Source organism: Anolis sagrei, chromosome 1, assembly GCF_037176765.1.
Source record: "Anolis sagrei isolate rAnoSag1 chromosome 1, rAnoSag1.mat, whole genome shotgun sequence".
Taxonomy (NCBI): domain Eukaryota; kingdom Metazoa; phylum Chordata; class Lepidosauria; order Squamata; family Dactyloidae; genus Anolis; species Anolis sagrei.
Genome location: NC_090021.1, coordinates 234,017,644 through 234,089,732, shown reverse-complemented (window position 1 = coordinate 234,089,732; position 72,089 = coordinate 234,017,644). Strand labels below are relative to the sequence as shown.

The 72,089-nt window shown below is 42.5% G+C and overlaps 2 protein-coding genes across 3 annotated transcripts in view; both read left to right on the top strand.

Moving 5' to 3' along the window:
- TIMM10 (translocase of inner mitochondrial membrane 10) overlaps window positions 1-5,545 on the top strand; it is a 6,248-nt gene extending 703 nt beyond the window's left edge. Inside the window, 2 exon segments of the mRNA XM_060771811.2 lie at window positions 1,131-1,228; window positions 5,197-5,545. Of these exon segments, the coding sequence (XP_060627794.1) occupies window positions 1,131-1,228; window positions 5,197-5,398 (300 nt within the window). The 3' untranslated portion in view covers window positions 5,399-5,545.
- Window positions 5,546-23,281: 17,736 nt separating this feature from the next.
- Window positions 23,282-60,010, top strand: SLC43A1 (solute carrier family 43 member 1). 2 transcript variants are annotated; one of them, XM_060771838.2, is made up of 16 exons: window positions 23,282-23,555; window positions 30,056-30,183; window positions 32,129-32,289; window positions 34,279-34,462; window positions 35,748-35,803; window positions 36,574-36,650; window positions 44,847-44,939; window positions 45,526-45,659; window positions 48,943-49,124; window positions 51,606-51,752; window positions 52,008-52,043; window positions 54,227-54,365; window positions 54,487-54,628; window positions 54,988-55,061; window positions 56,875-56,998; window positions 59,260-60,010. In XM_060771838.2, exons 3-16 carry the CDS (start codon window positions 32,136-32,138, stop codon window positions 59,452-59,454), a joined length of 1,737 nt encoding a protein of 578 aa, XP_060627821.2. In that variant the 5' UTR covers window positions 23,282-23,555; window positions 30,056-30,183; window positions 32,129-32,135; the 3' UTR covers window positions 59,455-60,010. The 2 variants fall into 2 exon arrangements, with proteins under 2 accessions (XP_060627821.2, XP_060627813.2); XM_060771830.2 differs by having other exon boundaries at window positions 30,050-30,183.
- The last annotated feature ends 12,079 nt before the right edge of the window (window positions 60,011-72,089 follow it).

Below are 72,089 nucleotides of genomic sequence, written 5' to 3'. Positions count from 1 at the left end.
TCATTTTATATAAGGGACACCTCTGGCCAACACAGCTTTTGAGGCCTCCCTTGTTAGCCCTGTTTCTGGGTATATTTGACCTGTTGATTCCAAAAATGGCACCACTTTCCCCCATCTACTCTAGTTTTTGAGATACATAACATAGGCCATATACCAGTCTATTTACTCACCTGTAAGAAATAACCATAATCATATCTAACGAATACTTTACTTATATCCCGCCCCTCTCCCCAAGGGAACTTGAGGCAACTCAGAACATACTCAGGGCGGCTCACAGTGGAACTAGAGATGATGTGGTCTATCCATTGCAATTTTCTGAATCAACATCACAAAATAACCCTAGGAACAGGCCTAAAAACCAAGACACCAGGAATTTTGGTTGTTGTGAGGCTGTATTACCTTTTGACAATTTATCTTGCAGGTGTCATATAGATCTGCTAGAGAAAAGGAGAAGTGAAATGTACCGATTCAGATTTGCTCTCCTCTTGTAGCCTGGTTTCCAAAGAGTTCTGGGCATTGAAAATCCTGCGCAAACGTTTAATGTTGCATCCACAATGTAGAATTAATGCAGTTTGGCTTTACTTTAGTTGCTGTTGGTCAATGCCGTAAAATAATGGGAGTTGTAGATTTATAATGTCCTTAGCTTTCTCTGCCGAAAAGTGCTGGTGCCTCATCAAACTACAGGAGCTTCTGGTGGCGCAGTGGGTTAAACCCTTGTGCCGGCAGGACTGAAGACCAACAGGTTGGAGGTTTGAATCTGGGGAGTGTGTGGATGAGCTCCCTCTGTCAGCTCCAGCGCCGCATGAAGGGACATGAGAGAAGCCTCCTGCAAGGATGGTAAAAAATATCAAAACATCCAGGTGTTCCCTGGGCAACATCCTTGCAAGCAGCCAATTCTCTCATATCAGAAGTGACTTGCAGTTTCTCAAGTTGCTCCTGACACACACACAAAACCCAGACTACAAATCCGAGGATTCAGCCAGGGCAGTTAAAGTGATGTGAAACTGCATCAATTCTACAGTGTAAATGAACCTAAAATACTGACCAATTTACAACCTTCCCCCTAGTCCTTGTGTGTGTTTATGGAGATAGGGAATACCTGTGTTCTGACATTGTATGTTCTCTGGCAGCATTAGGAACAAATTCCTGGAAGTGCAATGGATCCTCTGAGGGCTCAGCAGTTGGCAGCAGAGCTGGAAGTAGAAATGATGGCTGATATGTACAACAGGTATTGGCTAAGGGCAAGTTATTTTTAATGATACTCCTAGTTGAAGTTCATAAGATGAAAGCTGTGTTATGAAATTGTGACTTTGTGGAGGTATGATGTTGGGTGCTGTCGAGTGTCTTTTCCTTTGCTACAGGATCCCTTAACAAGTTTTCATATTGTACCCAATGTCTCAGATGGAAACAGGGCAGTACTCCAGATATGGGTTTTCCAGAACAAGTAGAACTGGGAAACGGTCTGTGGAACAGTCATTATAGGACAGTGGTTCTCAACCTGGGGGTCCCCAGATGTTTTGGCCTTCAACTCTCAGAAATCTTAACAGCTGGTAAACTGGCTGGGATTTCTGGGGGTTATAGGCCAAAACATCTGGGGACCCACAGGTTGATAGCCACTGTCCTATAATGACTGTTCCACAGACCGTTTTCTAGTTCTACTTTTTCTGGTTAACCCATATCTGAAGTATTTCCCTGTTTCCATCTGAGACATTGGGTACAATATGAAAACTTGTCCTCTGATTTATTTTTTGTCTGCCACATAGTGTTCTCAAAATATATATTAAGTGCTCTGTGGGGGTCCAGCTTTCCCTGTTATTGAATGCACCAGGGGTAGGATTTTTCTATCTTCAAACTACTCTAGCTTTGAAGTCATCCTCCATTCTCTGTTTTAAGGTGTCTACAACTATTGGTTCCTCTTAACAAGTAAATCCTTGACCTTCCCTTCATGCCTCTTTTCCTGGTATAGTAGTTAACCAGGAACCAATGGGAATTGATAGATACCACATAAATATAATTTCTGGTTGCTTGAGAGTTATTATTAAAAATTGCCCTAACTAATACAATTCCCCTGTGCTATACCAAATCATAAACTCTATATTGACTTCATAGTAATATTGAAATACATTAATTAAAATCAAATTAAGAGTCATAAAGATAAACTTAATCTAACACAGTTTTACTTTATTATAAAAACAGCTCTTTAAAATATTTCTTTGATTTTTTTGCCGGTTGCTTGAGAGTTGTGGTTGCTTGATTTCTGGTTAACTGAGAGTCTACTGTAATTCTTCCTGGGATGAGAGTAGTCTTTAGCTGCAGAAAGTCTGCCTTTGAAAACCTTCTTTCTGATGTAAGAGATGCCTTCATTCACAGAGAAAGAAAAAAATGTTGGTCTGGTAAAGTGACCAGTACAGGAAGAAAAAAATATTTTCTCATGTCCTTCTGCCGTTAAATCTGACGCACACTTATTCAAAAGGAATTCCACAAAGTTCAGAGGGATTACACTCCAGCAAGGAATGTAGCCACACAGCCAGTTTCTATGTGTGTCTGTTTGAACCTGTCGACTTCATTGTTGGTGGAACTGGTTTGAAAGTAGAAAGCCCTATTCAAAAGCACCCTGTCTCTGTCATAATAAACATCTTATTCAATCGTAAACTGGACGGTATGTGTATCACAGAAGTTATTTTAGAAATGTTTATGAAACAACTTAGGAAATTGTATTTGATACTCTGGGCTGAATCCCACCCATTCTGCATAAGTTGCTGGTTATGTCATTGGAACTATGGGATGAAAAGTTCCCTTGTAGCCTGGCCTTTTCCAGATATTCAGGTGGTGCAGAGGTCTGTGGGTAGAACTGAGAGAGACAAAGGACATTACTTGGGGCGGGAGGAGTGGAGGGATTGCCTTCTTTACCGTAGCATTTCATTCTTTTTATAAGGAAACGGATCATATATTCACCCCATCATATGTGATACAATTCTGTCCGTTTCTATTCCTCTTGTGTTCTGAGCTGTCACATGGGCAAGTGTAGTCCCTGCTTATACTACTTGCTTGCTTTTTTAATTAAAAAGGGGGACTCCTCAGAATTGTGGTAGTTCGAAAATCTAGGTCTAAAAAAGGGGGAAAGATAGCTACGGCAAACTGGTAATATATCGAAATTGCACAATTCCTGAGAAAAAATAAATTATTTTGAAAAATTACCATAAAGGTTTCATGCAAGAGGATTGATGGAGAAAACTAATCCTTAAGAGGAGAAAAGGAGCATCAAGGCACATTTTGAGACTGCCTTCAGCAACATCCACACTTTGACGTCACTACAACGATATAATACAGGGAATCTGACAATTCCCATCCCACGTTAAAATAGGCGCATTTGGCCATTGCTGCACCAATTGGGAGCTCTAAAGATGATCCCTCCACAATTCCAAAACCTCAGTTTCTTTACATTTTAAAAACCGTTTAAAGACGGAGTCCCATGGGGAATCGCTAGAAGTTCTCTTGTGACATATAAAAGACTGTGGTACTCTGTCTTTATACTGTTTGTAAAGTGTAGGAACGGGGGAGGGAGACCCTGTGTCTGATGAGGTCCAAAGTCCTGTTGCTAGCACACATGTGGTTGCCAATGTTGAATTAACCTTTTTCTTAAAACTTTGCCATTGAGAGCAAGTGTTAGTGTTGATAGTCAGCACAGACCTCTGGGAAACCTTTGCACAGTGGTTACATATTAAGGTAGAATTTGGTGTAGAACATGTGGCCCTCCAGATATTGGACTGAAACTTGTCATCCCTGGCCATGGCCTGAGTGAGGCTGATAAAAAATTGAGTCTTAAGAACACTTGGAGGACTGTAAGTGCCATCACTCACTCCTTTGGTATACAAAGATTTAGAATTCATTGGAAAAAGACACTTACATTAAAAGAAAGTTGGCATAGCTGAAATTGATACTATTTGCATTTTAGTTAACTGATTTCATCCCCAAGTTATATTGTTAAGAGAGCTTAATAGCACAGGCCTAAGCATGTCATCTTGTTGTTTTTTTGTCAAGTTGACTTTGATTTATGGCAAGCAATCCTGTGAACGAATCATCAGATGCTCTGATCCTTTTTTTTTTTTTTTTTGCAAATCCAGAGCTGTGGTTTCCTTGATTGAATCAATCCACTTGTAGTGCAATCTCTCAAAGTATGTTTACTGGAATTATTCCTTTTTTCCCTCTGAAATAAATATACATAGGATTACAGGCTTCACGGTGTTTGCAATTTGGGTGTTCTGTATTTTAAGAATAAATTGTCATATATAATGCAGTAGTTTAAAAACTAAACCTTCTTTGACTATCTTGTTAATCTATCAGGCCTAAAAGCCATCTATCCAAGGTGTGACAGGCAGTGATCGTCCAACAAGAAAGGACATTACAAAAAGACATGATTAGTCTCAGGCTGTTTATAAAAATAGGTGTAAAAAGAGTATCTTGATTGGTGGTGATTTTTTATCATGTCGGAAGCGACTTGAGAAACGGCAAATCGCTTCTGGTGTGAGAGAATTGGCCGTCTGCAGAGATGTTGCCCAGGGGATGCTCAGATGTGTTATCATCCTCTGGGTAATTTCTCTCATGTCCCCGCATGGGAAGTTGGAGCTGACAGATGGCGAGCTCACCCCATCTCGTGGATTCGAACCGCCGACCTTCAGGTCAGCAGTTTAACCCATTGCACCACTGCGGCTCCATTGGTGGTGATGATCCATTTGAAGGAATAGGAGCCCATGATGCCCGGATCTACAACTAAAGGAAAATCAGCAGTTGATGAATTGGCAACACTGATCTGGGCTGCTAGGAGTTGCTACTCAGCAATATAAAGAGGGTTTTCTATATCTGGTTTAGGATTAACACATTGGAGATTTTCAATATCTTGGATGGGCTTTTAGTAGGATGGGCTTTGATCTCCAGATATGATGGGCTGCAATTTCCATTATCTGTGATGTTGGCTATGCTGGCTGGGTCTGATAGAAATTGGAACCCAACATCTGGAAAAATCATAAGTTACCCACCACTGTTTGTGTACAGGCAGGGGGAGGGAATTAGTAAACTTGAGGTATGGAGGCTTTAGTAAGTACTATAAGGTATTCTGTTCCAAATGAACATAAAGCTAGAATAAGAACTTCTAATGTTTTCTCATATACATTTCCCCCCTTTTCTTCCTCTGTTAAGAATGACAAATGCCTGCCACCGAAAATGTGTCCCTCCCCATTACAAAGAGGCTGAGCTTTCCAAGGGGGAATCTGTATGCTTGGATCGTTGTGTCTCCAAGTACTTGGACATCCATGAGCGAATGGGCAAGAAACTGACAGAGCTCTCGATGCAGGATGAGGAGCTGATGAAGAGGATGCAGCAAGGGGCTGGGCCAGCCTAAAGCACCACCTTTTGATAATTATGGACAGTCTCTCTCTCTCTCTCTCTCCCCCCCCCCCCCCCCCCCCGCTTCCAGTACACACTCAGTGCCTGCCTGCCCTTGGTGTGGATCCTTCCCTTTTGCCAATAAAACATAGATGTTATATCACCTCTGTTGTCTGCTAAATACCTTCTGTGCATTGTTTGCCTGGGGGTGGTCAGAGTTTTTGTTATGTATTTGTTTGTTTTGCCAAATGCCCTCTAGGATGTTTGGGGATGTTTTTATCATGTTTTTGCCTTTGCCTCTGATTGGCCAGTCTAGGCTTAATTTAGGCTGCCTTTTGGATAAGCAGGCAGTGAATTACAACTGACTTCCCCCTGTAAAAGTAGCTCCCCTGGACCTAAAATGGCCAAGGAGGATACAGTTTTAGCTTTGGGACCTCTTGCATGTCATTTGAGCTTTACCTCTTTCAAATGTGGAGTATCAATTTTGATGGAGATAAATATGATAACAATTATACTAATGGGTTGTTCTAGGTTTTTTTGAGCTATATGGCCATGTTCAGAATCACTGGGTTGCTGTGAGTTTTCCGGGCTGTGTGGCCATGTTCTGGAAGCATTCTCTCCTGACGTTTCGCCTGCATCTATGGCAAGCATCATCAGAGGTAGTGATACTAATACTAATAAAAGAGTTTTAGGGTTGGTAGGAATCCCCAGGGTTATCCACCCCAACCCTGTCCTACCATGCAGGAGCACAATCAAAACACTCCCAACAGATGGCCATCTGCTTTAAAACCTTCAGAGGAGAAGACTCCACTGCATTCTGAGGCAGCATAGTCCATGGTTGAACAGCTTTTATCATCAGGGAGTTTCTTCTCATGTTTAGGTAGAATCTGTTTTCCTTCCATTTGAATCCATTGCCTCGTGTTCTTTTCTCTATAGAGATGCAGAAAACACTCTTGCTCCCTCCTCCATGTGGCATCTTTTCAGGTATTTAAATATGGTTATCATATTCTTTCTGTACTATCTCTTCTCTGAGCTAAACATACCCAACTCCTCCAAATAAGTAGATGAAAACAGTCTGTCTTTGGATAATAATAATAATAATAATAATAATAATAATAATCTTTATATCCCAAAAGGTGGCTTTGGTGATTGATAGGAAATGAAGTGCCTTGTTGGCTTTTCTTGCCTTGGGCACTAACGGGACAGCATTAGATGCAAAGTTTATAATATTTCATGTGTTGGCTACAAAAAAAATCTATTTGGAATCATAGGGTGCCTCTACACAGTGTATTTTAAAACCATTTTAACTGCCATAGCTCAATGCTATGTATTTTGTGGGAGGCACCAGCACTCTTTGGCAGAAAAGCCTTGATTCCAAAGCTTTGAGACATGTCCAAGTGGTATCAAACTGCATTAATTCTACAGTACAGTGACATCCATAGAGAATGAAATGCTCCAGAGACTATCTATCTTATCTTCTGCCTCAATGCAGAACCATCTTCTCACTACAAGTGAGCAAGTAGGTATATCACTGTTGGTGCCACAAATACCTCTTGATAAGCAAGTGATCCAAGATATAAAATGCCAGTTTCCAGTAAATCTAATTAGGAAATCTTTTTCTAGCCCAAACTCTGAATAAGAGATGATTTCCATAACAACCATCTTTCTGAAAGGAAAATGATACCTACTTTTCCCAAGGACTGAGCCTATTAATGTACTGTAATGAGAAAAATATATATCCTGACTGCAGACATGGAGCTACCTGAAACTGCAGCAGAAAACCACTAGAGGGAACTAAAGCCTGCATTTTTGGAAGCACCAAGTCTGTATGATCACAAGGTTTCAAAAATGAATGGAGAGATGAAGCTGATGAAGGAAGAGGAAACAACAGCTATATATCTGCCAACAGCCAACTGCATGCAACTTTTAAAAGGGATGCTTGGAGATGAAAGCGTTTCCAGAATCCTGACACACTGCAATATTTAGCATATGAGTATCAACAAAATAAATCTACATAAATTAAATTCAGTTACTGGTTGTTTTGCAACTGCATCACAAGAAAACAACTGAGTGGGTTTCTCACAAAATGTGGGAGGAATGTTTATATAGGCTACATGGAATACAGGAAACTCAGTATTGGGCACTCTAGTTATTAATTCCCTTAGACCAGTGTTTTTCAACCATCTTAATGCCATTACCCCTTAATACAGTTCCTCATGTTATGGTGACCCCCAATCATAACAATATTTTCGTTGCTAGTTCATAACTGTTATTTTGCTACAGTTCTGAATCATAATGTAAATATCTGATATACAGGATGTATTTTCATTCACAATAACCAATACGCCCAAATTTGAATACTGGTGGAGTTGGGAGGGGGGATTGATTTCGTCATTTGGGAGTTGTAGTTGCTGGAATTTATAGTTCACATACAATTAAAGAGCATTCTGAACTCCACCAACGATGGAATTGAACCAAACTTGGCACACAGAACTCCCATGACCAACGGAAAATACTGGAAGGGCTTGGTGGGCATTGACCTTGAATTTTGGAGTTGTTCACCTACATTCAGAGAGCATTGTGGACTCAAACAATGATAGATCTGGATCAAACTTGGCACAAATACTCAATATGCCCAAATGTGAACACTGGTGGAGTTTGGGGAAAATAGACATTGACATTTGGGAGTTGTAGCTGCTGGGATTTATAGTTCACCTACAATCAAAGAACATTCTGAACCCCAGCAACGATAGACTTGGGCCAGACTTCCCTCACGGGCCAATCACAGTGGCGGAAGTCTTTTGCTAAGAGGATTTTCTGTCTGTTTCCAAAAAGAAAGATAAGGACATCTTCAGCCTTCTCTGATGGTCTTTGGTGACCACTCTGAAACCCCCTCGCGACCCCCCAGTGGTCCTGACTCCCAGGTTGAGAAAATCTTCCTTAGATTAATGTATTTAAGGTCTGCCTTCTCAAGGGCAATGGAGGATGCATCTACACTAGAATCAATGTGGTTCAACACCACTTCAATTGCCATGGATCAATGCTATAGAATCATGGAACTTGTAGATTGACAAGGTTTTTAGCTTCTGCCAAAGACTGCTGGTGCCTCACCAAACTACAACTCCCAGGAGCCCATAGCATTGGGCCATGGGATAAAACTGCATTAATTCTACACTTTAGATGCACCCCGAGAGAGACAAGCAACGTGAGGAACAACTGAGCTGTGTGCCAAAAGAATCTCTTCTAGAGCTGCTGATACCAAATTATCATTAATGGGAATGAATGATTCTATTGAGCAATCCTGAGTGCTACGGCTAGTACATTTATAAATATGCTGATTTAACCTTTTTCATTTTATCTGCTAAAATATAGTTACTGTTTTGATGTGCCTGTTAAACTAGGTGTTACCACATTCTTGTGATTTTATCTCAACACTCTCAAGGCCTTTCTCTATGCAGTTTGAGCTGGAGATCAAATATGATATCTCATTGTTCTGGAAGAGAAATGTGGGACAGTTCTGTTTTTCATTAAATTCCTTTTGCTGTTGCTCTTCCTTGGAGAAAATGTGTATTTAAAACCCTTGCAATATGGAGCTGTGAGCAGCAGAGGGTGCAGAGAAGCAGCATTTTTCTTTCTTAAGACACAATCCATGAACATCACCAGCTTTGAGGCACTATTATTATCATTATTATTTTTATGAGTATGGTCCATAATTGGGCCCCTTTGATTTCTTTAGTCTCATTTGGTATTTTCTAATTAAATAGCAGCTGTGTTTAGCCAAAGGGTGACTTATTCAATTAAAGCTGCTTAAAGCAATTAGAAGTTATTTAAAACCACATGCTGGAAGTTCTTTGGCAACCCGTCCTTGTGGTTTTATTCCTGCTCAGGGCAGGATGTTGCACCGCAGTTGTTTCTGCAGAGCTCCGAAGGCACCCTGTTGTGGCTGGAAAGGGCAACGGCGGCGGCAGTTTCAGGCACTGGGACAATAGCAATTAAACCGACTTGTAAAATCCAAGAACTACGCTCTCTGGCTTGGAAGACCTGCCAGCCTCTGCAGGGTCGGGTGCACTTATATGTCAAGGCTTTACGCAAAGTTCAAAGTGTATGCCTTTTGGGCACAATGTCTGTGTGTGGATCTGAATATGGAGGAATTCCTTGCATTTCTGAGCATGTCCTCCAAACCACCACTGTTTCAGATACATGCCCTGGATTGAACAATATGTACTTTCTGTCTTCCTAGAATGCCAAGATAATGGCAAAAAGACTGTCATGTACTTGAGAGTCTATTTAAAGTGTTACTTTGTGGACTCCACCTCCCAGAATTCCCAGTTCCAAGCTCCCTCCTTTTGCTCAAAAATGCAAACAAGATAAATGTATCGCCCTGACATTATGTCCAGTTGTGTCCAACTCTGGGGGATGGTGCTCATCTCCATTTGTAAGCCAAAGAGCTGGTGTTGTCCGTAAATACTTCCAAGGTCACATGGCTAGCATGGCTGCATGGAGTGCCGTTAGCTTCCTGCTGGAACAGTACCTGTTGATCTACTCACATTTGCATGTTTTCAAACTGCTAGGTTGGCAGAAGCTGGGACTAACAGTGGGAGCTCATGCCACTCCCCAGATTCGAACCTGCAACCTTTCAGCCAGCAAGTTCAGCAGCTCAGCGGTTTAACCCACTGTGCCACCGTGGGCTTCATAAAAACAAGGGAAGATACCAGTATATATTTAGAATAGAGAAGTAGCAAGATGCTGTGGTTTGGGGAATCATGACTTAACACTGACAGACAACTCTGTTGCCTGACTTTCCAATCACATCCAACGGGAACAGTTAAAAAGCTACAGACTGGTGGTTTGTTTTCTTGTGATGTCTGAACATGGCAGTAGCTGGTGTTCTGGCTTGTTTCTTCCTTGACAAGACCTGGATTCTTTCTGTGCTTTTAGGGAGGGAAATAAACAGAGATGACTACTGCTGTCTTTTAGACAGAGCAAACAGGAACATCAGAGAGCAGGAGCCAGCATATTGGGATTGTGGTTTGTTGTGATGTGCAAAACTAGCTTTTCAATCTAACTACATGTTAAGCCCAGAAGTCTGAATTCAATACCAGAACCAAGCTCACGGCATGAAACTGAATGCTGTCTATGCAGCAATGGAATGACTTACTTACTTAGGCGATCCCTCATTGTCCAACTAGGATTGTCCTCCAAGTGCGATGTTTTGGTGGTGAGTATGTAGGTGACTGTGGAACCCTATTCTTGACCTGCATGTTCTCCCGCAGTGAGGGCATTGGTTTCCAAGTGGAAGGCAGCCCCAGTCGGGGTTGGCTTGATGTGCCTTCCTCTTGGCAAGTTTCTTTCGCCCTCCATTTGTGCCTCTTCAAATTCTACAGCACTGCTGGTCACAGCTGACCTCCAGCTAGAGTGCTCAAGGGCCAGGGCTTCCCAGTTCTCGGTGTCTATGCCTGAGTTTTTAAGGTTGTCTTTGAGCCCATATTTAAATCTCTTTTCCTGTCCTCCAACATTCCATTTTCCAAACACCATTGCCAGAATTAATGCTTTCTTTATATCTCCCTTTTCCTAAATTCCCTAGTTTGTGCCAATGGATAAGTCGGCCTTTTTGAGCCAATTTTGGTGAATAGCAAAGGGGGTAAAAGAAGGGGAAGCCCTTTGCATGGCACAACTCCATTTGTGGAAAGGGATCTGGAAGAAGGAGTTATTTTGGACACATCTATTGTTAAATTTCCATCAAACTTTCTTCATTCAGAGCAGCCTAATTTGGGGGTTGGATAGAAACTCTGGGACCATGCCAGTTGCAAATCAGCCCCCAGAATATCTTTTACAGTTCACCTAGTGAATTAGCAGAATGTCTTGATATATATCTGTATATAGTTGTAAGAACTTGATGCCACCCTTTGATTAAAAACAAAACAATTTCAGGACATCTTAAAGGATAAAACAGGAAATCATGAACATATCCTTATACCTTCTCCAACTTGTTACTAGGGCACATGTTGTATTTATGCAGGTACAGGCTAGACCTCTGTGCCTTCATGCTTGATGAGACTAGGAATGCACTCTAAACCACTGCTTCTTAAACTGTGAGTACCAACCCCAAATGGGGTCTCCTTAGCTCAGGGGTCTTCAAACTTTTGAAATGGAGGGCCAATTCACAGTCCTACAGATTGTTGGGGATGAACTATAGTTTGAAAAAACATTTGAATGAATCATATGCACACTGCAGATATCTTATTTCACTGAAAAAAACCTTGAAAGAAGAATACAATATTTACAGTGAAGAACAATTTTAACCAACATATACTTCCCAGTATTTCAAATGTCCCCCCAGCAACAGCAAGAATATCCCTCTGGGCAGCTAAACCAGAAAATTCCAATTGGATGGCTTCCCATGAAGGTCTGCCTCCAGGGGCAACTTGGAAATCCCTGAACAGACTTAGGAGTGGAGTGGGCAGATCAAAAGGCAACCTGACAAAATGGCACTACCTTAACAAATCCTCCACCTTGTGTGACTGTGGAGCAGAACAAACAACTCCGCATCTGTATACTTCTCCACAATGTCCTACATCATGTACAGAGGAAGAATTGTTGGAGACTACAGACAATGCAGTCACTGTTGCCTGTTTTTGGTCAAAAGATATTTAGCTGCTTGTGCTCCTTCTCTTTTTATTAGTTTTGTATTGATTTATGCAATGCTTTTTATACTAAATAACTAACTAACTAAATGGGAAGTGTGGTCCTATTTTTGGCTGATGAGATAGGAATATTGTTATGTGTCTTCAAGTTATTTTAGACTTCGGGTAACCCTAAGAGGGTGGGGGCCGGGTAAATGATCTTGGAGGGCTGCATCCGGCCTATGGGCCTTAGTTTGGGGACCCCTGCCTCAGCTCAATGTTGGGGTTGCAAAAAAAAAATGGCAATAGTAAAAGTTTTCTGACCACCACCTATTTACACAAATCCGTTATCAACAACATGCAGTGTTTACATTGGATTCTGTAGAAAATGCTTCAAGTGAACTCGACAAAAAGGAAAATCAGTCTGTTCAGCAAGTCTTTGCAAATGCTGATTTATTATCAGTAAGTGGTTGATTTTAATACCTGTTTATATACCTGAGGTTATGTAACGATTTTTCAGGCAGAAGGGGGTCACGAGTGGAAAAAGTTTAAGAAGCCCTGCTCTAAACAAATGGGAAGTAAGTATTAATCAGCGGTGAATAAAACTGCTCTTCCCATACTTAAGTTGTCATTATGCACACTCAAAACAATTATTTTTCTGTGTTTCATGGGTTACTATTTATTTACTATATATATCTCCCACTTTATCTCACCCAGAAGGGGACTCAAAGTAGCTCACAATATGGCAAATTTCAATGCTGCATATACAAATAGATAAAAATATAATACATCATATATAAAAACCAAATAAACATATACATTCTATAGAAATTGTTAAAAGCCATGAAACCAAGTTAGTGCTGTCTGAATTGCTACAGTTATGCCGGTTCTCTATTGCACTTCCCTTGCAAACATAACTGTGCTGGCTGCAGTATTCTGGAAGTTGTAGTAACCATCCGCTCTACTAAATGAAGACTTTCCACACCCTTCTGCTGCCTCTGTCATTGTTGATCCCCGCTTTAAGGATTTATCAGAATTGTGTAATGAATACTTTCCTAAGGGCTCTTCTGGGAATTTGCAATCATGTACATTTCTATAGAAGGCAAACAACAAAGGTTCCTGCAGCAGATCCTAGAAACCAGTGACCGGAACTGGTTGTAATTTGGCTTCCTTTGTGCTTGGGTTCCTTAATTATTTCTTCCCTCTCTGGCTAGCAGCCTATTGCAGAAACTTCCAACTGCAGAGGTTTTGAATACCTTCCGTGAGGTGTTGGTGTTGGTTCTGCATTGGACTGGTCCTGACTTCCAGCAGTAAGTAAAATAGACATCTGCCCTATCCTGGGTCCAGACCTCCCGGAGTCATCATCAGCTCAAGATTATATGATCCTTCTAGTTGCCACTGTTGTGTCTGGTTCCCCTTATTAGTGTCTGGCTTTCCACTGCATGGGGCTTGGCAGCTAATAGGGCCGACCTGCTGATGTCCGCCGCCGTTTTAGTGGTAGGGAAGCCAATCTGAGTTTGTTTCACTGATGTGAAAGCTGCCCCTTAAGCTTTGGGCAGACTTGCCTGATGCTTACACATCCAATTAGGCCTGGAACCACTTCCCTCAGGCACCTTCACTTCGCTTGGCATCCATTTACACTGTAGATAGCCTATGCTCTGACGATTATAGCTGCCGATCTTTTCGAGGAGGGGGCATACTGTTCCTAAGGCAGCTCACCTCATTTGTTAACCATCTCCAGACTTGGTTTTCTCAAAGATCAGAGAGTTTGGTTGCCTTATACTTCCTCCCAGCCTTTGCACTTAAATGAGACCGGACAAACTAATTGTCATTTGTTTCAAAGTTATTCTTTAGCTATTTTGTGTGTCGTAATCTTCTTTCCTTGACAGTGCCGCATTATCTCCTGTGGGCTGGAGACATTAAACATTTTGCGCTTTGAAGAATCTCCGGGGGAGGATCAGGCAGAAGAGGCTGCGTCTGGATATTACTTCTTAAATTGTCTGGAATAGGCTGTGCTTCCTAACTGCTCAAGAAGGATGTCTCTTCCAATGGGAATGGACTGCTCCATTATTGTGAATGGAAACAGGGCCACATGAATAAAGTCTGCAAGTAATCTTCAGTGGATGATATCAGAGTATGTATGCATACTACATAGTTATAGTACTTTTTACATCACTTAGGTTGCAGTGGCTCCAGCCTATGGGATCCTGGAAAACATAAATGGGCAAGGTTCATATAATTACCTACCCAAACAACGCTAATGCTATGGAACTCTAAGGACTTCACAAAACTACAGATTCCAAGATTCCATAGAATTGGACCATAGCAGTTAAAGCAGTTTCAAACTGCTTTCATTCTGCAGTGTGGATATACCCAGAGGCTATATCCACATTGCAGAATGACAGCAGTTTGAAAGTGCCCAGATGCTAGGAGTCCCTGGTAGTGCAATGGGCTAAACCCTTGTGCTGGCAGGACTGCTGACCAAAAGGTCAGGGTTCTAATTCGGGGAGTGGGGTGAGCTCCCATCTGTCAGCTCCTGCTTCTCATGCAAAGACATGAGAGAAGCCTCCCACAGGATGGTAAAACATCAGGGCATCCCCTGGGCAATGCCCTTGCAGATGGCCAATTCTCTCACACCAGAAGTGACTTGCTCCTGACATTAAAAAAAATAAACAAAAAACCCAGAGGCTATGTTTGGGGACATTTTTTTTCATAGTCACTTTCCTTCTCGTGTTTGGAAGCACCTGCAGAGAGAGGATGGCAGTTGAATTCACAATGCACTTTGGGCATGGATGCATACATACATGCACACACAAAGAACATTTTCACAAACTCCAAATGACGCATTAAGGGATTGTACCGTACAAGATACACCAGTATTGTCTCCAGAAAAGAGTAGCCCAACTATGCTGACAACTGAAAGGGCAACAAGGCTCTGGAAGGGTTGAAATATTTGGATGCACCTCTAAATTATATATCCATATGCCATCTCTGGCCTAATACACTGCTGTTCTGTAAAACACTTCTAAGAATTTGGGGCTCAGTGCCAAAGATCAGGGAGGCAGACAAAATGTTGGTACCCCTTGTAGGAAACAATACTTGTGTGTGGAGTGATTGTGTCTTTGGGTTGTGCAAAGCTTCCCTGAGGGTGAATCATGAATCAGATAGTTTCCACATCAGGGAAGTGCATGTGATGTGGGATATCCTTGGGTTTCTTTTAAGGTCTTTTTTCAGGCCTCTCATACATGATCTGCTTAATCTTAAAGCACAAAGAAAATGAACTTCTTCATATATCTGGGGAAATGTGTAATCTGTGTGTACATACCTTCACCCTGCCTGTTGATTTATAGTGACCTTCCAAATATGATATGGTTTTCTTAAGCAAAGAAGACTCAGTTGCTTTTGCCAATTCCTTCCTCTGAAACGCAGCCTATAGTACCTCATATTTTCTGGTGGTCTTCTATCTAAGTACCAACCAGAGCTGACTCTGTTTGGCTTTTAAGATCAGATGGGATCTGATATCTTTGGTGCACTGAGGCTGGATCCAACCATTATCTTTTCTTTTATTGTGCAAATAGTGTACCACTCTGATTTTAATGCATACCTTCCAAGATTACGTGAAAACAAGAATGTTGTCGCCAAGCAACATCGCAGAGTATGGTCAAAATGGCAACAATTATCAATGAGGAAGAACACTCAAGCTAGGAGAGGATGCAGCAGTTGGATTTTGTCTGACTTCCTTGAAAAGGCAAGATTGTAACCTTTCTTTTCTCTCTATTGTGTGAATCGAGTGCATAATACTATTGCACTTTGAGCATCAATTGAAAAACATCCAAAGCAAAAGAGAGTGTGGGAAGAAGAGGGAGAAAAGCAGATGAGAAAAATGGAACAACAGCGAATTAGTCAGTATTGTCCCTGCCAAATCAGGACCGTTAAAGAGCATGTTAATGGAGAGTCTTTGTGTACTGGATTTACAGGTTTTCCTGTAAAAAATAATAAATCACACTGCCTGAAAATATTTCCTCTTCCATGAAGAACAGGGCAGTTTCTTGTTCCAAGTCTTCTCTTGTATTGTTGCCTCCTTTCTATTATTGCTTAATGCTTCCTTGGCACAGGTACTAGTTACCGGCTCATTCACATAAAGTGATGGCTTCTCAAGAAGAGCAAGGCTAAGCACTAGAAAATATGAAGAACTGCACCAAGAAGCACAGCAGGTGTTGGATGTATCACCAACAAACAATGCTCTTAGGATCCATTGTCTACTGAACAACAAATTCAAAATCTCTATCCTACTCTTCCAGAAAGGATTTTATAATTTGCATCACTGAGTGAGGGACTGGGGTGAGCAACTAGAAAAACACCATTAAACTGAAGCTATCCTGTATATTTTGAGCTATGTTTTTGGTCCGTGAGCTAGCATGTTCTTCTAAATCACAGCTGCTACATGAGAGCTACTTTATGCATGTTTTTGATCTTCTACACAGCAGGGCAGTTGAGAAGAGAATGTGGAAACATGAGAGCACCAAGCTTTCAGAGCAAACATAAAGCCTAGCAACAAATTACCTTGCAACATTCCATTCAACGCATTGCCCGAGCTGTACTGCCATACCCAAGACCTTGAGGTTCTAAGCCAGGCATGGGCTAACTTTGGCCCTCCCTCCAGGTATTTTGGACTTCAACTCCCACAGTTCATAATAGCTTACTGACTGTTAGGAATTGTGGGAGTTGAAGTCCAAAACACCCGGAGGGCCAAAATTTGTCCATGCCTCCTGCTCCTGCTCCTCCTCCTCCTTTTAATACATTTGTTATACTTTGTTTGTTTTACAGTAGATACATATTATTCAATACAACCTACCATACTTTTGGCATCTAGTATTATTTTTCTGCTTATACATATTATCTATCCCTGACAGCTGTGCTCCCCTTCCCCCACCCAAGCCACAGCTTTTACATATCATCTGTCCAAAATTTCAATTCTTCTTGTGGAGGTAACTTTCCTTCTTTATTTTTTAATCCTTTTTCGATAATTTTTCTCCATACATCATCAAAATCACTTTGTTTCCATATACCTCTTTTAACTTTTAATATACATGTCAACTTATCATTTATTGCCAATTTCCATACTTCCTTATACCACTCCTCTATTTGTATATTTATTTCTTTTTTCCAATACCTTGCTGTAAGCAGTCTAGCTATTGTTAATAAATTTGTTATCGCTTCCTTATCCTCTTTTTTCAATTGTTTATTATTATACAGGGTTAGTCAAAATGCATAGGCCAATATGTATAATGATAATAAAGCTATACTAGGACTTCTTTCTATTTTAATATTCAATATATCTTCTATTTCTCTAAATACTTTCCCCCCAAAATTATTTACATATTTACATTGCCACCACATATGTATATATGTTCCTGGTTCTTGACATCCTCTTCAGCAATTTTTTGAATAGTTTTTATTTATATGTGCTATTCTTACTGGTGTTAGGTACCATTTCCATATTAACTTGTAATAATTTTCTTTAACCCGTATTGATAAATTTTTAGATGTCTTTGTCTCCATAATTGTTGCCACTCTGTTTTGTTTATTTTTATCCCTAAATCTTCTTCCCAGACTTCCTTGAGGGTGTTATTTTTTGTTTTTCCTTTCTTTATTTCAATTATTATCTTATATATTTTACTAGTTATTCCTTTCAAATTTTCATGCTCCTCTACACCCCTTCCATTTTGTATTATTTGTTCAAATTGGTTAAGCTTACTTCCATTTTTATTATTTCCCCCCAATTTTTACACCACTGTTTTAATTGTATACAATGGAACCATGTCAATTTTATTTCTCTAAATTCTTCCATAATAATTTCCTTCTTCATTCCAACCTTTATCCAATCCCCTATTTTGTCTATTTTTTTCTCTCTTAACTTTTTATCAATTTTTTTTAAAAAATGAAATTTCTTTTCCATTACAATTGGGGTTATTACTGAACCACCTGTTATTAACATTCTCCTATATTTGTCCATACTTCTAATATATTGCTCAACATTGGGTTTCTAATTTCCCTACTTTCTTTTCTCGTAAACTCTTTAAAAAATATATTCCAAATTTCTTCCTCCACTTTTTCTGAATCCTTTCTTAGCCAATGTGTTCCCTCTTTTTTATCATTCATTCTATAACTAATCTTAATCCACTCGCTTCATAATATTTTTTGATATTAGGGAGTGCTAATCCTCCCTCTTTTTGCGATCTGCACCATAACTGTTTGTTTAATCTATGTCTTTTACTACCATTACAATATTTATTTATCATTTGTTGCCATTTATTTAGCTCTTCTTCTGTAATTTGAAGTGGCAGCATCCTAAACATAAAATTTATCTTTGGAAGTATTTTCATTTTTACTAATGCTATCTTTCTGAACCAAGATAAATGTATATTTTCATATTCTATTAATGTTTTTTGAACAACTTTTCTCAATGCTACATTTACCTCTTGCATTTTAAAAAAAATCCTTTGTTATTATTACTCCCAGGTATTTTAATTTATTCTTAATTCTAATTCTCATTTTGCTCTGTTCTATAAAGTATTTTTCTTCTTTCTTTGTATAATTAAATAGCATCATTTCTGACTTGTTCCAGTTAACTTGTAGACCTGTTGTTTTCCCAAATATCTCTAAATGATCCTTTATGCTCATGCCTGTTCTAAGTAGAATTTTGCTCTGGGAAAAAAACTTCCCCAATTATTTTTGTGTTGTTTTATATACCTATCGTGTGTGTGTGTATCTACAGTAACACACACACGATACATCTTATACTGGTACAATATATCTTATACTGGTAGTCCAAGGAAATAGGTGCACAGTATCCAGAGATTCTACATCAGGAGTCCTCAAACTTTTTAAACAGAGTGCCAGGTCACAGTCCCTCAAATCTAAAAAAAAAAACAAAAAAAAAAACATGAATGAATTCCTATGCACACTGCACATACCTTATTTGTAGAGCAAAAAATCCAAACACTTAAAACAACACAACAATTAAAATGAAGAGCAATTTTAACAAATATAAACTTATTAGTATTTCAATGGGAAGTGTGAGCCTGCTTTTGGCTGATGAGATAGGATTGTTGTTGTTGTTGTTGTTGTGTGATTTCAAGTCGTTTCAGACTTAGGTTGACCCTGAGCGAGGGCCAGGTAAATGACCTTGGAGGGCCGTATCTGGCTCCCAGGCCTTAGTTTGGGGACCCCTGTTCTACATCAACAGATTCTATTGTCCTTGACTTCAACACACACACACACATATATATGCCCAAAAGCAAATCTTGATTTTGCCATTTTATATAAGGGATACTGTTTTACTATGCTATAGCACAAAATGGGACTTGACCATCTATGGGGTGTCCTGAAACCAAACCCCAGCAGATTCCAAGCATTCATTTATTTTACCTTGGAGACCTGGGACCTTACACACTATGCAGTTATATTACTACTACTACTACTACTACTACTACTAATAATAATAATATAACAACACTTTATTTGTACCCTATCTCCTCAAGGAGACTCAGGACGGATTCCAGCATATAAAGACACAAAGCAAACATTCAATGCCTCGAAACAATGAAACACAGATACATACAGATAAAGGTAAAGGCTTCCCCTTCATCTCCGGCTCTCCGGATGGTGGTGCCCATCTCCACTTCTAAGCCAAAGGTCTGTATTGAACATAGACAACTGTGGCCGGCATGACTGCATGTGGCCAGCATGACTGCATGGAGAGCCATATACTGTCCCGCCGAGGCAGTACCTATTGATCTACTCACATTTGCAAGTCTTCGAACTGCTAAGTTGGCAGCAGCTGGGGCTAACAGTGGGAACTCATCCCGCCTTGTGGATTCGAACTGCCAACCTTCCGATCAGCAAGTTCAGCAGCTCAGCTGTTTAACCCATTGCACCACTGCGGCCCCCTGTATAGTTCTATGAATCTACATTAACTCTCATGGTTCCATTCTAGGGAATGCCCAGGATCTGCAGTTTAGAGAACGGCAGACGAGAGCTCTTTTGGTGCCTCTGAACTACAAATCCCAGGAGGGTTGCATAAAATACTGCCATAGCAGTTTGAAGTGGAAATACAGTGCTTCAACTGTGTAGCGTGAAAGAGAGATACAAAGTGTCCTGGGCCACATAGTGTTGTGTTCAAAGCTGAAGGGCAGGGCTTGCCACTCTTGGGGCTGCAGTAGTGCAACTGAACTGGAAGGCTGGTGTTTCGAATCCGTGGGACAGGGTGAGTTCCCACTGTTAGCCCCAGCTCCTGCCAACCTAGCAGTTCGAAAACATGCAAATGTGAGTAGGTCAATCAGTATCGCCTCGATGGGAAGGTAAATGGCGCTCCATGCAGTCATGCTGGCCACATGACCTAAGAGATGTCTACGGACAACACCGGCTCTTCGGCTTAAAAATGGAGATGAGCACCACCCCTCAGAGCCGGAAGGGGAAGCCTTTACCTTTATCTGTGTATCTGGGTTTCGAGGCACTGAATGTTTGCCTGGTGTAGAATTAATGAAGTTTGAGACCATATTAACCGCAATGGCTTAATGCTATGGGATCATGGGAGGTGCAGTTTTACAATGTCTATAGCCAAACTAAGGTTGGCAGGCAGGATAGGGTGGCCCTCCAAAGTCATTTCCTTGGCTCCTGCCCTAAACTTGAGACTTCCACACAGCCATATGACCCAGAATATCAAGGCAGATAATCCACTATGTACCTCATCACACTAGACGGAGCACCTATCCACTTTAAATCCAGTTGTTTCCTCCAGCAGAATTCTGGGGTTTGTAGTTTAGAGAGGCCCAGGACCTTTATGGCTAGGCAGTTTAAAGACCCCTCCCTAAACTACAAACTCCAGAATTCTGCTGGAGGCAGCAACTGGATTTAAAGTGGATACTCTAGTGCAGCGGTCCTCAGACATTTTAAACAGAGGGCCAGTTCATGGACCCTCAGACAGTTGGAGGGCCAGACTATAGGTTGAAAAAAACACAAACGAATTCATATGCACACTGAACATATCTTATTTGTAGAACAAAAAACCATGAAAGAACAATACAATATTTAAAAGGAAGAACAATTTTAACCAACATAAATGTACCTGTATTTTATCAGGAAGCATGAGCTTGCTTTGGCTGACGAGATAGTTAAAATTTATTTAGGCTCGTTGTTATTGTGTGCCTTCAAGTGGCTTCAGACTTAGGGCAATCCTAAGTCTAATGTTTACATGTAAATAAACTTGAAGGGCCACATCTGGCCTACGTGGCCCCTCCAGGTGTTTTGGACTTCAACTCCCAGAATTCACAGCAAAGGAAAAAGGAAGGGGCCTGAGGCTGCTAGAAATGGTGGGAGTTGAAGTCCTAAACACCCAGAAGGCCAAAGTTTGCTCATGCCTGGTCTACACCATAGATCAGTGGTTCTCAACCTGTGGGTCCCCAGGTGTTTTGGCCTACAACTCCCAGAAATCCCAACCAGTTTACCAGCTGTTAGGATTTCTGGGAGTTGAAGGCCAAAACATCTGGGGACCCACAGGTTGAGAACCACTGCCATAGATGCACCCTGGTCAGGCCAGGGATGGAATTGTAATCATGTTATGCTTACTGCATTTCAGAAAGTTTTGGAAAGGGCCTGAGGCTGCTAGGAATGGTGGGAGTTGAAGTCCAAAACACCTGGATGGGCCCAGGTTTCCCCAGGCCTGTTCTACACCATAGATGTGTCCCTGGTCAGGCCAGGGGTGGAATGGTAATCATAATGCAGATCAAGAATAGGGCTCCACAGTCACCTATGGACCCACCACTAGGACACCGAACTTGGAGGACCATCACCCTCAGACTACGAGGGATTGCCTAACAAGAAGAAGAAGAAGGTAATCATAATGTTATGCTTACTGCATTTCAGTGTGGAAAGTCTTAAGTGGCTGAATGGGAGAGGAAGGGCTCCGAGGCTGCTCGGAATTGTGGGAGTTGAAGTCCAAAACACCTGGAGGGAGGGCCCAAGTTTGCCCAGGCTTGGACTAGTGGGATGAGGTCCAATATTTATTTATTTACAACATTTTTACCCCACCCTTCTCATCCCCCGAGTGACTAACACTGGCAACAATTCGATGCTGCAATATCACAATATAACATAATATAAAACCATAAATACATAATAGATTGAAAACAATGACATTAATTATACAGTCGTGTAGCCGTTTTCATTATCATAACCATCACATGGTTCATAAGTGTCCAAAGTGCTGTTGTGCCTGCTAGCCTGGTTCCAAAAGCCTGGTTCCAAAACCACGATTTCAGTTTTTTCCTAAAGTAAAGGAGGGAGGACGCTGATCTAATCTTGCTGGGGAGCGAATTCCACAAGTGGGGGGCCACCACTGAGAAGGCTCTGTCCCTCGTTCCCACCAGACATGTTTGCAAGGCTGGTGGGACTGAGAGCAGGGCCTCCCCAGTGGATCTAAAACTACGAGGTGGAACATAGAGGGAGATACCTTCAGACAAGTAAGCTGGGCCGGAGCTGCATGGGGCTTTACAGGCCAAGACCAGCACTTTGAATTGTTGGGTTGTTGTAGGTTTTTGCGGGCTATATGGCCATGTTCTAGAGCAGTGGTTCTCAACCTGGGGTCCCCAGGTGTTTTTGGCCTACAACTCCCAGAAATCCCAGCCAGATTACCAGCTGTTAGGATTTCTGGGAGTTGAAGGCCAAAAACATCTGGGGACCCCAGGTTGAGAACCACTGTTCTAGAGGCATTCTCTCCTGACGTTTCGCCTGCATCTATGGCAAGCATCCTCAGAGGTAGTCACTACCTCTAAGGATGCTTGCCATAGATGCAGGCGAAACGTCAGGAGAGAATGCCTCTAGAACATGGCCATATAGCCCGCAAAAGCCTACAACAACCCAGTGATTCCGGCCATGAAAGCCTTCGACAATACTTTGAATTGTGCTCGGAAATGGACCGCAGCCAGTGGAGCTGGCATAGCAGGGGGGTGGTGTGCTCCCTGTATCTGCTTTGAACTGAGTCCACACTGCCATATAACCCAGTTCAAAGCAGACAAATGTGAGATTTTGTACGGTTGTGTGGAAGGGGCCTTAGTTAGGGCCACCCTCAGTCCAAAATGCCTTCAAGAAGCACAAGAAGGCGGCGAATGAAGGTGAGGCAGGCCCCTCGCGGTCCTGGGCGGGCTCCTTCCTGGGGCGCCCTTGCCCGCCACCTCGCCCAGCGGATGATGCCCTTAAAAGGCCGAGGCGCGGAGGGCTCCCCTCCCTTTGCCAAGGAGAGCCTTCGCTCGGCGGCGCTGCTGCTCCGGCTCCGGCTCCTTTCCCTTCCCTCCTCCGGGGTTTTGAAATTTCTCCTCAAGCGCGGCAGGGGCAGCAGCCACAGGAGTCCCTGCCTTTCCTCCTCCTTTTTTCCTTTAAGTTTTCATTAAGAACTCGTCTTCCTCCCTTTCCCAGCCGCCGGGAGAGAGAGAAGAAGCAGCAGCGGAGGAAGCCTTTTCCAACTCGCCAAAAACTTGGCGGAGTTTCCGCGTGAGTGAACTTTCCACCAACTCGAGGGGAGTCCAACGAGGGGGGACTGCTAGGGAGGGAAGCGTGGTGGCGGAGGACGGGGCCGAAGAGTCCACGTGGCAGCCACATTTCAAGAGAGCCCGGGAGGAAACGTGGGCCAGGGGGTTCCCCCCCGGCTATTTTCGGTACGGAGTGTAAAGAGCCTCCAAAGGCCCGCTTAGGCCTGCCCTGAAGCAGTGCAGAGTCAAGGCAAAGAAGGGTCCGTCTCACGTTGAGCAGGACAAAGAGGAGGGAGGGGTCCTGGCCACAAAAGAAGGCGACCCTCAATCCCCCCCCCTCCCCAAACTCTCAGTTTGGGACACGTGGGTCTCCTCTGAAAAGAACTGGCGGCATTTTGGAAGGTCCCACTTTCCCCCCAAATATAGGGGCGCCTCCGAAGGAAAGTCGTGCCTCCCTACCATAGGGTCAAGGAAATGGCCCTCTCGCGTTGAGGGAAGGAGAAAGAGGTCGGGCTTTCCAAACTTGTGTTATTATTTCCTCTTGAGCTTGATCCAAGGAAACCATGGGGCGGTGGGAGTCCTCATTTGGGTCAGAGCATTGTGGGTCTAGGCCAGGCATGGGTCAACTTCGGCCCTCCCTCCAGGTGTTTTGGACTCCAACTCCCACAATTCCTAACAGCCTGCCGGCTGTTAGGAATTGTGGGAGTTGGAGTCCAAAACACCTGGAGGGAGGGCCGAAGTTGGCCCATGTCAGCTGTTAGGAATTGTGGGAGTTGGAGTCCATAACACCTGGAGGGAGGGCCCAAGTTGGCCCATGCCAGCTGTTAGGAATTGTGGGAGTTGGAGTCCAAAACACCTGGAGGGAGGGCTGAAGTTGGCCCATGTCAGCTGTTAGGAATTGTGGGAGTTGGAGTCCATAACACCTGGAGGGAGGGCCCAAGTTGGCCCATGCCAGCTGTTAGGAATTGTGGGAGTTGGAGTCCAAAACACCTGGAGGGAGGGCCCAAGTTGGCCCATGCCAGCTGTTAGGAATTGTGGGAGTTGGAGTCCATAACACCTGGAGGGAGGGCCCAAGTTGGCCCATGCCTGACCTAGGTACACTTCCACTGTGGAAGGGAGGTAGTTTGACACCACTTGAACTGCCAGGGCTCCATGCTAGGGAATCCTGGGAGTTGTAGTTCTATAATGCAAAGATACAGAATGGGGGGAAATGCCTGGCTCAACAGCAGTACGTGTGAAAAAGATCTTGGAGTCCTCCTGGGGAACAAGTCAACCAGGGGCCAACAATCTCATGCGGTGGCTAAAAATGCCAATGGGATTTTGGCCTGCATCAATAGGAGATTCTACTCCTCTATTCTGCCTTGGTCAGACCACACCTGGACTCACACTGTGTCCAGTTCTGGGCACCACAATTGAAGGGAGATGTTGACAAGCTGGAATGTGCCCAGAGAAGGGCAACTCAAAAGACCAAGGGTCTGGAGAACAAGTCCTATGAGGAGCGGCTTAAAGAGCTGGGCATGTTTAGCCTGCAGAAGAGAAGGCTGAGAGGAGACATGATGAAGACCATGTATAAATATGTGAGGGGAAGTCATAGAGAGCAGAGAGTTCCACTGCTAAACAGTATTCACAGTTAGGAAGCTCTTCCTCATGTTCAGATGGAATCTTTTATTATTTACATACATTCTATGCACTGTCACTCATATCCACACAGAAGAGAAGCTAAGAGGAGACATGATGGCTGTGTGAGTGGAAGTCACAGGTAGGAGGGAGCAAGCTTGTTTTCTGCTGCCTTGGAGAATAAGATGTGGAGCAATGGCTTCAAACTACAGGAAAGGAGATTCCACTTGAACATGAGGAAGAACTTCTTGACAGTGAGAGGTGTTCAGCAGTGGAACTCTCTGCCCCAGAGTGTGGTGGAGGCTCCTTCTTTGGAGGCTTTGAAATAGAGGTTGGATGGCCATCTGTCAGGGGTGCTTTGGATGCAATTTTCCTGCTTTGCAGAGGGTTGGACTGGATAGCCCATGACTGGATAGCCCATGACAGGCCCGTAGCCAGGATTTCGTTTTGGGGGGGGGGGGGGCTGAATTTTTTTCAGGGAGGGTTTCGGGGAGGGAGGGGGGCTGAGCCAGAGTGAAAGAGGGTCTACCCTAGCAAACCTTTTGTATCATTACCCCAATACCCCCATGCATATGGGATATATTGAGTATGGTGATCAGATCATGATATGAATAAACATAACAGTTTAAATAATGCACCAGTAAGGCCTTTTCGCGAACCACCATGAGAATTTCGGGGAGGGGGGCTGAAGCCCCTCAAGCCCTCCCCCCCCCCCCCGGCTACATGCCTGGCCCATGAGGTCTCCTCCAACTCTAGGATTCTATAAGGTCTTTACCTTTCTTTGCCCACAAACCTTCAACTCCCAGAATTCCATAGCATGGAGCCCTGGCAGTTCAAGTATGGTCAAGTTGCATTCCTTCCCCAGTGTAGATGCAGCTTTCGTCAAGGCACCATTGCTGCGCCCCCATTTTATCGAAACTGGAGCCCTGCCTTTTTGTTTTGGCAGCCGCTGGATTCCCTTGGCTTCAAAGCTGAGCAGATGTTGACTTCCCCAAGGCACTTTCCCTTGTTGTCTTACCCTTCTTGGCACCCGCGTGCCTCGCTTGATATTGTGTGATTGCAATCTTACCCAACTTGAACTTGTTGCCTTTTGAAAGTCTCTTATTCCCAACTTCAGTCTGTCACCTATTAGAAGCCTTTGCTTGCTTGCCTCACTCACCCTATCACCCTCTGGTAGGAATCACTGCTACTCATACCCTGGCAGGATATTTTCCTCTGAAACAATTTGAGGTGTGAGGAAGAACATCTATTTCTGCCCCCCTCAAGAGCAACAACCTAGTAATAATAGATTGCCCCTGAATCCTTACTCAGATTTAAGTCCCATTGAGTTCAGTCAGACCTAGTGGCAGCTAAGGCTCTCTATGTATATGTATTGAAATAGATTTGTGAGATTGCAGCCAAAATTATAAATGGATAGACTGTTGATCTGCAGGACTGCCTGAATGAGTTAGTCATGGAGCAAGTTTGTTTTCGGTTCCCACTGCGACTAGAAACCGGTGGTTTCAAGTTACAGGAAAAAAGGTACCACCTAAACTTTTGGAACAACTTTAAAACTTTTTTTTTACTGGTCAGCAGAGAAATAGATTGTGTTTTCAAAGGCTTTCATGGCCAGAATCTTTGGGTTGCTGGGAGTTTTCTGGGCTGTATGGCCATGTTCCAGAAGCATTCTCTCCTGATGTTTTGCCTATAGCTATGGCAGGCATCCTCAGAGGTTGTGAGGTCTGTTGGAAACTAGGCAAGTGGGATTTATATAGCTGTGGAATGCCTGCCATAGTTGTGGGTGAAACGTCAGGAGCGAATGCTTCTGGAACATGGCCATACAGCCTGGAAAACTCACAGCAACCCAGAGGAATAGATTGCTTCATAGGGTGGGGGACTCTCCTTCTTTGAAGGTCTTTAAACTGATCTTGGATGGGCATCTTTCATGAGTGCTTTAGTTGTGTATTCCTGCATGGCAGGGGATTGGACTAGATTGCCTTTGTGGTTCCCTCCAATTCTAGGATTCTATCTTAGCTGATGGTCCTAAATCTGGGTACTGCTCCATTCAGCCTTTTAGGCTTTCTCTTCTTGGGATGTTAAGTTGTTACGATGTTTCAGGGAAAGAATTTTCTATCCACAGCTGTTACTGATATGATAACACCAAGTTGGGATCCATCAGAAAAGTAAACTGTTACTCAGAGTATCCTCAGCCATACCCGTAACTCTGGGGAGATCATTGTGGGAATGGGTTCTAGTGGACTGGTGTCTTTAGATGCATTTTCACATCATGTCTTTGCTTATGGAAGTATTTTCTTAAGGCCTGCTCACATGACAGCTCCTCCCTTCCAGTGTGTTTTTCTTGCCTTGCTCAGTCCTAGTGAAAGGCTGTTTAAATCCACACTCGGGAGGCTCCTTAGCCACCAAAAGGGCAAGGCAATTCACAGCAACTCACAGCAATTCAATCCAGTTGTTACCATGCTGTTGGCCAGCTGGTACAAAAGGGTGGAGTGGATGGATGCAGACAGTTACAAGCACAGATGTGGCATTCATACCTTCTTGGAGCCATGTTGTAGTTCTTGCTTACATTAAGGTGGCATCTGGAGCTCTGAAGACATTACCCCATGAATTACAAAAAAACCCCAGACTCCCCAACAACTATAGTCAGTGCTAAAGGAAAGCATACAATATTATGCTTTTAATGTATTATGTTTCAATTGGTTTGACTTTTTGTGTTATATTATGTTTACGTAGTTTATCCTTGGTTAATTTTCTGTTGTTTATAAGTTATACTGAGTTTGTTTTATTTCATGTTTCGTCTTGATTGTTGTTTGTCTGTTTCAGTGTTGAATGTTTGCCATTTTTGTTATTCTTTGAAAACCCACCTTTAGGGAGAGAGGGCGGGTTATAAATAAAGTGTTGTTGTTGTTGTTGTTGTTATTTTAGGAATAGTAGTTCCAAAGGACAACTTTTCCCTAAGTTCTGGACTACCGTTCATTTTTTTTCAATTTCAGGAGCAACTTGAGAAACTGCAAGCTGCTTCTGTGTGAGAGAATTGGCCAGCTACAAGGACGTTTCCTAGGGGATGCCCGGATGTTTTGATGTTTTACCATCCTTGTGGGAGGCTTCTCTCCTGTCCCCGCATGGGGAGCTGGAGCTGACAGAGGGAGCTCAACTCTCTCTCCCTGGATTTGAACCGCTGACCTGTCAGTCAGCAGTTCTGCTGACACAAGGGTTTAACCCATTGCATCACCAGGGGCTTTACCATTCGTATAAACAATAGACTATACCAAGTGATCTTTCGCATGCATGCAAACATATGAGTGTGAAGAGATTATTCTGGAGAAGATGACTGCCAAAACTCAGAATACATTAGGCAACTTTGCTTTAATACTTCTAACTTTTGAACTTCAACTTTATGATTCTCAGCAATTTGAGGGCCTTTTCCTCTCGCTCCCACCCAATTGCTACAACTTCCTTTTTTTATGAGCATGGCTTTGCGCAAAAGAGGAAAAGGACTAGATCTTTCTGCCGGAGGGCTGTGCTGCAGCCGCTCTTGTAGATGTTTATCTCGGCTCCCTTTTTAATTGTTAGCACATGCTTCCCAGATGCTTTCAAGGTTTATTTCAGTGCTTGCATGAGGAACAAAAATGTCTTTTCTTCTGAATAATCTTGTTTTCAATCCGACTTGTTCTGATAGCATACGAGTGTGCTTCTACTATGGAGTCAATCCTGGTGAAAAAGGGACAAAATATTATAGAGTGTATTCTTTATTTTTGTCATTTTTATTCCCTCTTCCTGTATATAAATATACCCAAGGCAGGGTTGTTGTGAGTTTTCTGGGCTGTATGGCCATGTTCCAGAAGCATTCTCCTGACATTTCTCCTGCATCTATGGTAGGCATCCTCAGAGGTTGTGAGGTCTGTTGGAAACTAGGAAAGTGAGGTTTATATATCTCTGGACTGTCCAGGGTGGGGGAAAGTACTCTTCTCTACTAGAGGTACCTGTGAATGTTGCAATTGGCCACCTACCTCCAACAGACAAGAGTTATTTCCTCCACCATGAACATTCTCATTTTCCTAGTTTCCAACAGACCCTTCAACTTCTGAAGATGCCTGCCATAGATGCAGGTGAAACGTCAGGAGAGAATGCTTCCAGAACATGGCCATACAGCCCGGAAAACTCACAGCAACCCAGTGATTCTGGCCATGAAAGCCTTTGACAATACATACCTAGGGCAGTTATTAAATAAGAAAATAATGATACCAGCATGTTCCTTACCAAATCAGTTCTTCCATCCCATCTCTTGCTGCATGAATAGAGCATTCCAGCCATGCCATCGATTTCCTACACTCAGAAATTTGTGAAATTTACTTTTGCGGTAATGGGAAGAAAGACAAAATCCCACAGAAAGCATATCTATGGTAGTTCAGTGAGAGAGAAGGCTTCTGGGAGTTATCGTCTGAAAAAGTAATCTTCTATACTCAGTCCCTGACGTCCTGTGCAATTCATATTAACCTAAGGAATCTGACCATCTGCATCTCCTGACTGCCCCTCATCTCTGTTGAATGGGAGAGCTCTTTTTTTCCAGTTTCTACAATGCTCCCTTGTGTTCAACAGCATGGCCCTGTACTACAATTTCCTTCATGAGTGGTTCAAGCTACAGCTGCTTTCTGGCACTGGATTCCATAAGGAACATCTGTGTTTAAGGCCTCCTCTTTTCCATTATTTTTTTAGAAGCTTGCTTGCTACATCATGTGGTGTCGTTTTCTGGCACTTTTTCTTGATCTTCCTACTGAAAGAACGATCGGCTTCCTGTTCCCCTCCCTGCTTATGTTTGTTTATGAATTTGCCCTTGGATTTAGTGTCATCTCTGGATTTCATTACCAGGCTGTTGACTTCCTAATTCTGCTTTGTTTCCAGAAACAGTTCGATCAGACAAGATCCGTACTGTAGTATCTGTGGGACGTCAGCAGATGCACTGACCCCAAATGTTCAGAATCAAAAGACTGCTTTCAGGACTCAGGAAGTTGGCATAACACTTGGAGCCCTTACAAGTAAGGATAAGGTTGCGCGGTTGAGAAATTTGGCTTCTGCGTGAAGGCACATGATGATGCAGTTGGGTTTTTTGACCTTTCCTTTGCAACTCGTAATACTTCACCTTTGATAATACAGCAGCAACTTTCTATATGTTTCGTGTATTTGATGGCCATAACCTCATTAGCCCTGAACAATAGCCCTGCGAGATAGACCAATATATTGTCATTGGCTTTGTGATATAAGCCAGGATTGAGAGAGAAGGAGAATGCATTCACAGTGGAGGCACCTCATGAATCACAGTCATGCAAGTATCCAAACGGCACACAGTGGACATTACTGACTAAAACGCATCAACACAAGTTGCATTTAATTGAATAGCTGCCTAAAACCTTTGCAGAAAGAGTTGCACAAATGCAGGTTTCATATGGATCGGTGGTTCTCAACCTATGGGTCCCTAGGTGTTTTGGCCTACAACTCCCAGAAATCCCAGCCAGTTTATCAGCTGTTAGGATTTCAGGGAATTGAAGACCAAAACATCTGGGGACCCACAGGTTGAGAACCACTGATACAGATAATCAAGCAAATGTGTGTCTCATGACATACTCTTTCCACGTGTGCTGTATAGGGCTTAGGTCTTTTCAATGCTATGCTTGCAATACTTCTTTATCTTTTATTTATTCCATGATTTATATGCCTACTTTCCTTCAAAGACTCAAGATTATATACATAGTCCTTTATTGCTTCATTTCCCTACTGGTTAGATTGAAAGTGAACAACTTGCCTAGATCTATAGTTAGGTTTCAAGGCTGAGTAAGGTTTTGGACCCAAGTTTCTTGAGTCCTAGGGCCCTTCTAGACAGTCCCTATATCCCAAGATCTGATCCGATGTTTGCTGCTTTAAACTGGATCATATGAGTCCCCATTGCCAGATAATCTGGGATAAACAGAAAACCTGGTATCAGATCCCAAGATAAAGGGCCTGTCTGGAAGGGCCCCTAGTCTCAGACTCTAATCACAACATTGCTACTGGCTCCCAAAAACAGATACCTGAGTTGAAAGGTTTTAAGTGACTCAGGAAAAGGCTCCATTTCTGAAAGTAAATCTTGCCTTGTGTGGAGCTCAGATGTCTTCTTATGAAGATGCCACTGTGCCTCATTTCCCCTGGTATCCAAACACTGCAATTTTAAAATGGTAGTTGTTATAATTCAATGTAATTCATAAGCCACTCCACCACAATTTTTTGAAAAACATTGTAAATTCCATAGAAAAAGGACTCTGAGAGGGGAACAAAATGTGCAGTGACTCAAGAGAGCAGGTGGCACATCTGATGTATGTTTTTTCTAGGAAGTGGTGGCGGTGGTGGTGGGGGGAGGGTTTTGGCCTCCCAGCTTCTCTTGGCCCTCTGCCTGCAACCAGGCTGTCTTCCCCTCACTTCAGTAGCCACAATGCAAGTGACAGCGTGGCCAAGGGGAGAGAGAGCAGGGTGTGAAATTCTAGCAGCTGTTTATCTCCTGGACACCATGTGTGTGTGAGAGAGGGTTGTGTGTTATGTACTTCCCCTCTGCAAAGATTTGCCCCTTTTTGTTTTCCTTTCTCCGGGTATCTGTTTTTTTACTTCTCATTTTATAATGATCAGAAAAGCCATTCTCAGACATGTATCTTCTCTTATGAAGGCAAGGTGCTGCATTAAATCTAATTTTAGTTGACTAATCTAATTTTAGTTACCCTGATCTCTGTTTTTTCATTCATAACTTCCTAACTGTAAAGTGGCAGCTGGTGTTGTGCTTTGCATCCAGTCCCTTTCCTGCTGCTTCCTGTGATTCCCCGGTCACCTCAAGGTCTTGCTTGCTTCACAGTAGCTTGCAGTGTGCATGCATTGGTTGGCCTTGTTGGTCTTTGTGGGTTGGGTACCAGGAGAATGGAGGGCAGGAAGAGTGACAGTTGAGCCTTTCTTTCTTTCCAGAGGGAAGATGGCGCCAACCCTGCAGCAGGCCTACCAGCGTCGCTGGTGGATGGCCTGCACTGCAGTGGTGGAAAATCTCTTCTTCTCAGCAGTTCTGCTGGGCTGGGGCTCCTTGCTCATCATGCTCAAACATGAAGGCTTCTACTCCCATGTGTGCACAGGTGAGTGCCAAGAGGGCGGGTAAGAAAGTTGAGAAGAACAGAGAGGCAAAACAAGGCAAGCTGAACGTTACATTGTGCCTTGAGCTGAACCCTCCATCGCCCATTCCTAGATAGAAACGCACAGGCCCTTCTGAACTGTGAGGCCAGAACTTGGGGAAGCACCTCTTGTGAAGTACACTTCTTAGGACCCACACTGGCTGGGCAGTTGTGCAGCTATATTCCAAAAAATGAATTTTTCTAAGCTCTGGTTGAGATATGCATTCATCCTGGGGTTGTCACTACATTGGTGACATTTTAAAAGCCAGTCAAACTTGTTCTGTCAATGGGGCTTGGTGGGAGGTGGGAGCAGAGTTAAAGGATGATTCTGACATTAGTGTTGCACTGTAGAGATGGCTTTGATAAGAGAGTGAACGAGAGAGAGAGTAATTAGGAATGGGCACAACTCCATATTCTATTTTTAGGATATGTGTGACTGATGCAATGTTGTAAGCTGCCTTGAGTTGTAAGCCTCCCTGAGTCCCCTTTCAAGGGTGAGAAAGATGGGATATAAATGCTCGAAATAAATAAATACATACATACATTAAATACATGTAAGGTAAGTCCATTAGAAGAAAGACATGGAAACTGCCTGCTTGAAACAATTTCCACACAATGGCACTATAAAGTAGTGTTAGCCACCACCCCACACCTTTTATCATGTGACCATCATTCACAATCATTGTCTGAAATGACACTGGCTGTGGCTTGTGAGAGATGGTTCTACATGCAGAGAGGATCTTCCATGTGATGGAGATATATCAAGAAATGGCACCACGACTGGTATGCTTTCACCCCCAAAAGACCCACCTGGTGCTAACTTCCTTGACTTTTTGACATGAAGCATAACCCCATCTCTTTATCCAGGCATTCATGAGCAGTTAACTACAGCTGCAGTCAAGCTTACTGCTGATAATTTATTGGTTTCTCTGGATGTTTGTTTACTGTATTTTATGGCTGGTTATTTTAACCTTTTTGTTAGCCACTTGAGGGTTGTCTAAAGGACAGAGTATAAACAGGACAAAATATATAAGTATAATGAAAATAAAACATGCCAGGGGAATCTAGTGTTATGTCATCACATGATAAACATGATGTATGGATTAGCCACGAGCAGTGATGCCCTGCTTTTCCACTCTTTTCCCCAAAGACTGCTGCCCAAAGAAATCCATCTCTTTCCTGCAGAACCATCCTTTCCCCCCAAGTTTTCTTTTCATACTCTTACACTCTGGAGTTCATTACCCTCCACACTTCATTCATGTTGGACAGGTAGCCACTCCCCCTCCCAATCATTCACAAATAACAGGAGGCTGTCTCATTTTACTCCTGCTGTGGAAAAAAACTTTAGAAAGCCCTGCTCCCATTTGTAAATGCTGGTCAAAGCAATTATTCCCCCAATAAGCACACATTCCTTGCCTCAAGACACAGCTTCCCTTCCCTCACAGCACATGTGAAGTCTGTTATCTCCCCTCTTGCTTCCTTTCATCTGCGAGTAAAGAACTTTATGTCCCAACAGGCCTTGAGGAACAGATCATTTTACATGTAAAGAAACCTTTGTTTTAGTATACATCTGTGCTTTTAGATTTCTTTTTGAATGGTTGTAATTCTAAACACAGTCTAATATAGATGAGAACAAAGTACAACCTGTGGGCCACATGTGACTCGAAGCCCTCCCAAAGTCCGTAGATTTAAAGAATGAGGTTGATTTTGGGGCATTTTTTTGTGCTTAATTGACCAAAATGTGTCCAAACTACATTAGTCCCCCCCCCCCCACACATCCTCTAACTTCTCCTCAACCTTCCAAAATATGAGTACACAGGCCACATAAAGCCACACGTTCCATTATTCCATGGGACCAAACTGCATTAATCCTACAATGTAAATGCACCCAAGGAGAGGCAGGACAAGATTTGTGTTGGAAGGAGCTGATCCTGTTTGTCTTTTTCCTTTAAGGTGAAAATAGTACTAATAGCTCTGGTGTGGCCAATACATCTCACCCCTGGCCCAGCTGTGTGGAACAGGAGGAAATGCTCAACCTGGGCTTCACCATCGGCTCCTTCTTACTGAGTGCTGCCACCTTGCCTCTTGGGATATTTATGGACCGGCTTGGCCCAAGGCCACTCCGCCTGATCGGAAGGTAGGAACTGGAAAGGTGTCCGAATGGCAGAATGCTTGGAAAATGCCTCCATTAAGGAAGTAGCAAGGAAGTAGCAATTGCTTTAACAGAAAATTTGGACTGGAGGTATAAATAACATGGAAAGAATAGGGATAGATTTCTATACCACAAAAAAGAAAAAACAATTCAATATATTTCAATATATTTCTTCAAAGTTTTTATTCTGATTTTAGCAGTATACATATGAGAAATGAAACAACGACGTCAGGTAGACCTTGTATAAGCAGATAACCACATTTTGAACCTTCTACAGATTACTTGAAAGCTTCTTCCGAAATGCATCCGGAGTTGGATTTTTCTTTCACTACCCCCTGTTTTTGTCATGATTTGCTTTTGTTGTCCAAACTTCAGCTCTATGCTGGGGCAAGTGCTGAGGCAGGCTAATTCAGCTTCTCTCAGTTTTGCTGTCCACATGTGCTTGTGGGGGATTTTGGAGGAAGCTGCTGTTTCAAGCACACACAACTAGGGTAGGACTGATTTAGGAGCATCTCATTCTTTTTCCAGGTCAAACTGTATTGCACTGTTAACTGCAGTCTTTCAGCTGTAACTCAGGAACTAAGAGTCTGTGTGCCTCCTATTCTTCACCACCTTGTCAGTACCAATGTTGTTTAAAAAACTTTGAATTGAAGAAAGACAGGGAGAAAAAGTGGAAGGTGTGAAGAAAAGGAGGAACTGCTTTGTTAACTGAGATATTCTTGTACTTGGGAAGGAGAAAGTGTTTAGGGAATATTGGCAGATTCTTGCTTTGAAGGAAATTTAAAGAGGTTTAGAGACTCAGGGCTAGCTCAAGATATCTTTCTGTCCAAGAAAAGGACAAATGGATACCCATTTCTCAGTCCGCATGCACACACAGAAGTTGACTGGCGTGACCCTTCCCTCAATGCTGTTAATGGGCTTGTGTTGTCCACGCTACCTCTTAAGCCAGCATGCCAATGTTGAGTCCCCCATCTCAAGTTGTGTAATATGCATTGCTCTTTATTTACAATAGGGGAAGACAACCAGAGCATTCATGAGGGAGAGTCATGAGGTTGTCTGTGTGTTGTCACTCTGGGACAGCTGCCTAACCAATGGTTGGGCCAGGCCTGAGAGTGAATTACTTGGAAGGGAATAAATGTGGTCGGGGTGGGGATGAGAATAGATTTGGCATGTGAAGGAATATGAATGTGATTTCCCAAAATGATGATGGAGCATCTCTTTGGGGATGTGACTTAGCTCAATTCTGAAGAGTCTGTTGTTTTCTTTGCAGTGCAAGTTTTGCCATTTCCTGTGCTTTCATGGCCCTAGCTGCATACAACCCACCAGGTGAGAACTATATCGCTCGCTGAATGAGCAACTTGGTCTCTCAGACAGGTTTATAATGTGAATTGCAAAGTTGTAACCCAGGCATGGGCAAACTTTGGTCCTCCAGGTGTTTTGGTTTTCAGCTTCCACAATTCCTAACAGCCTTTTGACCAAAGTTTGCCCATGCCTGTTGTAATCTATAGAGGCATCTACCAAAACATTTACTGAGAGCTCTCCAGCTATAAAGATGGATACCTCTGTGACCTTGAGTCTCCTGGCCCTATTAGCCCTCTTGTCTTCTGCCTCTTGGAGCAAGAGGGACCCTTGCTTTGTCTCAGGGCAGTCAGGAATGCAGGGACTTGAGACCTTGTGCTAGGGAATGTGCCATGGCTTCAGAAAAAAAGAAAGAAAAGTACATTTGGGAGGGACTTCTATTTCTCCCTCCTGCCAGTGCAGAAAGCCACAGCTAAAGCATCCTTGAAAGGAGGCTATCTCACCTCTATTAGGGGAAAAAAACCCACCCATGAAGGAATGTATGCCATCTTCTGAGATAGTCTGATTCACTGCTAAACACCTCTAACATGTTAGGAAGATGGGCTGGTTCACCAGTTTTGCAGAATTGCAGACTTTCATCTCTTCAGTCCCTCATCATAGCTGGCTAATGTGTTTTGAGCTTTGCTGATGTCACTTCAGATCTCCATGCCATTTTTTCCTGGATTTTTTTTTTGTTTCAAACACACACATACTGTTTTCATGATCATCTATGTCATGTTTCCATTCTGTTTTCCCAGTCCTTTCCCCGTTGATTTTTCTTGGCCTTTCCTTGAACGGCTTTGGTGGGATCTGCCTGACCTTCACCTCCCTCACGGTAAGTAAAGACTGATACTGCACAATTGAGGCATTTCATCATATAAAAAAGTTAGGTTTGCTGTATCTTCAGGAGATGACATGACAAAAAAGGTACAGGTACAAATTCCTCTTCCATTCTTCTGTGGAGGTTTCACACAGCTCTAGTTCAGACTTCAGCCTACAAGGTCTGCTTTGGTCTGTAGTTATTGCTCCTTTTCATAGCAACTGAAAATATCAGAAGACTTGACTGCTGGCTCAGAAAGAAGTATTCTGAGGAAGCTCATTATCAACCCATTTTTCTTTCTCAGGAGTTTTTTCTGGGATCTGTGGGAGTCAGCAAGATGGGTACCTGCCTGCAGATCAAGTGCATGTGGACATCTTGCCAGACCTTACTATTCCTGGCCTAACCTCTTACTTAGAACTTAGAAAATGACTTTTTATTTGGTCTGCAGTTCCCATAATTTCCAGGCCAGTATAGCCAATGGCCTACTTGGTTTGGGAGAATTCAGGGGATAGTTAGGCAAAAAAGGCACTTTCCCAATTACTACTATCATTTAAAAATACAGAAAAAGGCCATACCCCAGAAAACATAAATTGTAAAATACACACACACACACATACTCATAAATTGTGGGGTTTTTTTCGTGTCATGAATGACTTGAGAAACTACAAGTTGCTTCTGGTGTGAGAGAATTGGCTGTCTGTAAGGATGTTGCCCAGGGAATGCCCGGGTGTTTTACCATCCTGTGGAAGGCTTGTCTTATGTCCCTGCATGAGAATGCTGGAGCTGACAGATGATAGCTCACCCTGCTCCCCAGATTCAAAACCTGACCTTTCATTCAGTAGTCCTGCCAGCACAAAGGTTTAACCCATTGCACTACCAGACATCTGGGCAGTTTCAAACTGCTGTCATTCTGCAGTGTGGATATGGCCTCTGGGCAGGCATGTAGCCGGGGGGGGGGGGGGGGGAGCTTGAGGGACTGACAGAGGGAGCTCATCTATGCTCTCCCGGATTCAAACCACCAACCTGTTGGTCTTCAGTCCTGCCGGCACAAGGGTTTAATTGTCGTGATTTTTTTAATAGTTTCAGGTAGATTTGGCTGAATTTGGGAATTGGGTTTTCAAAGTTAGGGGGAGACCTGATATTCTCAATTTGTTTTAAATTCAACTTGCATAAGTTCCACCTGATGTGGCCAATGGCCAGACATTGTGTTCCAGGGAGTTGCAGTCCAAAATATTGTGGTAGATTGTGGTGGCCAGCAGTATCTGGAGAGCCATAGGTTGCCAACATTGCTTCAGTAGTGGTGCAGAAGAAGTTTTTTGGGCAGCTGCAGCTTTTTATAGCAATATTAACCATGATGAAGTTCTCTCTGCAATACATGTCCTAAGCATGCATAACCCCTTGTCCTTCTTTTGACTTCTGCTACACTAGGCAGGAGATATTACCTGTTGCGTGCTTTCTAAGAAACAAGTTAACCAACAGGAAGTAATGGAGAAAAGCCTTAACATTGGCTAATGGGCAGGGGAGTGGCAGAGGCAGGGCACTGCATTGACTGCATTGGTAGCTTATCTTTTTGGAACATGGAGGACTGATAGAGCACATCGTCAAGAACAAGTATGGCTTTAGGGTTTCTTGAGACAGGGCAGGCTCACAGTGCTGGCATCATGTGAGTGGCCTCCGTGTCTGACTTTTCCATTCAGGCTCACTGTATAGCTTAGTATCCAGGAGGTGGCATTTGATTTGGGTACCTATAATGCTGGATGTTCTTATTTTACATACTGTGTACTAGTTCCTCTTTTACTCTATATGCTTTTTATATCTTAGGTACTTTTAGGCCCCTTCCATGCAACTGAATAAAATTCCACATTATCTGCTTTGAACGGAAATATATGGCAGCGTGAGCTCAGATAACCCAGTTCAAAGCAGATATTGTGGGATTTTCTGCCTTTATATTCTGAGTTATGTGACTGTATGGAAGGGTCCTCAGATAACCCAGTTCAAAGCAGATATTATGGGATTCTCTGCCTTGATATTCTGGGTTATATGGCTGTATGGAAGGGCCCTTAGTTATTTGTATCTTAATTGTATTCCATGCTGGATTCTCCACTCTGTCCTTGAAATTGAAGGAATCAAGAAGGAACCATTTTTGCACTGAGGTATCCCGAGTCCTTTGTCAAACATTGGTTCACACCTGCATTCTGTAATAATTATAGATCCAGCACTTCAGGTCACTTGTATGGCACAAAAATCTTTATTAGAAACATAAATCTTCATTTCCCTAGAAATTCCTCAAATCCATAAATTGCACATACATGTCCACCAGCTTTATCTTACAACAAGGATCTGGCATGTCACAGAATCTTTGGACATATATATGGATCCCTCTTGTTTTTATACAGATGCTTCCATCTGTATACTGTACCCTGGTCACAGGTCATCTTGGTTTATTTTTTATTTACTTGCATTTTTAGACATAGCAATCTGCATCATACACATCAGTAGGTCCAACATTTTGTGGGCATACTCTTGATATATAATGGTGCATTTCTGATGTCTCCCTATGTAAACAATATGAATGTGGAAGAAGCGCTGCCTCTTATCTAGGCTTTGATGCCGTAGCTATGCCTTGAAGTGCTGCATTTGTGAGATTTATGGCGCAAGATGTGTCTGGTTGTGAGCTGCGGATTGAGCAGTATATTTCTATCACCTGGCTTTAAAAATCACAAATAGCCCTGTTTGTACAAAGGAGACCTATTAGGTAGTACTAGGTACAGGGTAGTCTGGTAATCAGTATAGCAATATATGTTGTTTAAGTATATAATAAAGACAGTACATGCATTTGAGCAGAAAACTGGAAAAATTATGTTGTGAGAAACAATGTTGCTTAAAACGTGTTACCATTTGTGTTTATTGAGGAGATAATACTGTTGCCTTTGCCAACTGCAAAGCTAATGCATGAATGTTATAACATTAGCATAAGAAATAGTGTGTGTGTTCATTGCATATAGCCAACCACCCTGCTTTGACAGAGCATGGCCTGATTAATCTCTGCTGTTCCATTTTTTAGCTACTTCTAAAAAAAACCCAGTTACTTTTTTCCTCTTCTCCCATCTTCTCCATTTGACCTCTACTTATTCCAGTTGCTGAAAACTGAACATAAAGTGCAAAAGTGGTTTCCACTCAGGTCCCATCTACACTGCCATATAATCCAGTTTCTGAATCCAGATTATCTGCTTTGAACTGGATTATATGAGTCTGCTCTGCCACATAATCCAGTTCAAAGAAGGTAATCTGGATTCAGAAACTGGATTATATGGCAGTGTAGCTCCAGCCTCGGTTAGCTCATTTGGGGGAAAGGAGGGGCAAGGCATAAACAAAGTGCTGTAACCTCTCCTCATTTGTGTGTTCTTCCTCATTAATAACTTTTGCCATCTTGCCTACACTCTGGTTTTTTCCCAGTTTTTGTTTGTGACATATTGGAGGGTATATCATTATGCTACCAGACTTCGCTTTGATAACTTACAGTTGGCTATCTCCCGCATGTGTTTTCTGCCAACTAAGCGTCTTTATTTCTCTTTTGCTTTCTGCAGATAAAATGCAAATCACATGGAGCATATAGTGCATGCTTTCCCTACTAGACTAATGCTCCTCTAGGAAGCTTTGTCGTAGCATTAATAGTTTTGCAGTTAATGGAGCACCTGGGGGCAGTATAGAGTAATAATACTGGAGTGCTGATACAAGCCATCATGCAGTTTAAAGTGATTTAAAAAGAGAGAAAAGGAGTAACTTTTTTCTTTAAAAAGGTTATTTTTTTGGTATTGTGTGTTTCTGTGTAATGTTTAACAAGTACACACTGCAGAACAAAAAACCCAAAAGGCAAAAAATGGCCAAGAAAGGAAAGTAGCTTATATATCCCATGCAGATGATGGTAACCAGGGCCGTAGCCAGAAAAATCTTTTGGGGAGGGTTGACAATTTGGGGGGGGGGGTTGAAAATTTCGTGAAGGGTTGAAAATTTCGCGGGGGGGGGGGGGTTTGAAACCTGCCTCCTAGCTCATGCTGAAGCAAAGAGCACAGCAGAGCAACCTTCAATAGCCTGCAGCTCCGCCCCTGTCAACCACCTCCACCAAGTCTGGCCTCCTTAATGAGAGCATTCAACACACACACACCCAACTTGGTTGCTTCACTACATCGGCTATTGCTGCAAGTAATGACAGTGTGAATAAATTGTCAATATTTGCTTGAGATAGTACTTACAGTTCTGGAGGGACTCTTAATTTTTTGCATCTTATAGACTTAGCATGGGGATTTGGTTAACCAGTTAAAATTCATGAGTAAACCAGGTTTTTTTTTAAAAAATATGAAACATTTCGGGGGGGGGGTTGAACCCCTAAAACCACCCCCTCGCTACAGGCCTGATGGTAACAACAAATTATCTCAAGCAACTAGCAATGAGTAATATAATAGACCACATCCCATTAGTAATGTTTCAAACTCTGGGTGAAAACTGTAATTATATGCTGGACTTCTTGTGCTCTTCTTGGGAAAATCATGAGAGCTTATATCTAGAATTAAGGTTTTTGTGCCATAGTGATTCACACGCATTTCTGGAGATTTACAGTACAGTCTCTGGGCCTGGATGTGAGCTGTAACTAGTTTGTGGGGGTTTTTTTTTTGTGTTCTGCAAGTAAACACTGAAATGATCCCTTCTTTAGGGGAAGAATGTGCTTGATAGGTAGTCATGCAAATCCATCTCCTTAACTTTGTAAAAAAACCCATTTGCCAGAGGCAAATTATGAAATCTCTGTCTTGGCACAGTTTTGAAAAGCACCCTCTTATTATTGAACCTGTCTGGGACAATTTGAAAGGAAAAAATATATATTATATTTCCTGTTTCATATTTTTCTTTTCACCATGAAGCGCTCTTTTATTATATACTAGCTTGGGTACCCAGTAGTGCCTGGGTTGTTTGAGAAAGGCATTGTTTGTTTGTTTGTTTTGGGGTGTTAGGTCAGATCATTTTGTTAATTAGTAGCACTATTTATTAGGAAAAAGCCAGTCTTTGATTTCTTTGTTATGAATGGTCCCATTAGAAAATACATAATGATGTGGATGAACTAAAATTCCCAGAATCGTGGATCAATCCTCCCCAAACCAGGCCTGTATGCACAATTGGCCATGTTGGGTGTGTGCGCCAAGTTTTGTCCAGATTTGTCATTGGCTGGGTTGAGTGCTGTGAGGATGCAGGTGAATTACATCTCCCAAAATCAAGGTCATTTCCCCCAAGCCCCTGCAGTATGTTCAGTTGGTCAGGGGGCTTCTCTCTGCCATTGTCGGACCCTTCCAGTTTGTTCAGTTGCTGATCAATTCCTCTGTGTGCCATATGAAAAGGTAGGAAAGGGTTAAGGCAGTAGGTGTGGTCATGCAAATTCCACACAAGGAACCTTGGGATGCCTGCCTGTGGTGGAAGAAACACATCAAATGTAGGATGAAAGTCTCCCAGAATGAAAGCATTCCTTGGGTGGTGGGCTGTAGTGTTTGGGGAGGACATTGGCATTCTTTGGGCTAGATGTTCATGGCACTCACTGTAACCTGCAATGTCAGAGGAGGGAGTGCCTTTATCACGTTCATTATGTGTATAGCTATAGAGCAGGGGTCCTCAAACTAAGGCCTGGGGGCCGGATATGGCCCTCCAAGGTCATTTACCCCGGCCCTCGCTCAGGGTCAACCAAATCTGAAACTACTTGAAAGCACACAACAACAGCAACAACAATCCTATCACATCAGCCAAAAGCAGGCCCACGCTTCCCATTGAAATACTAATAAGTTTATATTTTTTAAAATTGTTCTTCATTTTAATTATTGTATTGTTTTTAAGGTTTTTTTTGCACTATGAATAAGGTATGTGCAGTGTGCATAGGAATTCATTCATGTTTTTTCAAATTATAATCCGGCCCTCCAACAGTTTGAGGGACTGTCACCTGGCCTTCTGTTTAAAAGGTCTGTGGACCCCTGCTATAGAGTTTTACAATGCAGTCTGTCCACATGGATCAGAACAATGATTACATGAAATAAGGGGCCCAACACAGCTATTTGCTTTGCAGAATGAGGATACACCTTTGCTAATAGAAGAAGAAAGAAGGCCACTTTCAATAATTTGCCACCCCCACCTTCACAACAGCCTCCTGCCTGCCCTTGAAAAGAATCAGTTATGAGAAATTCCATCTTCAATCAGAAATGGTACTGTGCGCAAGTGGTCTTAAAGATTATGTATAAACAACAACAACAAAAATCAGGCCTTGTTAGTTTCTAGTCATTGAGAGCCCAATCTGTATGGGATAAAAGCATGGAAAATGAAGGTGCCCTTTGAGACCATGATTAAAAGCCTGAGTACGTTTTAATTTATTTATTGAAACTGCCGTCTCTTTTGGCATTTTGAGAGTTCCTCCGCACTTTTTAAGTTTTAATTTACTGCAGATACATTGATCTGCAGGTGCAAGTTAATTTGAAAACAGTCTGATTTGATAAAAGGTTAGCAATTAAACTGGTGTGAAACTGTGGTGGAATTCAACTTGGCAGGTTCAGACATTTCCCTTCTTTGTGTACATGTGTTTTCTTTAGAAGTTCAGAGTGTATTGATGGAATAGGCGTATGATCTCCCCGGATGGTGCCAGAACATCTCGGTGTGGGTGTGCCTACAAGGGTGTGCATGACTTTCCTGTTGTGTGAGATTTCTGGGATTGTTCCTTTTCAAAAATATAATGATTTGGAAGATAAAACCTAGCCAAGGTGACCAAAGATTGTGTTCCACAACTAAATCAAAGTGGTAGCTATGTTGTGTGATCTGTCTAGGGCAGAGAAGAGCCTTGCTAATTGGGATTTCCTATTCTACAAAGTCCTTCCTTGTCCTTTGTTCCAGTCACCTTCTTTGGTACAGGCACATTCCACGTTGCAATGGTACATGTCATGGAGTTGACCTTTTTCTTTTGAGTTTGGGCTGTCCCACTGTAGCCAGACCAATGCAGTCTGGCAAAAAGCAGAGGGGAAAAAGGTTATCTTGCAAGAGAACTGACCCAGAGCTAACACCTTTGCCATTTGACTGGGGAAGGAGGGGGTAACTGCTCATTTCCAGAACACAAGGCACTATTATGCTTAGTTTACTATTAGGTCACAGTGGTTTTTGGAATAGGTAGGCTTAGCAACCACAGGGTACACATACATGTGGCAAATGGGTAGCAGCCAGCCAATGAGGAGGCAAAGCTAAGTGCCACACCTCTCTTCCTTTGCCTTAGGCAAGGGCATACGTTAAAGAAAGCTAGCCTGATAGAACTCATTTTCGTCCATTGGTATTTACTCAAGCAAAGGGCATGGTTGGCATTGTGCCATGTCTCAGGGCAGTTCCAGAGAGAAACAAAGCGGGGAAGTAGAAAGCCTTTTCATTTGGGTGTGGAGCAGTGGCTACTTGTGAACTGAACAGAGGGTGGTTCCTCACCTTGAGGTGGGGGATTACACCTGGCTCAGTCCACAAGCCACCCGTGAAGAGTGGGTAGCTCTGGAGCATACATATGTATTCGGAAAATCTAAGTATGAATCTCATCATTGATTAGCAATGGTTGGGGACAGTGGGAAATGCAGTCCAACAAGATCTAGAGCAGACCTGCACAACCTGTGTCCCTCCAGGTATTTGGGCCTCCAGCTCCCACAGGCCCTAGCCAGCTTGTCCAATGGGAACCAAAGTCCAAAACACCTAGAGGGACACAGGCCTGATCTGGAGGGTCAGAAATTCCCTGTTTCTATAATAATAGTTCTGGAATAATGACTACTCCATAGTTCTCTGGTTGTATTCACACACATGTATTTGGTCCTTTTGAAGTGTGATTGCACACATATATTAAATAAAATGTATTTAATTGCTTGTCATTGAGCTTAGTTATGGCTAACTTGGGAAATAAGACTCTAGCCTTTAACTGACTCTCCTTTATGGATTGTGGAACTATGCTAAGGGGCTCCTGGAGAAGATTTGAGATGGATGAGACCAAAGACCTGTGATCCAGCATGGTTCAGAGTGGTAATGAAACACATAGTATTCTATGTCACAGAATAAGAGACGTTTCCTTTAAAGCAAAGGATTCTACTCTTAATTGAAACACCAGCTGAGAGGCTTGTATAGGCATGGCATTTCTACTAACCTCTTGCACTTTTTGTGTGTCTTCAGCTGCCCAACATGTTTGGAAATCTACGTTCTACCTTCATGGCACTCATGATCGGCTCATATGCTTCTTCTGCTGTTACATTTCCTGGTGTCAAGGTATGTTGCTAAACCAATCAGTGTAGTCAAGTGGAAATCATTTTCCACTTTTGGGTGTGGAGTGTGCCCGGTTTTTCTGTATTTCAGTCAGCACTGGAGTGTATATCCACATATTTTCCCCTGGCTAATGGAAATGCATCTCACCTCTTTGCAAAAGAGAGGCAAATAGATTTGGCGGTAAGGGGAGAGGAAGACCTTCTTCGTCAACACAATTATGTTGTTTCAGAAAGCAACTCATTAGACTACGACATGCAGAATTTTCAGGCAGCAGGGCGACTGGCTTTGTTGACTGGGGATTGTAGTTCAAGAAAGACCCTTTCCCAAACTCTTCTGGGATGGGGAAAACATGAGGTTGGGAAGGGAGAAATAATAGAGGGGGCATTATCTTGTGGAAGAGGATTCATATTTACTCATTTTCCAACACGTGGGTAGAATGATCTCACTAAGTAGAGTTAGATGTCCCCATTCCTTCTTCCTCTCTGCTTTGATAGGACATTGCTTTGATAGGACATCCAAATCCATCTTAGGCCAACACTATTCCACTGCTTCAGCTCTTCACTTTTGCTTCCTATCTCTTTGCTGTTAGCTGATCTATGACAGTGGAGTTTCCTTCATCATCATCATGCTCGTCTGGGCAGGTCTGGCTTGCCTCATCTTCCTCAACTGCTTGATCAACTGGCCCCATGAGTCCTTCCCAGCTCCTGAGGAAACCAGCTATGTGTAAGTAGAGCTGCATGGCAATTCTGTCTCACTTGGGAAAAGCTACCCATGCGCTAGTTCTTTAGACAGATTGACTAGTAGATAGAGAGAGCCAGTTTCAAGGGAAAGTGAGTGAAATATTAATCTTCCAGCTACACCTCCATCAGATGTATAGTTGGTCCACCATAACTCCAGATACAACTATCCATAACTTGAAAATAATTCCCCTCCAAAAATCCAAAATGCAGACATTGACTTTCCTATTTCATTTTACTATGCCATTGCATATAATGAGACTTCCATAGATTTTGCAGCAGCCATAGATTTTTATATCCATAGGGTGTCCTGGAACCAAGCCTTAGTAGATACCAAGGGCCCATTGTAGTCTCTTGAGTGAAGGGTGGCCATATTTTTGTTTTCCACTCCTTCAGGGTCATATTTCTTTTCTTTGGTGTCTGATAGAAGTAAATATTAACATGGTGTGAATACATGTGAAAAATGGTGTAGACTTCAGTTATTGTGATTTTATGAATTTGTGGGAAACAATTGTTTATTCATTACAAAATTTAAGATAAAGCATGTAATGTTTTATTTGTTTTTAATGTGCAGTCAATTTTAATTTTAAATCTTTAACTTAATGTATTTTAATTTTTTGTGGTTCAAAGCAGTTGAACAGTTGCGATATGTAAAGCTGCCTTGAGTCCCCTTCGGGGTAGAGAAAGGCAGGATACAAATAGAGTAAATATTTATGTGAAATATACTAAATCTAACAAGATAAGGATCTGTTGGGAGAGGGTGAGAGTAAGGAATATTGAGACTGACTGGTGGTTTGGGTAAGATTTTAAAAGGATGGTGTGTGATACCTGGATAGTTACGAGTGTTAGCATCAGAAATAAATGAGTAAAACTCAGGTCAATTAGGATTAGGAGACATATGAATTAGTTTCTTAGGAAGAGTCAAAATTTAGATGTGTTAAGTAAGCTCTATCATGTTGAATTTCTGTTTAATAAATTATTAAGTGCTACTTTAGGATTACTGGAATGTTTAAGTTGAGAAACAGAGTTCTGTGGTGGCAGCAGTTATTCAAGTGTGATGGTTTTCATTGGTGGGAGTAGCTGAATAAAGTCTTGCACAGGAGCCATGTGGACATCTAAATCTCCACATTTGATGCCACAGCAGTGGGACAGGAAGAGCATAAGTAGATGCCTTCACATATGTCCCACCACAACTGGACCAACTGATTGTGTTCACTGATTGCTATTAACTGACTGCCTCTAAGTACTTGTTAGAAAGAGTTGTCCTCCTGTTGTCTGCTATCACATACTGGAAAACTCATTTTCTATGTAGGGCAGGCAAAGAGAACTGAATCATTGTGGGGTGATTACTAGATTTCCATTGGATGTGTCACTTAAGAGAGACATACCACAGAAGACTGGGGGAAAGGGCCCGAATCTGATTTTGGAGTAAGATTTTACTATAACCCATAGAAAGCCCTAGCTAGTATGCTTTTTGGTATGCTGGCTGGAGGATTATGAGAGCCGGTCAAAAAGTCATTTTTCTAAAATCTGGGCTAAATATCTAGCTAAAGCTTTCTTGATAGGCAGTCCTATCATCTCTGCTAAAAAACAAGCAAAAACTCATGATGAAGGTCTCATCACCTTCTGAGAAAGTCCGTTCTACTGTCCAGCAGCTCTTGTATGTTAGAAAGGTGAAATAGTTTCCCAGATTGCAAAACTGCAACATTTCAGCTGTTCCATACCTTCACATAGTTTTGCTGGTATTCATCTCAGTCTCCATGCCATTCTTTTGTGGTTCCACACCCAATAGCACAGGCTCTGCCCTTGAGGTTATTCTTGGGGAAGTGTCTTCTGGGATGGAGGTGCCTTCTGCAGCAGGCATGGACAGACTAATGTGATGGCAGATTTCAGGAGAGGGCAACTGGCTTCATACAATTTGATTAGGAATTTGCTTCTTCTGCATTGCTTCAGAATGAATGATGCTGTGCCAGGGGCCTTGTGGGAGATCTGGCTATGTGGTGCTGCCTGGCATGATAGGGCTAGAAATTTTATTAAAGTGGGGAGGGGAGGGCACAAGGCAGTAAATCCTGGCAAGTGTCTAAGGATGCCAGGTGCTGGTAACTGCTCTGACTCAAGGAAGTAAATCTTTGTTTATTTTATTCTTCCCTGCAAGAAGAAATAATTTCAAAGGCGTATCTCTCCCTTGTGTGATATTTCACACATTTTCATTTTTTTTAAACTTTGGGACTATGTGTGTGTGTAAAACCTCATTTGTGCAATAAAGTCACTAATTTTCCTGCAAAAATCAGCTACTGATGAAGTCTGCCCAGCTCTCATCTTTTGGTAGGATCCCCAGCATTTTATTTCCAGCCCTCGGCCTTACAGCTCTGTCCTGCCCTATTAGTCTCAAATCTACACATACCCACTTTTCTCAGCTATTGGTTGTTCGTTGCTTGGTTATGCTTTATGATATCTTAGATTTTATTGGTTTTGTTGTTTTAATACAGTTGATTGTTCTGTGTTTTAACTGTGTTATTTTGCAGTTTTGTTTATATTGGGCTTGGTCGCCATGTAAGCTGCCCCAAGTCCCTTTGGTGAGATGGAGATATAACAATAAAGTTATTATTACTATTATTATTAAAATCATATGGCATAGAAAACTGTATTTTACATAAAATGGCAAATAATCTTGTGGTGGTTGACACTTCTTCAAGCATCTCAGTATGCCAAGCTACTCTTCGCACTGAGGATGAGACAAATTTGAATATTATTTACATTCCTACTCTGATGGGTTTCTCTCTCAGGGCCAGGGCACTAGAGTTTCTTTTGGGAACTGCAGGGCCCAGAATCCTCAGATAGTCTGGACACTTCCTATAATGGCTTTATGAATTCTGGGGGTTGCAATCCAAAAATATAGCTTTCCCATTTTCTACTTCTATTACGCTTATAAATACATGCCTTTTTCACACTGAATCTTCCACCACGTTTTAAGGCATATGCCCCCAATTCTCATCTTCCTCTACATACCTCCTTCTTCCCATTAACTCTCTCCTTCCTCCTTTCTGCTTCCAGTCAAACAACAGAAACATCTGCACTGGGGAGGACAGGATGGAGAGAGAGCTTCCCTTAAAAAAAAATACACAACTCCATTTGTGCTGAGCCTGAATTCAGAAGCTAATGTCCCACTGTAGTCAGGTGCTTTGCTTTGTTTAATATGGTGGAGATAGAGGGTGAGAGGTGCAGTATCATCACCCCATCTTCCCCATTGCACATTGTCTCTGAGACAGGAAGAAGATCAAGTTGAGCAGCCTAGCTCTGGATCACAAGGTAACGGGAGACCGCTTCTATGTCCATGTGACGGCTGTGGGGCAGCGGCTGAGCCAGCGAGTGCCACATTCGGAAGAAACCAAGGAGGAGCTGTATCCATCTATGCAGGACCTTTGCCAGGGGCCCTCTAAATCATCTGAGCGTGAGTGCCTCTCATTGCGTCAACCCTCTCTTTCCCAAGGATGCCCAAAAAGCTTTATTGTTAAGATAAAGCCTGCATTTAGTTTTGGCACCTTTCTTGTGATTCAAGGCTCCTCCCACACTTTTTGAAGGGCTGATGGCATCTGGAAGATCGAAGACATCTTGGGGGAGGTGGATAGGAAACAACATCCTGTGGTTCTGGCATTGATTTATATCTGACAGCTATGTCCTCGCAAGGCCCTGGGCTTGTTGCATCAGGTTCTGCAGCTGGCAGAGACTGGCCAGCTCCACCGTGAGCTCTGCCTCCATCTGTTGGCAGAAGAGAACATTTGCACTTTCCTTTTGGCATTGCTCCTAGGCTTAGGAGGAAAACAGTGGCTCTTGCCCATTTTAGGCAGTGCTGAGGCTTTCTCTGCCCTTGTTCTTGGGTGGAGGCTTAGTGTGAAAAAAGGGCAGGAATTGTCATTACATCACAGCACAAACTGGAATTGAGCCTAGTCACAATTTCTACCTATATAACCCATATACAGGAATAATGAAAAAAAATTGCTACTGTAAAGAACCTCAGTACCTTTTCTTCTGGAGACCCCCGTGGCACAATGGATTGAACTAGCGTTTCTCAACCTGGGGGTCAGGACCCCTGGGGTGTTGCGAGGGGGTGTCAGAGGGGTCACCAAAGACCTTCAGAAAAGACAGTATTTTTTGTTGGTCATGGGGGTTCTGTGTGGGAAGTTTGGCCCAATTCTATCATTGGTGGGGTTCAGAATGCTCTTTGGTTGTAGGTGACATATAAATCCCAGCAACTACAACTCCCAAATGTCAAGGTCTATTTTTCCGCACACTCCACCAGTGCTCACAATTAGACACATTGAGTATTTGTGCCAAGTTTGCTCCAGATCCATCATTGTTTGAGTCCATAGTGCTCTCTGGATGTATGTGAACTACAACTCCAAAACTCAAGGTCAATGCCCACCAAACCCTTCCAGTATTTTCTCTTGGTCATGGGAGTTCTGTGTGTCAAGTTTGGTTCAATTCCATCATTGATGGAGTTCAGAATGGTTTTTGATTGTAGGTGAACTATACATCCCAGTAACTACAATCCCAAATGACAAAATCAACCCTCCAACCCCACCAGTATTCAAATTTGGGTGTATTGAGTATTTGTGCCAAATTTGGTCCAGTGAATGAAAATACATCCTGCATATCAGATATCTACAGCACAATTGATAACAATAGCAAAATTACAGTTATGAAGTAGCAGCAAACATAATTTTATAGTTGAACTGCATTAAGGGATTGTGGCATTAGGAATGTTGAGAAACACTGGGTTAAACCCTTGTGCCAGCAGGACTGCTCACCGAAAGGTTGGCAGCTCAAATCTGGGGAGCAGGGTGAGCTCCCATCTGTCAGCTCCAGCTTCTCATGCAAGGACATGAGAGAAGCCTCCCATAGAATGGTAAAACATCTGGGCGTTCCCTGGGCAACATCCTTGCAGCAACCAATTTTCTCACACCAGAAGTGACTTGTAGTTTCTCAAGTCGCTCCTGACACGGAAAAAAAATCCAAACTTTTCCCCCTTTAGACCAGTAGAAATGCTCTTGCAGGCCTGGGTTAAGAGCTGTACCAGAAAGACATTTATTACAATCTTTTAGATAAGATACTTAAATGACAGCTGAAGTTCTGCAGAGTCTTGATTCAGTAGGTCAAGTTTTTACAGATAATGCAAAACTCTTGTCCTCTTCTTCAAGGTCTAGCCTACAGAGTTCTGTATTTGAGAAGTCCCTATTAAAAATCTTTTAAACTTCAGCTGTCCTTCCAAATCTCGGTCAGCTTCCTGAGTGATAGTCTTTTTCCTTTGAAACCACTAGTGCTATCGCATGGGGAGCTGAGACCATAACTCACAATTCTGAAAGATCCTAATCCACAGTGCTGCTGTTAATCTTCCCACCAGCCGAATGCTCAGATATACAACTTAAAAAGAATGGTTCACCTGGTCCCTTCCCCACCTTTTGTGGAAGCTTATGGGGAAATTACCACCACACTAGGGGCCCCCAGTGGCACAATGGGTTAAACCCTTCTGCTGGCAGGACTGAAGATTGACAGGTCATAGGTTTGAATCCGGAGAGAGTGTGGATGAGCTCCCTCTGTCAGCTCCAGCTCCTCATGCGGGGACATGAGAGAAGCCTCCCACAAGGATGGTAAAACATCAAAACATCCGGGTGTCCCCTGGGTAACATCCTTGCAGACGGCTAATTCTCTCACACCAGAAGCGACTTGCAGTTTCTCAAGTTGCTCCTGACACAAAAAAATCCCCCAAAAACAAACACCATCACACAGTTCTTCATGTCATTATCAGAAGTTTAATTCTTCACTCCTAACTTAAGTGTGAAGGGATAGGCCTTTGTTTTTGTTTGTCCGAACAATTCCATTACTTCCTTCTGGTCACAGTGTCACAAAATCCACTCCTTCTTTCTGGCTGTAGGCTCCATTCCCTTTCGACGCAGCGTCTGCTCTCCCATCTTTCTGTGGAGTCTCCTCACTATGGGCATGACCCAGTTGCGGATCATCTTCTACATGGCAGCCATGAACAAGATGCTGGAGTTCCAGGTGACGGGCGGCAAGGACCCTGGTGAGGACTACAAGGGAGGGGGGAGAGTGTCCAGCAGCCAAGGGACAGTGAGCAGCAGCATGGAATTTAAAGGGAAGGATGGTACAGAAGGAAAATAAATGAAGCACGAGACTGAAGAGAAATAGAGTGTTTGGCATGATGCAAGGAATAACTGTGTGGGAGCTGTGCTCAAGCAGTGAATCTATTTAGTGGGGAAAGATTTTGGTTTGATTGTGGTCATGTAGTCTTATTCTTCTCTTTTGTTGTCTATTTCAGTACCAGAAGAGCTGCAAAATAAAGCTGAGGAGACAGGTAGGCAGTCAGCATGCTAATGATGCTGGAGCAGGATTTCACTGATGTGTGTTTGATAAGTCCTATTCAAGATACCTCCCATTCTGTTCGATATTTATCCAAGCTTTGATCTGAGAATTTCCATTTCCCTGGAAAAGAAAACTAGAAAAAAGGATCCCTTGTCTCCCTTTTAAAACATGATTGGGGAGTGTGTGGCTCTCCAGATTATAATGTTAGACTACATTTCCCATCAGCTCTGCCCAGTGGCAGAGCAAATCATATCAAAACAATGCCTGGAGCATCATATGCTCTGTCACTCTCTCTCAGAGCCACCCAATTTTTATGAAGCAGCCTGAGAATCCAGATGTGTTAAGCAGGAAATGTTGTACAACGTGGAGAAATTAGAGACGTGGAGAAATTAGAGTCCTGAAGGAGCAGAATCTCAGACCTCACTACCTCTGAGGATGCTTGCCATAGATTCAGGTGAAATGTCAGGAGAGAATGCCTCTAGAACATGGACATATAGCCCAAAAAAAACCTACAACAACCCAGAATCTCATTGTTGTCATTGCCACACCTGCATTCTGTCTGATGGGGAGGGGGGCTTCCACAAAGTGGAGAAAGAGCTTATCTGATTGTTTTGAACATCTGATTTTCTGCCACACTGACAAATAGAATAGGTGGTCCTGGATGTTTGTTTTAGTCTTTTGGGGAGAAATCAGGCTACAACAGAACAAAGAAGTTTAGAAAAACAAGGGGAAGCAAAACTGAAGATAAAATATTGGGGCTCCAGTTGATACTAGAGACTGGGACACCGAACAGTGGCATAAAGTATATATTTCAGATTTCAATATTAATGTCAAAACTACAGGAAAGGAGATTCCACCTGAACACTGGAAATAACTTCCCGACTGCGAGAGCTGTTCAGCAGTGGAACTCTTTGCCCCAGACTGTGGGGGAGACTCATTCTGTGGAGGCTTTTAAACAGAGGCTGGATGGCCATCTGTTGGGGGTGTTTTGAAGAGGGTTGGATTGGATGGCCCATGAGGTCTCTTCCAATGCTATGATTCTATATATACAGACCTCTGTCAACCTGGCACTTTGCAGCTGGTTGTGATATGATGGGAATCCCCCATTCCCAGGTTGGAAGGAATCTAATCCAAAAAGTTTGGGTCAAGCTGGATCAAAACACTGGAACACAATGTGCAAAAGTGCACAGGAGGGATGCCTGAGCAGAGCCTTCATTTTTATTATTGTTTTTGGTGCACTATTCTTAATATGTTTGTTCACTTCTAGCCACAAATTCCTGAGTAGCATGCAGATAATTTGGTTTCTTCTAAATTAATCAATACCTTAAAGATACCTATAAACCTCTAGAGCAGTAGTTCTCAACCTGTGGGTCCCCAGGTGTTTTGGCCTACAACTCCCAGAAATCCCTGCCAGTATACCAGCTGTTAGGATTTCTGGGAGTTGAAGGCCAAAACATCTGGGGACCCACAGGTTGAGAACCACTGCTCTAGAGTAAGGGTCCCCAAATTAAGGCATGCGGGCCAGATGCAGTCCTCCAAGGTCATTTACTCGGTTCCCACCCTAATCTTTAGACTTGAGGTCAGCCCTAAGTCTGAAATGTCTTGGAGGCACACAACATCAGCAATCCTCATTAACTTGATTATCTCATCAGCCAAAAGCAGGCCCACTTCCCACTGAAATACTGGTCAGGTAATAATGATTAGCATTGTTCTTCATTTCAAATACTGTGTTGTTCTTTCATTTTTTAGCACAACAAATAAGATATGTGCAGTGTGCATAGGAATTTGTTCATGCTTTTTTCAAACTATATTCCAGCCTCCCAACCGTGAAGTGGCTCTCTGTTTAAAAAGTTTGAGGGCCCCTGATCTAGAATTTGGTTCCTTCCTGTTACTCTCACACTGTGAATATAACTTACCATTTTGGTTGTTTTACTGCAAATTTACTGTGATTTCTTGAAGACAGTATAGATCTGCTTGCATCTTCAAAAGCACTGTCTCTGATGGAATTCAAACTCACAACCTTTGAATTACTTCATATTGTGTCAGAGAGATGCTTTTCCTTGTAGGTTATGTAGTAATTCTTGATTACTTTGAGAGATTGAACACTTAGCCAGAGACCTTGAAGCTGTTCCTTATGCACCACCCCGCTTTGTCCCCTTTCTCTTTGCTTGACAGTCAGCTTCTACTCCTCCATCTTTGGTGTCATGCAGTTATTGTGCCTTCTCACCTGCCCCTTCATTGGTTATGTGATGGACTGGCGCATCAAAGATTGCGTGGATGGGCCAGGCAATATGGACCATGCTGGAACTGCCGGGTGAGAGGCTCTCAGCTTCTAAAAATAATCTTTCTCTAGAATAACTAGTCTGGCACTGACACTTTCGTGTGGGGGGTGTGTGATGGAGGAAAAGACTGATAGTTTTTATTTGCTGTCCTAGGACTGAAGTGAAAGGAAAGCCACCTAAAGTTCGCAACCGTAAGATACAGAAGCTGACCAATGCTATCCGTGCCTTTGTCATCACCAATCTGATGTTGGTGGGGTTTGGTATCACTTGCCTGATCAACAACCTCCATCTTCAGGTGAGTTTTGCTATGTTGTTTATTCACCTGTGATGCTCCTTGATGTATTTCCTCCAGTAATGGCTGATGACTTTTATGTCAGGGTTGTTGTTGGTGAATTAGCTCTGTATTTTAAACTGAACTTTAAAAGAGTTTTCCCTCAAGTACTTTGGCAACATTTTGGGCAGACATTTAAACTTCAGATGAGAACCAGGAGTGGATTCTCTGGCAGGGAAATTGTCAGTGGCCAATGATTTCCTAACTTGACCAGTTCCCTATTATGTGTCCTAGTGTACTTTCATGCCTTCACTGTTTCTGTATCTTGTCTTTTGTGTGACAAATTCAGATTTATTTATATTTATATATTGTTTCCTTCCCAGTATGTGACCTTCATCCTTCATACCATGGTGCGTGGCTTTTTCCATTCAGCCTGTGGAGGCCTTTATGCTGCTGTGTGAGTCTGCGTCTCTCCTTGGAAACTCTTGAACCTTCTCGGTACAGCAGGGGTGGGGAGTGTAGCCAGTCCCACCCTTTCTATAGGCTGTGCCAGTGTGCCTGAAACAAATGTTGGGCCAATTTAAATATTTTTGAAATCTTTGGGGGACATGGGGAGTTGGTGGGGTCAAAAGTGCTACATTATGCATTTCGAGCTGTTTTTGACACACTTTTCGTGTTTTTGAGGAGGAAAATACCCTGATGTTTCTTTTAAATGGGTCCGGGGGCTTTAAAAGAGGATTTAGGGGCTGCACTATAAAGGCACTCCATGCAGTCATGCTGGCCACATGACCTTGGAGGTATCTATGGACAATGCCGGCTCTTTGTCTTAGAAATGGAGATGAGCACCAACCCCCTGAGTTGGACATGACTAGACTTAATGTCAAGGAGAAACCTTTACCTTTAACCTTTACTAGAGAATATGGGTCAGGAGTTATGGGTGGGAACAAGGGGCATGTTATTGTACTACAGTTCCCCTCAGCCAGCCTGGCCAGTGTTACAATATGATGCATGTGGCAGTTGAACATCTGAAATGCCAGATCATCCCTATCCCCTGGCCCATTTTCTACTCTGCACCAGTTCAATTGAAAAAGATGCTCCATTTTCACTTTCCACCTTATTTCTAGCACCTCCACCTTAGGACAGACTCTGGATTTGTCTGAGTCTCATTTGCCCTTCCAAGCCTGTCTTACTATACAACCCAAAGACCAGGGGGATGAGTCTTCCAGGGGAAGACAGAAGGAACAGCAGATGCAGAAAGTGGGACGGGGACAGACTCTTCACAGCAGCTTCCTTTTTGGTTATCAGAACAAAATTGCTATTATGCTGATGCAGGAGAGAATTACCCTATATACTCATGTATGTTTAGAAATTTTAGTCAAAAAACCAGCCCCCAAAAACTGGTTTGAGTTATCCATGGGTGTACCTTAACTCTTGTATATAAAAGGAACAACCTCCTTTTTGGAATAGGATGGCAAAAGGCAGAAACTTAATCCAGCTTGGGAGAACCTAAAAGAAGTACTGACCCCCTCTACTCTCTCCGCCATGGCACCACTGGGCCTTTCGAATGCTTGAGTGGCATTGGTGTATGACTCAACTTATGCATGGGTCATATCAAAATCCATTATTTTATCCCCAAAACCCATCCTTAACTTATACATAGAGTCAGCTTGTACATTAGTATATACAGTGGGTGTTTGATGGGTGGGTGCATATGTATGTGTATACTTGCATGTGTAAATGTTACCCATATACTGGTAGTTTTGAATCCCATACCAGAGCGACAGGAAAAAAGCAAACCAAGCCCACAGCTTATCCATCCTATTCCAAACACTGAGCACTTTCTAGTGACAGGCAAAGAAAGCTGGAGGGTATTGAAGTCATACAGTCAAGAAGCCATGCTCCTCTTTTCATCTATTTCTAGTAATCTTTCCCCCTTATGGCAGCTAATCTTCCTTAAGGCGAGGGAAAGGTGGTGGAGGAGAAGCAGGTGAAAGAAACTATTGTCAAATGTAAGGTGGCTGAATATTTTTTCTTCAGGTTGGATTTTTCATAAAAGTTTCTTCAAATTCATAAAGTTTTTAGAGATTCACTTTCATGAGGGTCCTTTGCTCTTAACCTCAGTGAATGTGGAGAGTTGATAGTTTCTCTGCATATAATACAAAATCTTAATTCTGTCCATTTTATAACTACCTGTTGATGTGGGATAGGATTAAGCACACCTCCTCTGGTTATTTGAGGCTTACCCACTGCATACCATTTCTCATTGCCAGGTATCCATCCAACCATTTTGGAACATTGACCGGCCTGCAGTCATTGATCAGTGCGGTATTTGCTCTCCTCCAGCAGCCACTTTTCATGGCAATGGTGGGGCCAATGAATGGTGATCCTTTTTGGGTGAGCTATAGTTTCTCTGAGGGATGGGTGAGCTTGTTTTTGAGGGGTGATTTCTTCTTGCATTGTGAACCCAGATTCATGTTTGCTAGCATGTTCAGAGTTAGCCTGCAAGCTACTCCAAATATTGGCATGGTGCGTCAACCTTCACTATTCCTGCTTCATCCATTATGTATCGGGCTTCTTAAACCAGAAAGCAAACAAACACACAAAAGCTTGAAGTGGTACACATGCGTTCACCTGTTCATGGATATATACATGAATGTATTCATTAATCTACAAACATCTGACAAGGATTTACAGAACTGTGTCATTCCAGGTAGAGCAAATGTATTGGGCTTGGTGGTATTTGTTACAGCACTTTCCCTTTCTGTTTCCCCAAGTCCAGATAACCTTTTGCTCATTGTGGAGTATTCCAGGTTTCCCCTCTTCTTTTTTTAAGGTATTTTGTCCATATCTGGAGAACAACTTTAAAATAATAACAATACATTAGGTGTTCACATGGACTATTTAAAACAAACTGTCTAAAGGGCATAGCAGCCAAGCATTTGGGTCTTGATTACGATTCCTCATCCCAGCAGTCCTGCCCTTTTCAAAATACGTGCTCTGGAAAAGTCTTGCAGTAAGCAGTCTTGCCTTTAAAAAATATCTATGTCTCCATAATCTTGCATTACTCTTGACCCCCACAGAGCACTCTGGATCAGCAGAAAGGAAGGGGTTCATGGGGTGATTCCAGATCCCCCTCCCCCAATCTCCTAATCTCCCTCCTTTCGGGGCTGGGATGTATTGTGGTCCTTGGTTTGTCCAGGAGAAGCCTCAAAGAGCTGAACATACCCTGCATACAGCAGCATCTGGAGAATACAACCTGACATTTAAAGAGCAAAAGGGAGCATGTGGGGGGAGAGAGGAAGTGAGTTTGGATGGAGAGTTAGCAGAAAAAGGCAAGAAGCATAATAAAGCCACTCGGAAAGGTCTGAGATGGTTGGGAGAAATTTCCAGCCGGGAAGAACCATTAGCTTGCAGATTTGACTGCTGGTGTTAGTGATGTTACGTGTACACCTGTTGGCTTTTAAGACTCATCCTTTCTCGAGCATGTGCTGGTGTAGTCTCATCTCATGGGCGATTGCTCGTAGCCGATTATGATTGTTTTCCAGAGGTGGATACATAAATGACTGGATCCACATGATCTTTAACAATGAGGACATAGATTTCCAGATGGAAGGCAGACACAACAATGGTTTGCTTGACACGCTTTCCTCTTAGCACGTTTCTCCCTTTTGCCTTGGATTTGTTCATCTTCAAAAGCTATAGCACTGTTGGTAAGGGGCCCCCTGATGGCGCAATGGGTTAAATCTTTGTGCCAGCAGGACTGCTGACCAATAAGGTCAGTGGTTTGAATTCAGGGAAAACAGGTTGAGCTCCCTCTGTCAGCTCCAGCTCCCCATGTGGAGACATGAGAGAAGCCTCCCACTGGATGGTAAAACATCAAAACATCTGGGCGTCCCCTGGGCAACATCTCTGCAGATAGCGAATTTTCTCACACCAGAAGTGACTTGAAGTTTCTCAAGTTGCCCCTGACACGAAAAATAAACAAACAAAACCACAGCACCGTTGCTCATAGCTGACCTCCAGTTACAATGCTTGAGGGCCTGGGCTTCCTAGTTCTTGGTGTTTAGCTGGTGTAGTAAAATTAGTGGAAGAAGTCACAAGATGGTGGCTGAATGGGTATGCATATCCATGTAACTACACATAGAGATAGAGACATCCTTCTCATTTATTAGTTGGACAGATAAGGTTCAGCATCTCTTACCCAAAATCCCAAAATACCGCATCTGATATTATTTAAATGCCACGTCTAAATAGAAAAAAAATGTAGACAGGGAATGAAATTATTATATTTTGAGTATCCCTTATATGAAATGCTTGGGAGCAGAAGTGTTTTGGGGATTGGACTTATTTATTTATGGATTTTGGAACACTTGTATTTGCATATAGAGATATAATGCGATATCTTGGAGATGGGACCAGCCTAAACATGCAATTCCTTTTATGTTTCATATATATCTAATGCACAAAGGCTAATGGTAATTTTATATAATAATGTTAATTGTGTGTATGAAACAACAGTTTGTGTATACCGAACCACAAGAAAGAGAAGGTGACACTACCTCAGCCATCCTTGTAGACAGTTTTGGTTCTCGTTGTATGGCAGGTCAGGAAGTTGTGCCAGCATTTCTTACTGACTCTCTTTGCTTTCTCCCCAGGTGAACCTTGCCCTCCTCATCTTATCTTTTGTGGGCTTTCTGCTCCCCTGCTACCTCTTCTACTTCCGCCGAAAGCTTCGCCAGGAACAAGCAGCGAAAGACAGGACCTCTGATCAGCCCAATGGTGCCCATGTGAAACTCCAGGACAGTGCAGCTACCAATGGCTTATTAAACAATGATGCAACTACTATATAAATCAGGAGTAGGAAAGGTGGGGGAACTTGTAGGTGGCAGAGAACAGAATGTGGAGTTGGAGAGACTGGCAGATGGAATGAGACACTATTAGCAAAGAGAGGGAAAAATACTGTGAGGATTTTTATATTTGGGAACTATGAAAATAACTGAGGTGCTTTTAATTCTGCATATCTATATTTATATTGTCTATATTTTATATATATGTATGTGTGTATGTATATATATATATATATCCAGAGAAAGAAAACTCTATTTTTGGAGAGTATTTTAAACAGCCCTATGACTTTTAAATAGGTTATCTAGATGTCAGTCAATGAATATTGAAGACTTAGAATATTTTATAAAAAGGTCTCATTTTGTCCTGATGTTAATTGATCCCAGAGAATGGTTATATGTGGTTCAAAGCATTTCACTCTTCCATCCCCACCATAGTCCCAGTGTTGTTAGGCTATGGTGGGCAAATTTGCCCTTATCCGTTTCCTCCTCTTCCGTCCTTCTGCCCTCCTGAGTTGAAAACCAGGGGATGAATTAAACACACACAGATTGTAAGTCCAAATGGCACGCTTTCTGCCACATGTCTCTTTTGAATCAAAGTTTCTTCAGCTTTCATGTATGTTGGCAGTTGATGCTGGGATGTGGAAAAATAGGATGAGAAGGGCGGACATCACTTAACAGGAAATGCTGCAAGCCCTGCCTCCCAATCCCTTCCCCGAGGTTTAAAATACAAGTGATATCCTCATTAATTGTCTCCTAGAGACAAAGCTTTGATGGCCTCTTGAATGCTGTGTATTTTGTCCCAGTATTTGGACCTTGTCTTGGCAGCAGGTGTGACAGGCTTATGTAAATTACAAAAACACTGAGAGGGACATTAATTTAACAGGATTTGTGTAGGGAAGGATAGAGTGCCAGTTTTTAATGACCTCTTTTTGGATCATGTCCTTCCAAGAGGAACTGTAGACTTACCTCCCAAAGGCTGGATTTGAGCAATTATGCTAAATACATCGCCAGACCTCAGTTCATCCTGGGTATTTATTTATACTTAAATTTATATTGCTCCAACAGTGGTTTTCATGTGTGCTTTTAACAAAATCATGAAAGCATACAATCAGCGAACAATAAAATTAAATGATTTTCTGTGCCAATTTAAACCTAAGCTGTTCCTAAAAGTGATAACTAAAAAGCAGCACTCTGAGATGAAATGTGGCAAGATTAAAAGCCATAAAAACTGTGAAATCCAGGGAAGGCATTTTTATCAATCATGTAAACTGGCAATTAATTGGACTTGGTGGCAGTCTTGTTGATGAATTCCATAGTGCCAGAGCCAATTCTGAAAATGTTCTTTTCTTGCCCAAGGATAGCTTCAGTTCCAACTGTGGGAGTGCCTGGAATCCAGCAGCAGCAATTAATTGGCTGAAATCACTTTATCTGCCAGCAATTAATTCATTTGAACTCTGAGGAGCATATATAGGAGAGGTACTCCCTAAGGCAGGTGTGAGGTATGGTGGACTTCCAAAGATGATTGAAGTATTGATCGTTTGGACTTTGGCCAGTATAGCCAATGATGAAGAACAATGGGAGTTGCAGTCCTGCATTGAGAGAGCCACACACTCCTCATCTTTACCTAAAATATCCTTTCTTCATGTTGTATAAGTGTTGAAAGTAGCACCTTATAAACCTGACTCAGAATCAAAGAAGTACCTAGTTCACACTGTGAAAAGGAGGAAGCTCCTATGTAGCTGGTGACCTACTCTCACTAAGAAACAGGCTATTTTAGCACGTTGCAGGAGTACAGTTGGGAAGTCACCAGTTGATGTACAGTGATGGCCAAGCCTTCAAAGTGGAACGATATAACCATATAAATAAAAATGTAATGTTCGCTTGTGGGATTAACATAACTCAAAAACCACGGGGTGAATTGACACCAAATTTGGGCACAATAACACCTATCAGGCCAACGAGTGACCATCACTCATTAAAACATTGAAAAACACAGCAGAAGAGACTTAAAAAGCCAAAAAATAAAATAAAAACACATTACATTACAACGTATGCGCATAATTTTATTATTTATTTATTTCACTTACTTATACCCCGCCCTTCTCACCCCAGGGGAGACTCACGGCGGCTTACAGTGGGGGCACAATTAGATGCCCAAATCAATTAATAAGTAATACAAAATACAAAACAATTCAACAATTAATTAAAACATCAATACATAATAAAATAATAAACAATCTCACGCTAACCACATAAATACACATATACACAAATATACACACACATATACACACACAAAACACATATACACAGACTGGGCCACAGTAACACGTGGCAGGGGATGGCTAGTATATTAATAAAAATGTAATGTTCGTTTGTGGGATTAACATAACTCTTTTTTGACGAACAAAGGACGAATTGACACCAAATTGACGAACAAAGGACGAATTGACACCAATGCACCTATCAGGTCAATAAGTGACCATCACTCACAAAAACACTGAAAAACACAACAGAAGAGACTTAAAAAGCCAAAAAACAAAAACTACATTGCAATGCATGCGCAAAAATACACACATATATGCAAACACATATATACACATACACAAATATATACACAAACAAAACACATATACACAGACTGGGCCACAGCAACGCGCAGCAGGGGACAGCTATTAGGAATATAAAGAAGACATTCTTGGTTATGTCACTCACCAGCATAAATAGAATGATAGTGGACTCGGGATCATCACCAAGCAATGAACCTCTTAAGAACAGTTCGTTCAAGTACCAACAAATATCTAATTTGGCAGAACCTGCCTGGATCGGTAGCTCTACCATATTACGCTTCAGCTTATTCATGCTCTTCTGATCCTTCTTGAATGGCTCTGATCTCATTCACACTGCAGAGGGAAATGATGGATGCAACTCCTTGTACCAGGATATGATGAAACTATGCTTCACTCCCACCCTCTCCTCACACTTGGGATAACTTTTGCCATGTTCTTGAATCTGTAAAAAGTACACAAAACCAAATAGAAGCTTGTGCAATTTGCATGGGGAACACCAGCAGTCCTAGATATGGAAATTTGCTAGTAGGTAGAAGTAGAAATCCCTCAGATGGTTGTCTCTTGTTCCCAGTGTATGCAATCAGAGTCTACACAGCTAATTCCTATTAAAAGAGGCAGGCGAACACTCTTGTCTCCTGTGGAAGTTTATACCTGACCAAGATAGAAACTACATTTCAGATGATTCCAGGTACTAAATTTCATCCACTGCCTGATATAACATTGCCAGTGTCATTGTCTTGATGAAGAACATATGAGCGAATGCATTAGCAATTCCCTCTGCGAATTGCATTGCAAGCTTCCGTCGAGTCTTGTGTGCTTTCAATATCTACACGAAGACTTGCTAGAAGTCATTCAAGGCCTGTGAGTTAACACTAGCTAGGGATGGAGAGAAGGCATTTTTAAAAGCACTCCCTTGTTTTTAGGAGCACATTCTTGTTTGACAGGAGACCAGTTGCCCAAGTTATCAACATAATGGATTTGAGACTCATGAGTCATCTTATAGTATGTGGTTCTCAACCTTCCTAATTCTGCGACCCCTTAATACAGTTCCTCATGTTGAGATGACCTCCAACCATAAAATTATTTTCTTTGCTACTGTTACGAATTGTAATGTAAATATCTGATATGCAGGATATATTTTCATTCACTGGACTAAATTTGGCACAAATACCCAATATGCCCAAATTTGAATACTGGTGGGGTTGTGGTGGGGATTGATTTTGTCATTTGGGAGTTGTAGTTGCTGGGATTTATAGTTTACCTACAATCAAAAAGCATTCTGAACTCCACCAACAATGGAATTGAACCAAACTTGACACACGGGACTCTCATGACCAACACAATTCTGGAAGGGTTTGTTGGGCATTGACCTTGAGTTTTGGAGTTGGAGCTTACCTACATTCAGAGAGCACTGTAGACTCAAAACAATGATGGATCTGGACCAAACATGGCACAAATACTCAATATGCCCAAATGTGAACACTGGTGGAGTTGACATTTGGGAGTTGTACGCTTGACATTTGTAGTCCACCTACAATCAAAGAGCATTGAGAACCCCACCAATGATAAAATTGGACAAAATATCCCACACAGAACCCCCATGACTAACAGAAAATACTGTTTTCTGATGGCCTTTGGTGACCCCTTTGACACCCCCTCGTGACTACCCCCCAGGGTCCCAATTTCCAGGTTGAGAAATGCTGAAATAGTAACAGGAGGAATACATTTTCAGTCAGAACTTAAGCAGCCATATTGGCTGGGGAGTTCTGCCAGCTGTGGTCCAAAAAAGTAACTTTCCTGCCCTCTGTAGTAAATAGCACAACAAAGAATCTTCTTCCTTTGGAGGCTTGGGTGACTTGAGTCTTCTGAGCAAACCGTTCTGCCATGTGAGACCAGAGCTGACATCACCCTCGTCTCTGTTAAGACTGTGCTGCTTATATTCTTTGATTCTCCCACATAACACTTCTTCCCATCAGTCACCCATGTGCATTTCTGCAGACAAATTTAGAATTGCTCATTTCCTAACTTGATCTTTAAAAAATTACTGAGTTATGAAAGGGATGGTTGAGCTGCAATAATGTCAGCTCAAAATAAGGCAGCCTAATTTTATCTTCACTACTGAACACCTTCCCCAGTTTATCCCAACTTTTCTTGCATTTTTGGGAGTATTAGCTCCATCTGATATTTTGTTATCTTTTGTTATCTTTTTCAGAAGAAATGAACAGGACACATTTTGTACTTTTGGAACTAATAAAGGACCAGTACTTAATTTAGGGACAGACTGGTGCGTAATTTAGGACTAGACTTACTTTGCATGCACACTCCAATCCAGTTCCAATAGTGTTTTAAGAAGGCATTTGCCAGCTGCACTGGAATGGAGACAGATGGGTAATCAAAGTCTGTTAAAAGCGATGCTGCTCATATGGGATGGCAGCCACATTGGATTACATTGGAATCTGAATCTAGTTTGCACCTGCAAGTGTTGCAAATAGGGAAGCATGATAAACATGAGTTTCTCTAGCTCAGAGGCAGGCTTTGTGCAGTTTTCTAGATGTTTTTGATGGAGCTCCTATAACTCTAGCTAGCATAACCAATGCTGGAAAATACTAGGAGTTGCAAGGATGGGAAACAACAGGAGTGCCATGTGTTTCCTATCCCTTCTTTAGATGGGCTTAATAAAAAAAGCCTGCAAAATGAGGTGGCAATAGTGGGATAGATTTCAAAGAAACTTTGAGTGTCAGTTACCAAAATATTGATGAATAAGACGAGCCCTAAATGGCATAGTGGGTTAAACCGCTGTGCTACTGTACTTGCTGGCTTGGTGGTTCGTATCTGGGGAGCAGGGTGAGCTCCCGCCATTAGGCCCAGCTTCTGCCAACCTAGCAGTTTGAAAACATGCAAGTGTGAGTAGATAATTAGGTACCGCTTTGGCAGGAGGGTAACGTGCTCCATGTGGTCATGCTGACCACACTACCTTGGAGGCGTCTACAGACAACGCTGGCTATTTGGCTTAGAAATGGAGGTGAGCATCACCCCCCAGAGTTGGACACGACTAGACTTAATGTCAGGGGAAACATTTACATACTTTACCAAGACTAGAGGAGCCAGTGTGGTGTAGTGGTTTGAATCCCTGCTGAAGCGTGAAGTCCACTGGATGGCTTTGGGCAAGTCATGGTCTCTCGGCTTCAGAGGAAGACAATGGCAACCCCCTTCTGAAGAAAGATTACCAAGAAAACCCTGTGGTAGGTTGATCTTAGGGTAGCCATAGGTTGGACGTGGTTTGAAGGCACACACCAGTACAAACAACAAAGAGAGTGACTAAAAGCTAGAGGACGTATAACTACCAGATGTCATAAGACTGACTGAAAAGCATAGTCGCAGGAAAGGACAAAGGCTCCATGCAATTCTGGAAGGGGGCCCAGGCTCTGAATCAGACAAAATATTCCAGAGAGACAGGGAGGTTATTTGGTAATCTTGACAATATTTTCTCATATTAAAAGTTGTTAAAAACGGAGGCTCAAGGAAGAATTCTGGTTACCAGGCCTTTCAGTGATCTCTCTCCCACATTGTAGCCTGCTTTATTTTTCCCCCATTTATTAAAATGCTTACATTCCCTTTACACGACCCCAGACCATGATACAAATAAAACGATTTAAAAGATTCCAGATTAAAACAATAAAATAGTTTAAACAGGACAAAGACATACTGAAGTAGTCAACAGACCAAAACAGCTTAAAAGGCTACGGCACTTTGAAGACATGCACATTTAAAACTAAATTAAATGCCAAGGGCTTTAATAAAAACACACATTATGATTTAAGCCTGGGAAGAAACCAGCATTGGTGCCAATCAGGCCTCCAAGGAGAGGGCATTCCATAACAGAGGTGCCACAATCAATGACCTGAGACACAAATCACTAAAGCTGCTCCACTTCCCCCTTCTAATGAATTAGGCTGTTGCTACAAAAGCTTCTGCCATAGTCTATTGCTTTAAAGGAGGGATGGGCCACTGTGTCCCTCTAAATGTTGTTGGATTGCAATTCCCGTTAGCCTTAGCAAGCTTAGCCTATGACAAGGGATGATTGGCATTGTAGCTGTAATAGCATCCAGAGAATTACAACTGTCCTCTAAAGTGTAAAAGTTCTTATTATCTGGATCTTATTGAACTGGAGAAGGCTTCAGTTTGATACACACAGTTGTTTTGTGTTTTGACCTTAAGATGACTCTACCACAGGGGATTCTTGGTTATTTATTTATTTACTGTGACAGGAGCGAACCAAACAGTTGTGTTTTATTAAAACACACACACAAACACACAAAGTTTGCAAACTTGGCATTCTATTAAATGTCCTTTGTCCAGTAGCTGGCCACTTAGAGTGCCTCCTGTGTTGCTATCAGAAGGTCCTCCATTGTGCATGTGGCATGGCTCAGGTTGCATTGTAGTAGGTGGTCTGTGGTTTGTTCTTCTCCACACTCACATGTTGTGGATTCCACTTTGTAGCCCCGTTTCTTAAGGTTGACTCTGCATCTCATGGTGCCAGAACGCAGTCTGTTCAGCGCCTTCCAAGTCGCCCAGTTTTTTGTGTGCCCAGGGGGGAGTCTCTCATTTGGTATCAGCCATTGATTGGGGTTCTGCATTTTAGCCTGCCACTTTTGGACTCTCACTTGCTGAGGTGTTCCAGCAAGCATGTCTGTAGATCTTAGAAAACTATTTCTTGATTGAAGTTGTTGGCGTGCTGGCTGATATCCAAACAGGGCATGGGCTGAAGTTGTCACTGCCTTGGTCCTTTCATTTCTGGCTGCTACTTCCCAGTGGATATCAGGTGGTGCAATACTGGCTAAATTTCTCCAGTGGTGTAGGATGCAGCTACCCCGTGATAACGAGGCATGTCTCATTAAAAGCCACATCCACTGTTTTAGCATGGTGAGGTATGTTCCACACTGGGCATGCATACTCTGCAGCAGAGTAGCAAAGCACAAGGGCAGATGTCTTCACTGTATCTGGTTGTGATCCCCAGGTTTTGTATGATATTATTTCTTGTTGAAATTTGTTAAGAGGAAGTTCATCATTGCCTTCCTCTTAGGCTGAGAGGCTGTGATTTCCCCAAGATGATCCAGTGGATGTCCATAGCAGGGTGGCATTTGAACCCTTGTCTCCTGGAATACCAGTCCAAGAGAATCAACTAGAAAAAGAAGTGACATTGGTACATGAGTGATTATCTTGTAGGATTGGGCAGGAGTCAGATAATGTGACTTCTACTTTAGGAATGTGGTAGTTTGAGTTTGTTTTGCTGTGTTGTTTCCACTATGACATCTTAAACATTCCACTTGGGACACCTTTTGGCACAATTTTTTGACCCTGAGTTAAATAGCTTTATAAAATAGGTGTGAGAATCAAACATTTATTGATGACAGATCTGCATTTGCAAGGCTTGCTAAACAGGCCGATTTTCCTTTTTATGGAGTACAGCTGAAGCCTCTTCTGCAGACTCCACTGTAAACACTGCACAACAGATTTATGTAAATGTCTGAAACAGCCACCAGGAGATGTTTAGAAAACCAATACTCTTGCCAATTTTTGGGACCCCACCACTGAGCTAAGGAGACCCCATTTGGGGTTAGGAACCACAGCAGTGTCCCAAACTACCCCCCTGAAAGATAGTGAGCCACCAGATGAGATCAGGTGGCCATACTGACAGGGGCATTCTAGGAACTGTAGTCCAAAAAATAAACTCTTCCAAGCACTGGCGAGGATTTAGTATTTTCAGAGTTCCCCAAATAACAATATTTTGCCTTAGGGAATGCAATATTTGTGCCCCTCCAGAGAGTGCATCCATTACTCTTGTGACTGTAGCAAACAGAGGAGAGAGGCCGTGGCTAAGGGCCAGCGCAGCTCATGCTTTGCATACAGAAAGTCCCAGCTTCAATCCCTGGCACATCCGTTTAAAGGTTTTTCAGGTAGCAGGCTAGGAAAGAGCTCTCTGCCGGAGACCCTGGAGAACTCCTGCCAGTCAGCATAGACAGATCTGGGTTACATGAATAATTGGTCTGACTCTGTGTAAGACAGCTCCTTCTGCTTAGTTAATTAATATCCTGCCTTTCGGATCCAAAGATCCCCCAAGGCAGCTCACAAAAATCTGTATATCTGTGGCTAACGAGGGTTCTACAAGTGTCATAGGCACCAGCTAGATATATTCCCTGTGACAAGTTTCTGGAGTGGCAGAGCAACGTCCTTCGACTTCTCCCCCACCTTTTTTCGGTCATTCAGTTTAATATACAGTACACCTGTCTCATTTGGCTACATTGTTCCTCCATCCTTCTTTCACTGCTCAACATTTTCACAGCATACATAAGCCCCTTCCACACACCTGTATAAAATCCACATTGAACTGGATTACATAGCAGTATGGACTCAGATAACCCATTATGGATTATCTGCTTTGATGTTCTGGATTATATGGCTGCGTGGAAGGGCTAATAGTCATCCAGCCTTGTGCACTTTCTCCCTTTTTATTGGGAGGCAATTACCACTTATTTCACTGCCTTCCCCGATACCAAAGTCAATCGTAGTGTATGGAAAGATAGTGCATCCTGTAATCTCTCGCAATCAAAATGTCAATTGGATGAAGTGTAATGTGAACCCCTACTCTGAGGGGCCCTTCCACACAACCATACTCTATTCCAGAATTCCAAGGCAGAAAATCTATCAATATGTGCTTTGAATTGGGTTGTCTGAGTCCACACTACCATATATTCTAGTTCAAAGCAGAAAATGTGGGTTTTTATTCAACTGTGTGGAAGGGGCTCTAGTGAAGAGAATGGGTTTTATGAAAAGTCTGGAGATCAGTGCTACATAGTACAGTATTAGCAGAAGTCAGGCCGCTATCTTACAGTGGCTGATGCTGGCAAGAAACAGTTTTGGCAGTTATCCTTACCTATTCTCTCGCCCTGACCTCCCTGGAAGAACTGCTTTATTAAACTATCTTTGTATGTTGAACCATCTGATTCCTTCCATAACTGTTTCAGATTTATTTATTTATTTTTGGTGTCAGGAGCAACTTGAGAAACTGAAAGTTGCTTCTGGTGTGGGAGAATTGGTTGTCTGCAAAGACATTGACCAGGGAACACCTGGATGTTTTGATGTTTTATCATCCTCTCGTGTCCCCACATGGGGAGCTTTAGCTGACAGAGGGAGCTCATCCATGCTCTCCCCGGATGCGAATCTCTGACCTGTTGATCTTCAGTCCTGCCAGCACAAGGGTTTAACCCAGTGCGCCACCAGGGCCCCCACTTTTTCAGATGTGATAGTCATACTAAATATTGTTGCCAGTCCTGAAAGAATACTCTACTGCCAACCCCACTCACTTCTGTACATAAAAGTGGCAATTTCTTCCTTTCCCCAAGTAGTCCGTGATTTTACTCCCTTTGGCAGAACCTTTGCCTCTTACAAATTAATAACAGGCAGATATTTTACAGGTTTTTTTTCATGTCAGGAGCAATTTGAAAAACTGCAAGTCGCTTCTGGTGTGAGGGAATTGGCCATCTGCAAGGACCTGGATGTTTTACCATCCTATGGGATGCTTCTCTTATGTCCCCCCTGAGAAGCTGGAGCTGACAGATGGGAGTTCACCCCGCTTCCTGGATTTGAACTGCCAACCTTTTGGTTAGCAGTCCTGCCAGCACAAGGGTTTAACCTATTGCACCACCGGGACTCCTATTCTACAGGAAAAACCTTCCTTGCATTGCTCAACTACTGTCTCATTGCTGGATGCCTTTAAATCACTTCCAACTTATGATGATGCTCAGACAAACCTATCATGGGGATTTCTTAGCAAGATTTGTGTAGAACTGGTTTGCCATTTTTTTTCTCTGAGGTTAAGAGAGTGACTTGCATAAGGCTTTCTGTGGTTGAGTGGGGACTTGAGCCCTGGTCTCCCCAAGTCCATCCTTCAAACACTCTTCCTGTGATTTAGAGAGTGTGACTTGCCCAAGGCCACCCAGTGGATTCCTATGACTGAGAAGGACTTAGTCAGTCAACCATATCATTGCACTACATTGGTTCTCCTATCTCATGCAGAGGTTTAATTTATACCCTCCCATTAAAAGCATAATGCCTGCCCCCACAGAAGTGTTTATTCATTCAGTTTCTTCTGACTCTTTGTGATGTCATGGATCAGCCCACGGCAGAGCTCCCTGTCAGCCATCGCCACCCCAGCCCCTTCAAGGTCAAGCCAGTCACTTCAAAGGATACCATCCATCTTGCCCTTGGTTGGCCCCTCATCCTTTTTCCTTCCATCTTCCGCATCATCACTATCATCTCCAAGCCTTCCTGTCTTCTCATTATGTGACCAAAGTACTTCATATTTCCTTCTAATATCTTTTCTTCCAATTTTCTGAAGTATGGACTGGCTGGATCTTCTGGTGGTCCAAGGCACTCTCATAACTTTCCTCCAACACCACAGTCCTTTGGTCAGCCTTCCCTATGGTCCAGCTCTCACATCCGTAGGTGACTATGGAGAATTGCTTTAACTATGCGCATCTTCATTTCCAGTGTGATGTCTCTACTCTTTACTATTTTATCGAGATTGGTCATTTCTCTCCTCCCAAGAAGTAAATGCCTTCTGATTTTCTGGCTGCAGTCTGTGTCTGCAGTAATCTTTGCAACTAGGAATACAAAGTCTGTCACTACATCCACGTTTTCTCCCTCTATTTGCCAGTTATCAATAAGTCTGGTTGCCATCATCTTGGTTTTTTTAAATGTCTAACTGCAACTCAGCTTTTGCACTTCCTTCTTTCATCTTGGCTCCTCAGCTTTTCCTTCCTTTCGGCCATCAAAGTGGTATCATCTGCATATATAAGGTTGTTAATGTTTCACAGAATATCTTGCAATTATTGTTATTTGCTGTCAGGTCTACTTTGAGTTATGATGACTCTGTGAATGAGATACCTCAAAGTGCCCCAGTCATCAATCTCCCCCTTCAGGTCTTGGCAAACTCAGAATCAGACCTTGGCAAACACAGGATCCAGAAATAGAATGGAAAAGATTATAATGCTTGATAAATGTTGACCAAGTAATATGGTCAACTCCCTTTCTTCTATTGCCTTCCCCTTTACATTTGCCAAGCATTATCATCTTTTCCAGTGAATTTCTCAGTTCATGACATGTGGAAAGCACATCAGCTTGCATTTACTCATCTTGGTTTCTAGCTTGCAATAACAGAACTTTGTAACAATACAAAATATATAATCCTTCAAAGTACAACAACATGTCAGCAGATAGAATAAGTTTGATACAGGCCATGCACAATATTGATGCTGTTACTACTATCCTCATCACTATGATTGTTATGATTACTACTTTGCTACTGTGTGGGGTTGAGAAAAGGCAGCCTCTTAAGACTAAAAATACTGGCATTCCTGAAAGAGAATGAAATGGAATTTCTCCTCTGTTTGTGGAAGTGGTGTGGAGATTTCACAAACAATGATAAGAGGGTCAGACTCTCGTGCGCTGTCTTGATGAGAAAAATGAATATTTTCATTTATTCTTCTACTTTGATACTAGCAACTTGGGAACATTTGCCTTCCTATATATCTTCATTGGTCCAGTGATTCTGTTTTCTGCCATGCAGGGACTTTCCACACTGAAATGCAGTAGGCATCCCATTATGATTAACCATTCCATCCTTGGCCTGACCAGGGTTGCATCTATGGTGTAGAAGAGGCATGAGCAAACTTTGGCCCTCCAGGTGTTTTGGACTCCCAACTCCCAGAATTCCTAACAGCCTCAGGCCCTTTCTTTTTCCCCCTCAGCCCCTTAAGCGGCTGAGGGGGAAAAAAGAAAGGGCCTGAGGCTGTTAGGAATTCTGGGAGTTGGATTCCAAAACACCTGGAGGGCCAAGGTTTGCCCATACCCGGTGTAGAATTGATGCAGTTTGAGACCATATTAACTGCCATGGCTTAATGCTAAAGGAACATGGGAGGTGCAGTTTTACAAGGTCTTTAGCATTCTCTGCCAAAGACTGCTAGTGACTCATCGAAGTACTACTCCCATGATTCCATAGTATTGGGC

Bases quoted from the DNA above. Each gene is read 5' to 3' on its own strand.
- SLC43A1 (XM_060771838.2), top strand. From the start codon at position 32,136: ATGGCGCCAACCCTGCAGCAGGCCTACCAGCGTCGCTGGTGGATGGCC. The intron at 55,062-56,874 runs GTGAGTCTGCGT...TCTCATTGCCAG, and splicing joins GGAGGCCTTTATGCTGCTGT to GTATCCATCCAACCATTTTG. The intron at 56,999-59,259 runs GTGAGCTATAGT...CTTTCTCCCCAG, and splicing joins TGAATGGTGATCCTTTTTGG to GTGAACCTTGCCCTCCTCAT.